The sequence below is a fragment of the Triticum aestivum genome, chromosome 3A (assembly GCF_018294505.1).
Source record: "Triticum aestivum cultivar Chinese Spring chromosome 3A, IWGSC CS RefSeq v2.1, whole genome shotgun sequence".
NCBI lineage: Eukaryota > Viridiplantae > Streptophyta > Magnoliopsida > Poales > Poaceae > Triticum > Triticum aestivum.
In genome coordinates, this window is record NC_057800.1 from 112265145 (window position 1) to 112336341 (window position 71197).

The following is a 71197-nucleotide window of genomic DNA, read 5'->3' on the forward strand; positions in this document are numbered from 1 at the left end:
CTGAAACCGCCCTGCCCTGGAGAGGCGTCGACGACATCTCCTGGAGTTCGGCGGCTGCGGGATTCAAACCGCCCTGCCTTGCAGAGGAGGCGGCGGCGGCGGATCCCCCTCGGACGGCGGCGGCGGCAACGATAGATGGGATCGAGAGGACGGCGACGGCGAGGGGAGGGGATCGAGAGGAACAACGTTCCTCCCGCGGGGTGGTTTTTTGGGGTGCGTGCATGGGGTGGGGTGAGGTGGGGTGGGGAGGTGACGGAAAAAAACCATCAAAAAAATGGACAAAAAAACCGTCTTTGGTGGGACGAAAATTGACCGTTGAAGACTACCAACTGCTCCATTATGAGTAGAGATTATAACAACAAATGCATATTCCCTTTTCTTCTCGGTAGTCATCATGTCTCCTTAACCACCATCTCCATACAATTGTAAAATGCCAACCTCTTCTTGCAATTGTAATGTTATCGGCTGGTCCACTAGACGAGGTCCCTATGCATCAATTTTTTTGGGTCGGGTCGAGTGATACTTCCAGTTATCTGTCGCCACCTCCACCGTCAGATCAGCTAAGGGAGTCCTGGATTAGGGGGTCTCCGGACAGCCGGACTATCTCCATTGGTCGGACTATTAGACTATGAAGATACAAGATTGAAGACTTCGTCTCATGTCCGGATGGGACTCTACTTGGCGTGGAAGGCAAGCTAGGCAGTACGGATATGGATATCTCCTCCTTTGTAACCGACCTTGTGTAACCCTAACCCTCTCCGTGTCTATATAAACCGGAGGGTTTTAGTCCGTAGGACAACTACCATAACATACAATCATACCATAGGCTAGCTTCTAGGGTTTAGCCTCTCTGATCTCGTGGTAGATCTACTCTTGTACTACCAATATCATCAATATTAATCAAGCAGGACGTAGGGTTTTACCTCCATCAAGAGGGCCCGAACCTGGGTAAAACATCGTGTCCCCTGCCTCTCGTTACCATCCGGCCTAGACGCACAGTTCGGGACCCCCTACCCGAGATCTGCCGGTTTTGACACCGACATTGGTGCTTTCATTGAGAGTTCCTCTGTGTCGTCGCCGTTAGGCTTGATGGCTCCTACTATCATCGATAGCGATGCGGTCCAGGGTGAGACTTTTCTCCCCAGACAGATCTTCATATTCGGCGGCTTTGCACTGCGGGCTAATTCGATTGGCCATCTGGAGCAGATTGAAAGCTACGCCCCTGGCCATCAGGTCAGATTTGGAAGTTTGAACTACACGGCCGACATCCGCGGAGACTTGATCTTCAACGGATTTGAGCCACAGCCGGGCGCGCCGCACTGTCGCGATGGGTATGACCTAGCTCTGCCGCCGAACAGTACCCCAGAGACCGCGCCCCCATCAGCTCCGACCCTTAGCTCGGAGCCAACTGCGCCAATCGAGGACGGGTAGCTAGACACCGCCTCAGGGGCTGCAGTCTCGACGGCGATCGAGCCAAACACTAGCATAATCCTCTGCGCAGCCCGTGACTCCAAGGTGCCGGACTCTTTTCCGGACTCCGAACCATCCGCGCCCCTGCCAATCGAATCCGATTGGGCGCCGATCATGGAATTAACCGCCGCGGATATCTTTCAACACTCGCCCTTCGGCATTATGAATTCACTAAGGCCTCTCTCTTTGTCAGGAGAGCCCTGGCCGGATTATGGCCAACGGGATTGGGATGCAGACGACAAAGAAATTCGACGCCCACCCACCACCCACTTCATAGCCACTGTCGATGATTTAACCGACATGCTCGACTTCGACTCGGAAGTCATCGACGGTATGGACGACGATGTAGGAGACAAACATGTACTAGCACCTATAGGGCACTGGAAAGCCACCTCGTCATATGACATATACATGGTGGATACACCCAACAAAGGCAATGACGACGAGATAGCGGAGGATGACCCCTCCAAGAAGCAACCCAAGCACCGACTTCAGCGGCGCCGCTCTAAGTCTCGCCAAAGCAAAAGTGGTGATACCAGCACAGGAGATAATAACACTCCTGATAGTGCCAAAGACAACAACAATCCCCTCCAGCAAGATTTAGAGCAGGAGGATGAAGGAGCCAGCTCTCCTGAGAGAGCGGCAGACGGAGAGGAGGAGGATGATCACATGCCCCCCTCCGAAAACGAGGCAAGCCTCAGCGATGATGAATTCGCCGTACCAGAGGATCCCGTCGAACAAGAGCGCTTCAAGCGCCGGCTTATGGCCACGGCAAATAGCCTGAAGAAAAAGTAGCAGCAGCTTCAAGCTGATCAAGATCTGCTAGCTGACAAATGGACTGAAGTCCTCGCGGCCGAGGAATATAAACTCGAGCGCCCGTCCAAGAGTTACCCAAGGCGCGGGTTACTACCCCGACTGGAGGAAGAAGCGTATGATACGGCTAATCGGCCACCTCGTGGCCGCGATAGAGAGGCATTCTAGCCAAAAGCTCAGCCCCCACCCCAATGCCATTCAAATAAAAAGGCATGGGGAGATACGCCGGACCTGCGAGACATATTGGAGGACAAGGCAAAGCATTCAAGATCGATCTACGGATCACGAGGGTGCACCACTCCGCGAGACGACAAACGTCATGTCGGATACAGTAAAAGCAAATCCGGCCGGACCAAACACAGCGGGCAAGACCCATTCGAGCTGCGTCGCGATATAGCCCAATACAGAGGCGCCGCACACCCCTTATGCTTCACAGACGAAGTAATGGAACATCAATTCCCAGAAGGTTTCAAACCTGTAAATATTGAATCATACGACGGCACAACAGATCCTGTAGTATGGATTGAGGATTTCCTCCTCCACATCCACATGGCCCGCGGCGATGACTTACACGCCATCAAATACCTCCCACTAAAACTCAAAGGACCAGCGCGGCATTGGCTTAACAGCTTGCCAGTGGACTCCATTAGCTGTTGGGAAGATCTGGAAGCCGCATTCCTCGACAACTTTCAGGGCACTTATGTGCGACCACCAGACGCCTATGACTTGAGCCACATAATTCAGCAGCCAGAAGAGTCGGCCAGGCAATTCTGGACTCGGTTCCTTACAAAGAAAAATCAAATCGTCGACTGTCCGGATGCAGAGGCCTTAGCGGCTTTCAAGCACAACATCTGAGACGAGTGGCTAGGCCCGCACCTTGGTCAGAAAAAGCCGAAATCTATGGCAGCTCTCACGACGCTCATGACCCGCTTTTGTGCAGAAAAAGATAGCTGGCTGGCTCGCAGTAATAACATATCAAAGAACCATGGTACCTCAGATACCAAGGACGGCAATAGCAGGTCACGTCGCAACAAGCATAAGCGCCGCATTAACAGCAAAAATACTAAGGATACGGCAGTCAATGCCGGATTCAAAGGCTCTAAACCCGGTCAGCGGAAAAAGCCATTCAAACAAAGTACGCCGGGTCTGTCCAGCTTGGACCATATACTCGATCGCTCGTGTCAAATACACGGCACCCCAGACAAGCCAGCCAATCACACCAACAGGGATTGTTGGGTGTTCAAGCAGGCCGGCAAATTAATTGCTGAAAACAAGGACAAGGGGACGCATAGAGATGACGAGGAGGAGCCCCGGCAGCCGCACACTGGAGGACAGAAGAGGTTTCCCCCGCAAGTGCGGACGGTGAACATGATATACGCAACCCACATCCCCAAGAGGGAGCGGAAGCGTGCGCTCAGGGACGTATATGCGTTGGAGCCAGTCGCCCCAAAGTTCAACCCTTGGTCCTCCTGTCCGATCACCTTCGATCACAGGGACCACCCCACTAGTATCTGTCATGGCGGTTTTGCCGCACTGGTCCTAGACCCAATCATCAACGGATTTCACCTCACTCGAGTCCTTATGGACGGCGGCAGCAGCCTGAACCTACTTTATCAGGACACAGTGCGCAAAATGGGTATAGACCGAAGGAAATATGCCCTAGAGGCAATAATAATGTTATTATTTTATTTCCTTATATCATGATAAATGTTTATTATTCATGCTAGAATTGTATTATCCGGAAACATAATACTTGTGTGAATACATAGACAAACTAAACGTCACTAGTATGCCTCTACTTGACTAGCTCATTAATCAAAGATGGTTATGTTTCCTAACCATAGACATGTGTTGTCATTTGATTAACGGGATCACATTATTAGGAGAATGATGTGATTGACATGACCCATTCCATTAGCTTAGCACCCGATCGTTTAGTATGTTGCTATTGCTTTCTTCATGACTTATACATGTTCCTATGACTATGAGATTATGCAACTCCCGTTTGCCGGAGGAACACTTTGTGTGCTACCAAACGTCACAACGTAACTGGGTGATTATAAAGGAGCTCTACAGGTGTCTCCAAAGGTAAATGTTGGGTTGGCGTATTTCGAGATTAGGATTTGTCACTCCGATTGTCGGAGAGGTATCTCTGGGCCCTCTCGGTAATGCACATCACATAAGCCTTGCAAGCATTGCAACTAATGAGTTAGTTGCGAGATGATGTATTACGAAACGAGTAAAGAGACTTGCCGGTAACGAGATTGAACTAGGTATTGAGATACCGACGATCGAATCTCGGGCAAGTAACATACCGATGACAAAGGGAACAACGTATGTTGTTATGCGGTCTGACCGATAAAGATCTTCATAGAATATGTGGGAGCCAATATGAGCATCCAGGTTCCGCTATTGGTTATTGACCGGAGACGTGTCTCGGTCATGTCTACATTGTTCTCGAACCCGTAGGGTCCGCACGCTTAAGGTTTCGATGACAGTTATATTATGAGTTTATGAGTTTTGATGTACCGAAGTTAGTTCGGAGTCCCGGATGTGATCACGGACATAACGAGGAGTCTCGAAATGGTCGAGACATAAAGATTGATATATTGGACGACTATATTCAGACACCGGAAGTGTTCCGGGTGATTTCGGAGAAAACCGAAGTACCGGAGGGTTACCGGAACCCCCCCGGGAGAAGTAATGCGCCATATGGGCCTTAGTGGAGAGAGAGAAGGGCAGCAAGGGTGGGCCGCGCGCCTCCTCCCCCTTGGTCCGAATTGGACTAGGAGAGGGGGGCGGCGCCCCCCTTTCCTTCTCCCTCCCCACTTCCTTCCCCCTCCTAATAGGAGTCCTACTCCTACTAGGAGGAGGACTCCTCCTTGGCGCGCCTATAGGGCCGGCCGGCCTCCTCCCCTTGCTCCTTTATATACGGGGGCAGGGGCACCCCTAGACACACAAGTTGATCCACGTGATCGTTTTCTTAGCCGTGTGCGGTGCCCCCTTCCACCATAATCCTCGATAATATTTGTAGCGGTGCTTAGGCGAAGCCCTGCGACGGTAGAACATCAAGATCGTCACCACGCCGTCGTGCTGACGGAACTCTTCCCCGACACTTTGCTGGATCGGAGTCCGGGGATCGTCATCGAGCTGAACGTGTGCTAAAACTCGGAGGTGCCGTAGTTTCGGTGCTTGATCGGTCGGGCCGTGAAGACGTACGACTACATCAACCGCGTTGTCATAACGCTTCCGCTGTCGGTCTACAAGGGTACGTAGATCACACTCTCCCCTCTCTTTGCTATGCATCACCATGATCTTGCGTGTGCGTAGGAATTTTTTTGAAATTACTACGTTCCCCAACAGTGGTATCAGAGCCTGGTTTTATGTGTTGATGTTATATGCACGAGTAGAACACAAGTGAGTTGTGGGCGATATAAGTCATACTGCTTACCAGCATGTCATACTTTGGTTCGGCGGTATTGTTGGACGAAGCGGCCCGGACCGACATTACGCGTACGCTTACGCGAGACCGGTTCTCCCGACGTGCTTTGCACAAAGGTGGCTAGCGGGTGTCAGTTTCTCCAACTTTAGTTGAACCGAGTGTGGCTACGCCCGGTCCTTGCGAAGGTTAAAACAACACCAACTTGACAAACTATCATTGTGGTTTTGATGCGTAGGTAAGATTGGTTCTTGCTTAAGCCCGTAGCAGCCACGTAAAACTTGCAACAACAAAGTAGAGGACGTCTAACTTGTTTTTGCAGGGCATGTTGTGATGTGATATGGTCAAGACATGATGCTAAATTTTATTGTATGAGATGATCATGTTTTGTAACCAAGTTATCGGCAACTGGCAGGAGCCATATGGTTGTCGCTTTATTGTATGCAATGCAATTGCGCTGTAATGCTTTACTTTATCACTAAGCGGTAGCAATAGTCGTGGAAGCATAAGATTGGCGAGACGACAACGATGCTACGATGGTGATCAAGGTGTTGCGCCGGTGACGATGGTGATCACGACGGTGCTTCGAAGATGGAGATCACAAGCACAAGATGATGATGGCCATATCATATCACTTATATTGATTGCATGTGATGTTTATCTTTTATGCATCTTATCTTGCTTTGATTGACGGTAGCATTTTAAGATGATCTCTCACTAATTATCAAGAAGTGTTCTCCCTGAGTATGCACCGTTGCGAAAGTTCTTCGTGCTGAGACACCACGTGATGATCGGGTGTGATAGGCTCTACGTTCAAATACAACGGGTGCAAAACAGTTGCACACGCGGAATACTCAGGTTATACTTGACGAGCCAAGCATATACAGATATGGCCTCGGAACACGGAGACCGAAAGGTCGAGCGTGAATCATATAGTAGATATGATCAACATAGTGATGTTCACCAATGAAACTACTCCATCTCACGTGATGATCGGACATGGTTTAGTTGATTTGGATCACGTAATCACTTAGAGGATTAGAGGGATGTCTATCTAAGTGGGAGTTCTTTAGTAATATGATTAATTGAACCTAAATTTATCATGAACTTAGTACCTGATAGTATCTTGCTTGTTTATGTTTGATTGTAGATAGATGGCCCGTGCTGTTGTTCCGTTGAATTTTAATGCGTTCCTTGAGAAAGCAAAGTTGAAAGATGATGGTAGCAATTACACGGACTGGGTCCGTAACTTGAGGATTATCCTCATTGCTGCACAGAAGAATTACGTCCTGGAAGCACCGCTGGGTGCCAGGCCTGCTGCTGGAGCAACACCAGATGTTATGAACGTCTGGCAGAGCAAAGCTGATGACTACTCGATAGTTCAGTGTGCCATGCTTTACGGCTTAGAATCGGGACTTCAACGACGTTTTGAACGTCATGGAGCATATGAGATGTTCCAGGAGTTGAAGTTAATATTTCAAGCAAATGCCCGGATTGAGAGATATGAAGTCTCCAATAAGTTCTATAGCTGCAAGATGGAGGAGAACAGTTCTGTCAGTGAGCATATACTCAAAATGTCTGGGTATAATAATCACTTGATTCAATTGGGAGTTAATCTTCCAGATGATTGCGTCATTGACAGAATTCTCCAATCACTGCCACCAAGCTACAAGAGCTTCGTGATGAACTATAATATGCAAGGGATGAATAAGACTATTCCCGAGCTCTTCGCAATGCTGAAAGCTGCGGAGGTAGAAATCAAGAAGGAGCATCAAGTGTTGATGGTCAACAAGACCACTAGTTTCAAGAAAAAGGGCAAAGGAAAGAAGAAGGGGAACTTCAAAAAGAACAGCAAGCAAGTTGCTACTCAAGAGAAGAAACCCAAACCTGGACCTAAGCCTGAAACTGAGTGCTTCTACTGCAAGCAGACTGGTCACTGGAAGCGGAACTGCCCCAAGTATTTGGCGGATAAGAAGGATGGCAAGGTGAACAAAGGTATATGTGATATACATGTTATTGATGTGTACCTTACTAATGCTCGCAGTAGCACCTGGGTATTTGATACTGGTTCTGTTGCTAACATTTGCAACTCGAAACAGGGACTACGGATTAAGCGAAGATTGGCTAAGGACGAGGTGACGATGCGCGTGGGAAATGGTTCCAAAGTCGATGTGATCGCGGTCGGCACGCTACCTCTACATCTACCTTCGGGATTAGTATTAGACCTAAATAATTGTTATTTGGTGCCAGCGTTAAGCATGAACATTATATCTGGATCTTGTTTGATGCGAGACGGTTATTCATTTAAATCAGAGAATAATGGTTGTTCTATTTATATGAGTAATATCTTTTATGGTCATGCACCCTTAAAGAGTGGTCTATTCTTATTAAATCTCGATAGTAGTGACACACATATTCATAATGTTGAAGCCAAAAGATGCAGAGTTGATAATGATAGTGCAACTTATTTGTGGCACTGCCGTTTGGGTCATATCGGTGTAAAGCGCATGAAGAAACTCCATACTGATGGACTTTTGGAACCACTTGATTATGAATCACTTGGTACTTGCGAACCGTGCCTTATGGGTAAGATGACAAAAACACCATTCTCCGGTACTATGGAGAGAGCAACAGATTTGTTGGAAATCATACATACAGATGTATGTGGTCCGATGAATGTTGAGGCTCGTGGCGGATATCGTTATTTTCTCACCTTCACAGATGACTTAAGCAGATATGGGTATATCTACTTAATGAAACATAAGTCTGAAACGTTTGAAAAGTTCAAAGAATTTCAGAGTGAAGTTGAAAATCATCGTAACAAGAAAATAAAATTCCTACGATCTGATCGTGGAGGAGAATATTTGAGTTACGAGTTTGGTGTACATTTGAAACAATGCGGAATAGTTTCGCAACTCACGCCACCCGGAACACCACAGCGTAATGGTGTGTCCGAACGTCGTAATCGTACTTTACTAGATATGGTGCGATCTATGATGTCTCTTACTGATTTACCGCTATCGTTTTGGGGATATGCTCTAGAGACGGCCGCATTCACGTTAAATAGGGCACCATCAAAATCCGTTGAGACGACGCCTTATGAACTGTGGTTTGGCAAGAAACCAAAGTTGTCGTTTCTGAAAGTTTGGGGCTGCGATGCTTATGTGAAAAAGCTTCAACCTGATAAGCTCGAACCCAAATCGGAGAAATGTGTCTTCATAGGATATCCAAAGGAAACTATTGGATACACCTTCTATCACAGATCCGAAGGCAAGACTTTTGTTGCTAAATTCGGAAACTTTCTAGAGAAGGAGTTTCTCTCGAAAGAAGTGAGTGGGAGGAAAGTAGAACTTGACGAGGTAACTGTACCTGCTCCCTTATTGGAAAGTAGTACATCACAGAAACCAGTTTCTGTGACACCTACACCAATTAGTGAGGAAGCTAATGATGATGATCATGAAACTTCAGAACAAGATACTATTGAACCTCATAGATCAACCAGAGTAAGATCCGCACCAGAGTGGTACGGTAATCCTGTTCTGGAAGTCATGCTACTAGATCATGATGAACCTACGAACTATGAAGAAGCGATGGTGAGCCCAGATTCCGCAAAATGGCTTGAAGCCATGAAATCTGAGATGGGATCCATGTATGAGAACAAAGTATGGACTTTGGTTGACTTGCCCAATGATCGGCAAGCAATTGAGAATAAATGGATCTTCAAGAAGAAGACTGACGCTGACGGTAATATTACTGTCTACAAAGCTCGACTTGTCGCAAAAGGTTTTTGACAAGTTCAAGGGATTGACTACGATGAGACCTTCTCACCCGTAGCGATGCTTAAGTCTGTACGAACCATGTTAGCAATTGCCGCATTTTATAATTATGAAATTTGGCAGATGTATGTCAAAACTGCATTCCTGAATGGATTTCTGGAAGAAGAGTTGTATATGATGCAACCAGAAGGTTTTGTCGATCCAAAGGGAGCTAACAAAGTATGCAAGCTCCAGCGATCAATTTATGGACTGGTGCAAGCTTCTCGGAGTTGGAATAAACGCTTTGATAGTGTGATCAAAGCATTTGGTTTTGTACAGACTTTTGGAGAAGCCTGTATTTACAAGAAAGTGAGTGGGAGCTCTGTAGCATTTCTAATATTATATGTAGATGACATATTACTAATTGGAAATGATATAGAATTTCTGAATAGCATAAAGGGATACTTGAATAAGAGTTTTTCAATGAAAGACCTTGGTGAAGCTGCTTACATATTGGGCATTAAGATCTATAGAGATAGATCAAGACGCTTAATTGGACTTTCACAAAGCACATACCTTGACAAAATTTTGAAGAAGTTCAAAATGGATCAAGCAAAGAAAGGATTCTTGCCTGTGTTACAAGGTGTGAAATTGAGTAAGACTCAATGCCCGACCAATGCAGAAGATAGAGAGAAAATGAAAGATGTTCCCTATGCTTCAGCCATAGGCTCTATCATGTATGCAATGCTGTGTACCAGACCTGATGTGTGTCTTGCTATAAGTCTAGCAGGGAGGTACCAAAGTAATCCAGGAGTGGATCACTGGACAGCGGTCAAGAACATCCTGAAATACCTGAAAAGGACTAAGGATATGTTTCTCATATATGGAGGTGACAAAGAGCTCATCGTAAATGGTTACGTTGATGCAAGCTTTGACACTGATCCGGACGATTCTAAATCGCAAACCAGATACATGTTTACATTAAACGGTGGAGCTGTCAGTTGGTGCAGTTCTAAACAAAGCGTTGTGGCGGGATCTACATGTGAAGCGGAGTACATAGCTGCTTCGGAAGCAGCAAACGAAGGAGTCTGGATGAAGGAGTTCATATCCGATCTAGGTGTCATACCTAGTGCATCGGGTCCAATGAAAATCTTTTGTGACAATACTGGTGCAATTGCCTTGGCAAAGGAATCCAGATTTCACAAGAGAACCAAGCACATCAAGAGACGCTTCAATTCCATCCGGGATCTAGTCCAGGTGGGAGACATAGAGATTTGCAAGATACATACGGATCTGAATGTTGCAGACCCGTTGACTAAGCCTCTTCCACGAGCAAAACATGATCAGCACCAAAGCTCCATGGGTGTTAGAATCATTACTGTGTAATCTAGATTATTGACTCTAGTGCAAGTGGGAGACTGAAGGAAATATGCCCTAGAGGCAATAATAATGTTATTATTTTATTTCCTTATATCATGATAAATGTTTATTATTCATGCTAGAATTGTATTATCCGGAAACATAATACTTGTGTGAATACATAGACAAACTAAACGTCACTAGTATGCCTCTACTTGACTAGCTCATTAATCAAAGATGGTTATGTTTCCTAACCATAGACATGTGTTGTCATTTGATTAACGGGATCACATTATTAGGAGAATGATGTGATTGACATGACCCATTCCATTAGCTTAGCACCCGATCGTTTAGTATGTTGCTATTGCTTTCTTCATGACTTATACATGTTCCTATGACTATGAGATTATGCAACTCCCGTTTACCGGAGGAACACTTTGTGTGCTACCAAACGTCACAACGTAACTGGGTGATTATAAAGGAGCTCTACAGGTGTCTCCAAAGGTAAATGTTGGGTTGGCGTATTTCGAGATTAGGATTTGTCACTCCGATTGTCGGAGAGGTATCTCTGGGCCCTCTCGGTAATGCACATCACATAAGCCTTGCAAGCATTGCAACTAATGAGTTAGTTGCGAGATGATGTATTACGAAACGAGTAAAAGAGACTTGCCGGTAACGAGATTGAACTAGGTATTGAGATATCGACGATCGAATCTCGGGCAAGTAACATACCGATGACAAAGGGAACAACGTATGTTGTTATGCGGTCTGACCGATAAAGATCTTCGTAGAATATGTGGGAGCCAATATGAGCATCCAGGTTCCGCTATTGGTTATTGACCGGAGACATGTCTCGGTCATGTCTACATTGTTCTCGAACCCGTAGGGTCTGCACGCTTAAGGTTTCAATGACAGTTATATTATGAGTTTATGATTTTTGATGTACCGAAGTTAGTTCGGAGTCCCGGATATGATCACGGACATAACGAGGAGTCTCGAAATGGCCGAGACATAAAGATTGATATATTGGACGGCTATATTCAGACACCGGAAGTGTTCCGGGTGATTTCGGAGAAAACCGGAGTACCGGAGGGTTACCGGAACCCCCCGGGAGAAGTAATGGGCCATATGGGCCTTAGTGGAGAGAGAGAAGGGCAGTAAGGGTGGGCCGCGCGCCTCCTCCCCCCTTGGTCCGAATTGGACTAGGAGAGGGGGGCGGCGCCCCCTCTTTCCTTCTCCCTCCCCACTTCCTTCCCCCTCCTAGTAGGAGTCCTACTCCTACTAGGAGGAGGACTCCTCCTTGGCGTGCCTATAGGGCCGGCCGGCCTCCTCCCCTTGCTCCTTTATATACGGGGGCAGGGGCACCCCTAGACACACAAGTTGATCCACATGATCGTTTTCTTAGCCGTGTACGGTGCCCCCTTCCACCATAATCCTTGATAATATTGTAGCGGTGCTTAGGCGAAGCCCTGCGATGGTAGAACATCAAGATCGTCACCATGCTGTCGTGCTGACGGAACTCTTCCCCGGCATTTGCTGGATCAGAGTCCGGGGATCGTCATCGAGCTGAACATGTGCTAAAACTCGGAGGTGCCGTAGTTTCGGTGCTTGATCAGTCGGGCCGTGAAGACGTACGACTACATCAACCGTGTTGTCATTACACTTCCGCTGTCGGTCTACAAGGGTACGTAGATCACACTCTCCCCTCTTGTTGCTATGCATCACCATGATCTTGCGTGTGCGTAGGAAATTTTTTGAAATTACTACGTTCCCCAACATAGACCCCTCAAGGATCAAACCCACGAAAACGACCTTTAAGGGTGTCATTCCAGGCGTAGAGGCCCATTACACAGGCTCAATTACACTGGAAGTGGTCTTCAGATCCCCGGATAACTTCCGAAGTGAAGAGTTAATCTTCGATATAGTCCCGTTCCGCAGTGGTTATCACGCGCTGCTAGGGCGAACCGCATTTGCTAGATTCAATGCGGTACCGCATTATGCATACCTCAAGATCAAGATGCCAGGACCTCGCGGAGTTATTACAGTCAATGGAAACACAGAGCACTCTCTCCGAACAGAGGATCACACCGCGGCCCTCGCAGCAGAAGCGCAAAGCAGCCTCTTAAGGCAATCAACCAGTTCGGCATTTCAAAGCCCGGACACCTTCAAGCGCGCTCGGGGCAATCGGCAAATAGACCGCCTGGCGCGATCTGAGCTCGCGTAGCAATACGGCGGCCGCCCAAAACCCAGCCCAATGGCGATATTCGTGTCGCGCGTACATAATTACGCATTAAAAATATCATGGGCACAGGCGGGGAGGGGGGCACAACTGCGGCACGCCCCAAAACACGGCCTAAACCGCACTAGGGGCTTCCCGTTTGGTTATTTTTCTTTTTCTTTCAGGACCTTAATCTCTGGAAATACTGTTCGGCAGCACTATTGCCGAACACATGATGCAGCAACCAAGGAGGCAGACAGCTACGTTATATCACGGAATTCCCAGGTTGATTACAATAACGAGCGAAATATTCAATTTCATATCATTCCTCAGCTTGCCCTTGGAAGGGACATAGTCCTACTCTTTGCTTATCGCACTATCTGTATCACTCTGCTTTAACGCAATTTCTTAATAAACAATGCATGACATTATGACTATTATTGCATTATTGTTATATATATATATATATGTGTGTGTGTGTGTGTGTGTGTGTGTGTGTGTGTGTGTGTGTGTGTGTGTGTTCATTAATGACGCCTTGCAACCGTACACTCTGGTACGGCCAATACACCAGGGGCTTACGTACCCCACAATGTGGTGTGAAAAGTCCGAACACTTTCATAAGTGCGGCACCCCGAACTTATAGCATTATATGCATCAGCTCTGAATCATGTCTTTGGTCAAATGTTGGGTTTGCCCGGCTCCTATGTTTTGATACCTTACGTTCCGCTTTATCGGCTAAGGTAGCGCTAGGAGAACTACTGCAATTGTGCCCCGGTTCTGCCGGGCTGAGCACCTCAGTAGAGAAAGCTAAAACTGACTGTCATGATAAGGCGGGAGACTGGTCGCTGTTCGGCGAGGTTTTTTGAGTCCCTAAAGACTTATGCCGCTTAGGGCGAGGGGCCGGCTCTGTTCGGCTTACAGGCGTGTATCGCGCCCCGAATTCGGCCTTTCGAATGCCAGGGGCTTCGCCGAAATTTAAAATTATAGAATTCTATGGCTAAGTGAGAGTGATAAAGCATTATTAGTCTGGTTGCCTTGTTCGTTGTGCTGAGCACCTCCCTCGAAGGACCCAAACATGGGAACAAGAGTGCTCAGGTTTATCCCGAACACCCCAGCACTCGTGGCATGGGGGCAGAAGCCGAGGACTAGCCATCTCTCAGATTGGATAAACAACCAAACAGAAGGTAATATTTTAAATTCCATCAAGCGTTGCATAGCGCATATGAAACAAGTTTTCATACATACAGGATAAAACGAGCAAGTCTCATTCAAAGATTACATCTTCCGAACACTCGTCCGCGATGAGACGGGCGCCCGGCAGAACACCCTCGTAGTACATCTCGGGGCGGCGATGCTCCTTGCCCTCTAGCGGCCCCTCCTTGATCAGCTTCACAGCGTCTAGCTTGACCCACTGCAATTTCACATGGGCGAAAGCCCGGCGTGCACCTTCAATGCAGATAGATCACTTAACGACCTCCAGCCGCGGGCAGGCATCCACGAGCCGCCTCACCAGGCCGAAGAAGCTGTTCGGAAGAGCGTCGCCAGGCCACAACCAGACTATAAAGCTCTTCATGGCCTGATCGGCCGTCTTATGTAGCTCGACCATCTGCTTCAGCTGGTCGCTCATTGGCACCGGATGTTCGGCCTCAGCATACTGAGACCAAAACAGCTTCTCCGTCGAGCTTCCGTCCTCGGCCTGGTAAAATTGTGCGGCATCAGACACACTATGGGGCAAATCTGCGAATGCTCCTGAAGAGCTCCGGATCCGGGTAAGTAATCGGTAATTTACTTTTACATGATTGCTTTGCATATAGAAAGCCTTACCCGCCGCTACCTTCTTCATCGCATCGATCTCTTGGAGGGCCTTTTGGGCCTCGGCCTTGGCACTTTTTACACTCTCGAGGGCCGCGGCAAGCTCAGACTCCCACGTCTTGGAGTCAAGCTCCAACGCCTCGTGCTTCGCCACAAGAGCCTGGAGCTCTTGCTGCACCTCGCCCACCCGAGCCTCGTGCTTCTCTCGCTCGGTGCGCTCCTTGGCCGATGTATCTTCGGCCTTGGCCAGCGCTTGCTTCAAGGTCGCCACCTCGGTCGTGGCCTCTGGCAAACATATAATGATCCTGTCATTTTGCAATCGCATCCCTTTTTATATATACATATCTATAGACGGGGTATTACTTACCCTTGTTCTCCTCGAGCTGCCTCTTGGCAAGGCCAAGCTCTTTCTTGGACCCCTCGAGGTCCTGCTTCAGTACGACGACCTCCGCAGTTAGTGCGGCGGACGCCAGCAGCGAAGCCTGCATATGCATATTGACATACTTATATTAGACTCCTGCGATATTATTTGATCCTCTGTTCGGCTTTTCTTTGTGAACACCGAACAAAGCATCAGGGGCTACTGTCTATGCGGTAATATTTCTACTACATTTTAAAACACTTACCTCAAAGCCTATTAGAAGGCTGGCACTGGCTTCAGTCAGTCCGCTCTTGGCGGACTGAACCTTCTGGATCACTGCACTCATGATAGTGCGGTGCTCCTCGTCGATGGAAGCACTGCGAAGCGCTTCCAGCAGATTGTCCGGTGCTCTGGATGGACAGAGGTCACCGGCATAGGCGTCTTACCCCTCTTAGAAGGAGACCGCCTGCCCGAGCCCGGAACCGCTGGAGGGTCCGGCACGGTGTTCGGCTGAGGGCCGAACTCGGAGCTCTCGGGGGCCCCGTCCCCTCGGCTCCCGGAGTCCAGAAGGTCGCCTTGAGGCGCCTCCGGGACTGTCTCCCCTCGATCCGGTGCCTCTTGAGACAATACCTCGGCGTCATCGGCAGGATGAGGGGAGGTGGCGGTCGGGACTGGATCGCTATCCATGTCCAACGAGCCCAGGGAGCCATCCGATAATACCTCGATATTGGCTTGTGGCGGCCTGCATAATTATGTTCGGCGATTAGGGAAAGCAGTGCAACAAAGGAATCCTATGGGTTACTTTGGTATCCGAATACTTACGATCTCCCCGGGGGCTTGGCCCTGGGCAACCACTCGTCTTTGCCTTCGTCAGCGGCGGTGGAGCTGTCCGGAAGGAGAGTCCTTCCCTTCTTGGACCCTTCGGCCCCCCCAGTTGGGGCGACCTTCCTTTTTCTGTCTCCCCCAGTCGGTAGGGGAGCATCTTCTTCTTCTTCCTCGTCTTCGGGGGAAGAGTGCACCGCAGAGTCATCGAACGGTGAGTCCGATGACGCCTTGCGTTGGGAACTCTTTCGAGCTCCCTTGGCCTTCTTGGTCTTCTCCGGCACCTTATAAGGGGCCGGAGTCAACATCTTCGCCAGAAGAGCGTCTACGGGGCCTTCGGGCAAAGGAGTCGGACAGTCGATTTGTCCGGCCATCTTCTGCTAGTCCTGTCAAAGGTACGGGAGTTTAGATCCTGGATAGAGTCAATCTATATAAAAAAATAAGTATCCTGTGAAAGATAAAGCAGCTTACTGCACTGGCTTGGCGCTTCGCGTTGAATCTGCGATCCTCAGTAATAGGGGGGACCTCGGCACTTTTGAATAGCACCCTCCAGGCGTCTTCATGAGTTGTGTCGAAGAGCCTACTCAGAGTTCGGTGCTGCGCCGGACTGAATTCCCACAAGTTGAACTCCCGTTGTTGGCACGGGAGTATCCGGCGGATGAGCATAACTTGGACTATGTTGACAAGCTTGAGCTTCTTGTCCACCATGTTTTGAATACATGTTTGGAGTCCGGTCAGCTCTTTCGAATTACTCCAGGACAGGCCCTTCTCTTTCCAGGAGGTGAGCCGCATGGGGAAGCCAGATCGGAACTTGGGGGCCGCTACCCATGCGGGGTCGCGTGGCTCGGTGATATAGAACCACCCCGATTTCCACCCCTTTATGGTTTCCACAAAGGAGCCCTTGAGCCATGTTATGTTGGGCATCTTTCCCACCATGGCGCCTCCGCACTCCGCCTGGCGGCCGCCCACCACCTTCGGCTTGACATTGAAGGTCTTCAGCCATAAGCCGAAGTGGGGCTTGATGCGGAGGAAGGCCTCGCACACGACGATAAACGCCGAGATGTTGAGGATGAAGTTCGGGGCCAGATCGTGAAAATCCAGGCCGTAATAAAACATGAGCCCCCAAACGAAGGGATGGAGAGGGAATCTCAGTCCGCGGAGGAAATGGGTGAGGAATATCACCCTCTCATGGGGCCTGGCGGTGGGGATGAGCTGCCCCTCATCTGGGAGCCGATGCGCGATGTCGTCGGGCAGGTATCCGGCTCTCCTCAGTTTCTTGATGTCTCCCTCCGTGATGGAGGAGACCATCCACTTGCCTCCCGCTCCGGACATGATTGGAGAAGGTCGAGGTGGGAAGTGCGGACTCGGGCGCTAGAGCTCGAGTGTGCGAAAACAGATGGGTAAGGAAGGAAGAAGGCGTGGATAGAAAGGTGAATCCTTATCCCTTTATATGGGCGGACGAAACTAAGCGTCCTCACTTGCTTGGTAAAACTCGCTTATCCCCCAAGCGCTGCAATTGATGGCGCGGTTGGGTTACCCACGCCCGTATTGATGAGAATCCCGTAACAAGGGGACACGGTCTCTGCTTTGACAAGACGTGTCGAAAAACTGCCTCGCGTTATGTGCGGGGCTGGTTAAAAGAAACGGTTCGAATAATCACCGGGCCATGACATAACGTCATGCTGCCAAAACAAGCCAGCAAATTAGATCTGCGAAGATATTATTCTCTCTACGGTGGAATGTGGAACTTATTTTGCAGGGTCGGACACTATCCTCGTATTCAAATTCTTCTATGATATACTCGGAGAAGGAACCCGCCTTGCAATGCCGAAGACAATACTGCGCGCTGGACTCATCGTCATTGAAGCCTGGTTCAGGGACTACTGAGGGAGTCCTGGATTAGGGGGTCTCCGAACAGCCGGACTATCTCCATTGGTCGGATTGTTAGACTATGAAGATACAAGATTGAAGACTTCGTCTCGTGTCCGGATGGGACTCTACTTGGCGTGAAAGGCAAGCTAGGCAGTACGGATATGGATATCTCCTCCTTTGTAACCGACCTTGTGTAACCCTAACCCTCTCCGGTGTCTATATAAACCGGAGGGTTTTAGTCCGTAGGACAACAATCATAACATACAATCATACCATAGGCTAGCTTCTAGGGTTTAGCCTCTCTGATCTCGTGGTAGATCTACTCTTGTACTATACATATCATCAATATTAATCAAGCAGGACGTAGGGTTTTACCTCTATCAAGAGGGCCCGAACCTGGGTAAAACATCGTGTCCCCTGCCTCCTGTTACCATCCCGCCTAGACGCACAGTTCGGGACCCCCTACCCGAGATCCGCCGGTTTTGACACCGACATCAGCCATGATCAAACGGCCCATAATTCATCACTTCTCTCTCTCATCCTTCACAAAAACAGCTTCACAACATTGGTCATGTTTCAGAAACATCAGCAAAGTTGCAATTCGCCTCATGCATCCTCCCTTTGCAAAAACAACATCTCAATGTTGACCATGTTTCATAAATATTGGCGAAGTTGCAATTCAGCAAGCTTGAGACCCATGTCTTCGCAAAATTAGTGATGTTTCAAAAATGACGGCTCGCTGCATCTCCAGCTATTGCAACACAACACATGTTGCAGCACCGCCAGCGACCACCCACCTTGCAACATGGCGTATGTTGTGGAGCCTCTTTACAGATCCCTGCAACTGCCTCTTCCCAGCGGTGGCTGTCCTTGGGCAGCCTACTTGCACTTGCAACAACGTCATGGTTCGAAGCAGCGGGACCCGACGACGTGTCTTTGGCTGGTGGATGGTGGTTGCCATGGGAGGTTGCTGCCCTCCTATTAGAGCATGGCCAATGCATAGCTACAAGGTGATGCCCTGCATGCCATGTAGGATCAAATGTCAGAAAAAGTAGGTTCGGATGGAGCAGCGGGATCCTCTATAGGAGGCGGGTGCTTAAGGAAAAAAGTGTGGTCCGGTGCATAAAGCTGAAAAAGTTAAAGTGGAGACTAGCGAAGCATGTTTAGTGAGAGTCTTTATTTTTTATTCATTGATGTGGCCTACTAGTGGTAGCTTGTATAGGGGAGAAAAAATCAGCGTAGATGCCTCAAGCTACTTTTTGTCATGTGACATCTCTATTCATATGCCAGCATTGTACATGCCCTTAATTAACCAACGTGACAAAGAGATGAGGTTGATGATGAAAAAGAAACAAGGGAAGGAGAGAGGTTGGTGAAGAGATAAGGTTGAGGGGAGAGGCGGTGGGTGTGGATACCAGAGGGGACATGTGTTGGAGAGGCGGATGATACTGACGAGTTTTTAGTTAAGTGATTTACGTGTGTCTGGTTCATGGGACGTGTGGAACTCGACTGGTCAGCCTGCAACACACTCTATGTTGCGCTTGGTTGTTTGCAACACGGTCAATATTGCAAACACATGTGTGGTGGGGAGAGTGTTGTGCATTGTATGATCAAGCACTTATGAAAATGGTCACATAGGCAGTCGACGCGCACGAACGATCGGTTGGTTCAGCAGAAGCATCTCTAAATTTTTTTTTGCATGTTAGATTGAATAGCACTATTATTTCCACGTTGTGAACCGTCACCCTCATGAGCTCCAACGCAGTCTGGCTCTACTTGAAAATTTGTGTCTATCCAGTTTGGGGCCAATTGAATCCCTTCCTGGATTGCAGTGAGTTCAACTTCGAGTTCAATTTCTTAGAGGTCGCAACACCCTTCGATGATGCAGCGCTACTTACTCTTAACGAGCACATGTATGGTCTATACTGAAGCATAGCGTGCTATTTTTTTGCTCCAGGACAGTCAAGGTGAAGTTTCACCTGACTTGCGGCTTGGCGCTCAAGTTTTTATACTATTTAAAAGAATGTAACTTGGCGGTCAAGTTCAGTTAAGTCAAGAACGAGTGGCCCGAGACAACGATACGAGTCGTTCATCATCCGGTCTCATGTTCAATCTTGACCGTCAATTTTCCATCGGACGGGGTTGGCGCGAAGCACGCCTAACCTTCCTTCTATATACCGCCCCCCAGACTCTAAGCTGACTAGTCAAACCAAAACCCCTCCGCAGCCCTGGAACCGGAACACCTCACGCTGGCACCGGCACATCGCGCTCGCCGCCGGCCGCCGCAGCACGTGGCCTCATCGATCGTCGCCGCCCTGTCTCGCGTCTCCTCCTCCTCCGATCTCCGCGAATCGGTCAGCCTCCCTCCTGAATCCCAGCTCACAATGTGTAGTTTCCGTTCGAGTTCGTGGCGTGCGGCATTCGAACTCGACGCGCACGCGTGATTGCCTGAACCAATTTAGTGCGGCCGGGAGAGCATGCGCGATCGAATTTGTGCATTTACATGGTTTTATTGTTGTGGGGTGGTAGGATCGCATTCGCATTCGGGCCTGTTGGGTGGGCGGGGATTGGTGTTGCTCGGTGGTCGGTGCACGGCGGGGGCGGGGAGGGTGCTCGGCTCGGGGCTGGGGACAGGATACTGCCTCTGGCCGCCCCGCCGGCTTCGCTCGCCGGGTCGCGTCGTGGCGTCATCCGCTGCCCCAGGAGAGTCGTGGTACGGCGGCGTGAGGAGTTTCGCGGCCGGCGAGGCGGAGTCCATGGCCATGGCCCGCCATGTGTTTGTCGATTTGCTCCGCCTCGCTTTGTTCAGCGTGGTTTTGGTCGTTCGGTTCCTGCGCTTTAGAGACGCAGCTTGTATATCGCCCGTTGCACTTTGATTCTCTGCTCTGCTGACGTTGCAGAATTAACGGGGATTGATGAGATGTATGATTATTGATTGATGTATATTTTGTATCTGTTTGCCTAACTGTGCGGGCGGATTCTGCAGATCTCGTGTGATTAACTAGAGCTATGAGCATGGGTGGCGAGGCGGCATTCACTTCCTCTTCTACTCCCCATTCACAACCTCAGGAAACTGAAGCTGTAAGTACTGCTACCGTGCTACGCCTTAACTGCATTCTGTGTTCCATGCCTATCTAGAGTTCAGTCATCGATTTGCCTAACTTGTGACTGGATATGTTATTACTCCTCCCCTCTGTATTACAACCTACGTCATGATCACCAGTCATAATGCTGTGATATGTGCCATCACCAATCGTGGATGTGTTTATGAGGATGTTATTTGAATAAATAAAATGAAGTTTATCATGAGTAGGGTCTGGCCCAAATGCATAAAGTTTACGCAGCAGCTTCAATTCCATAAGAATATAAAGCTTACGTTTATGAGGAAAACTAGCTTATAGGTGATAAGTAAGTGTTTGCCTTGTTTTTCTCTTATTCCCATGTGTTATTTTTTCCCCTCAATTCATGTTATAAAATTTTCTTACATCTTCTATTACTGCCTAAATCTTAGATACCATATCTTCGATCTCTGTAGTCGTCACTAAAAATTATTATGTGGTTGCTGATTGTAGAGTTACTGTATGCATTTTCTGTCCTTAGGTAGTCGTTGGTGCTGACAATGCTTCTTCGCTTGCTTTGCTAGATTCAATGTAGAGTGGAGAGTGTTAAACGACACCTATCCAGATTGGTTGTGAAATCTCTCTGTGCAGTCGCAGCTGATTTTGATGTGGAGCCAATGCTTGAAGTCTCGAAATCAGGATTTAGTGACTACCAGTGGTATGTCGTTGTGCTACGTCTAGTCTACCATTTTACTATCTGAGTGTTTGATTAATGAGATGAGTCTCTACTGAACAAGAAATCATCTGTCAATCATGTGCAGCAGCAACGCAATGAGCTTATTTCCACGTATAAGAGAATCTGCAACAAACCTCGGGAACCCCAATGCAGTTGGACAGGTAAAGCTTTCACAAGTGAATGTTTTCTTGAAGGAAATATTGTTTCATTTTCGTTCCTAATATCCAAACTAAACATATTTGCAGGCAATTGCAGACAACCTTCCTCCTTCCAGAATTGTTGAATCCACCTCTGTTGTTGGACCTGGATATGTTAACATAGTTCTATCCAGTGATTGGATCGCACAGGTCTGGTTGAGATGTTCTATAAATAGCCTTCGTTATTAACTTAATGTTACTGGTAAGTGCTAACACAAGCCCACCATACTAATGAGCCTCACAATTGCAGAGGATACAAGACATGCTTATCCATGGGATCGAATCATGGTCACCAATCTTGCCAGTTAAGAGGGTGGTGCTTGATTTTTCATCTCCTAATATTGCAAAGGAGATGCACGTTGGGCATATAAGATCAACCATAATTGGAGATACACTAGCTCGCATATTTGAGTTTGCGAATATTGAAGTTCTTCGTCGTAACCATGTGGGAGACTGGGGTACACAGGTACCAAATTCACGTGTACTGAGGTCTTAAAGATTGACACAGATGGAAGTCATTATTTTACTAAATTTTTTTTATCTTTTTTCAGTTTGGAATGCTGATACAATTTCTGTTTGAGAAATTCCCAAATGGGGAGGAAGCTGCCAACCAGGCCATTGGGGATCTTCAGGTACGTGTTAATAGTACCAGAGCTTAGTAGTAATCTAATACTTTAACCGATGAAACTTAATCTAAGTATGCCAAGATTTTTCACAAGGTTATGTATCTGACCTTAAAAGATGATTTATGTTATGATCGTCACATTAGGGGCTTAGCCCAGTGGGTTGTGGCCCAAGTTATCTTATCGTTATTAGGGGCTTAGCCCGATTATCTTATTGTTTGCTTAGGAGTCAAGTAAACCTCTCTATATAAGGAGAGGAGATGTATCAATCTAATCAAGCAAAGAAGCAATCATTATTTGCTCGGCTTCCCTTAGGGAGCCGGGAGACCTAACCCTAGTCGCCTCTTGCGCCGCCGCCGCCTCTCCCTCTAGCGCGCGACGACGCCTTGCCGCCGGCGACCGCGAGCTTCGCCACGTCCAGCCCCCTCCTTCCCCTACAACCTACGCCCTAGACCCGGTAGGGTCCCAGCTCCTACCAATTTGGTATCAGCTAGCTTGGTTTCGACCATGTCATCACCCTCCACCACGCCGCTCGTCTACTCCCCGAAGGCCATGACCGGCGTCCTCAACGATCTGGTCGTCGCGGTCCAAGGAATCCGGCTGTTCCTGGCCAGTCCATACGGGCCACCAACGCCTCCGCCGCCGGCCGTCTCCTCCGGACCGCCGGCCCTGCCCTGGTACTCGGTCCCCGCGGCGATCGCCGGGGGCCATCCGTCGCTCCAGCCGCCAGCCGCCCCCAGTGCTGGCCTGGCTGCAGTGGCCCACGCCGGCTCTCGTGGCGCCACCCGTGCCTTCGCCGGACGCCCCAGCGCTGTCCTGGCCGCAGTGGCCCGCGCCGGCTCTCGCGGCGCCAACCGCGCCTCCCGCGTTCGCCCCAGCGCCGCAATGGAACTGGCCCGCGCCGGCCCCAGCCGCGCCAACCGCGCCGGTCCAGCCTCCACCGCCGCCGCCCAGCTCCAGACTGGGCCAGTCCACACCGAGGGGCCTCCCGATCCAGCAGGTCCAGTTTCCGCCGTCACCGTCCCCGATTCCGCCACCGCCAGTTAACACAGAGGCTCGGCACCCATCGGTACCCACACTGCAGACTGGGGCCTCGTCCGGCTCCGAGGGGGCCTACGACGGCCTTCCCACCGTTGACCGGGCGCCGTCATCATCACTGCTCCGCACCGCCGAGCCGATCGGCCATGGCGCGCTGACCCAGACGCCGCCACGGTTCGCCAAGATCGACTTGGCCACTTATGACGGCACGGAGGACCCGCTTAACTGGCTCAACCAGTGCGACCAGTTTTCCCGTGGGCAGCGCACGCTCGCGTCGGAGCGCACTTGGCTGGCATCCTACCACCTCCGCGGTGCAGCCCAGACATGGTACTACGCCCTCGAGCAGGACGAGGGCGGCATGCCCCTGTGGGAGCGCTTCCATGAGCTGTGCCTCCTTCGTTTTGGGCCGCCGATCCGCGGGAGCCACCTGGCCGAGTTGGGCCGCCTTCCCTTCACCTCTACGGTGCAAGACTACACCGACCGCTTTCAGGCCCTGGCGTGCCACGCATCCGGCGTGACGGCTCACCAGCGGGCCGAACTCTTTGTCGGCGGTCTGCTAGATCATATCCACGTGGACGTCGAGCTGCAGGGACCCCAGGACCTCCAGACGGCCATGTACTACGCCCGCGCATTCGAGCGCCGCACGGTGGCCATGCAGCAGGCATCACCGTCCCGGGCCACTGGGCCGCTACCCGGACCAGATGTTCCCGCGCAGGGTCGGCCTGCTCAGGGTTTCGCGGCACCCCTCGCCGCGACCGCGACGTGCCCGTTCCGCCGGCTCACCTCGGCCGAGCTACTCGAGCATCGCCGCCAAGGGTTGTGCTTCAACTGCGACGAGCCCTACACGCCCGGCCATGTCTGCCTGCGACTCTTCTACCTGGAGGCTGCAGACTACATTGAGGAGGACGCCGTCGCCGCCGACCTGACCGCCCCAGCTGTCGCGAAGGTGTTTGACGCTGGTTGATCACCTCGAGGAGTTCAGCAAGCGCTTCCCCACCTTACAGCTCGAGGACGAGCTGTTTGTGCAGGCGGGGAGAAGTGTTATGACCGTCATATTAGGGGCTTAGCCCAGTGGGTTGTGGCCCAAGTTATCTTATCGTTATTAGGGGCTTAGCCCAATTATCTTATTGTTTGCTTAGGAGTCAAGTAAACCTCTCTATATAAGGAGAGGAGATGTATCATCAATCTAATCAAGCAAAGAAGCAATCATTATTTGCTCGGCTTCCCTTAGGGAGCCGGGAGACCTAACCCTAGTCGCCTCTTGCGCCGCCGCCGCCTCTCCCTCTAGCGCGCGACGACGCCTTGCCGCCGGCGACCGCGAGCTTCGCCACGTCCAGCCCCCTCCTTCCCCTACAACCTACGCCCTAGACCCGGTAGGGTCCCAGCTCCTACCAATTTACCTCTAGCATCTTACTCTAATATTGAGTGTTTAACCTGCTTCCTTTCTCCAAATCTACAATTGCACTATTAGTGGTAGCACTGGTTGACATATGCCATTTTCTGTAACCCCTAAAGACTGAACCGGTGCATACAAATCTTGCTCTGAGCAATAGAAAATAATGATTATGGTCTGTTCTGCATATGTATATAGAGCATGCTACTGATATTTATCACAATGGTTGTACCTATTTCTTTCAAGTAATTTTCTTGTCTTACTAAATTTACGAATTCTGACAAAACTCTCATTGAATGAAAGCGAATGTTTTGCTATCATCTTCCTGATCCAGCAACATCTTGTTATGTTATGCATATATGCTACAGAATTTTTACAGAGATGCCAAGAAAAAATTCGACGAGGATCCTGATTTTAAAGGCAGGGCTCAGCAAGCAGTAGTTCGCCTGCAGGTGTTGTTTTTCTTTCAATCCTTGTTGTTTGCTCAATTTATGACTTATGGCATGACTTATTCTCACCACCAAACAATAACTGAATTGTAGAGAGGGGAAGATAGATACCTAGCTGCCTGGAAAAGTATTTGTCAAATTAGCCGGAATGAGTTTGACTTGGTGTACAAACGCCTTAATGTGGAACTTGAAGAAAAGGTATTACTACTGTTCCCTGTTTGCCTACCAACAAATATTAGGAGAGAACTCCTGAATTTTTGACATACTATTGGAAGCTGAATTATTCTGGTGGTATGAACTAAGCTGTGGTTTCCCTAAAAATATAAGCATTGTGTTTTTGTTGCAATGGCATTGTGTTTACTAGTGCTGGAATGTTATGTTCAGTTACTACTGATAAATATACTGTTCAAACATATTTTGAAGTGGAATTTCAGAAATTATATTGATTATCTACATTTTTTACCTTTGTTTGAATTTTTTGCCTTACTGAAACTACCAATGGCCTTGATCTCCAACCAAACTTCACCAACAAGAAGCAAATGATTATTCATAGTTTTATGTACTTTTTATGCGAAATCAAGCTAGCTAAATTGTTAATTTTCTCAGGGCGAGAGCTTTTACAATCCTTACATTCCTCGTGTTTTGGAGGAATTGACTGGCAAAGGCTTGATTACAGAAAGTAAAGGCGCTCGAGTTATAGAAGGCCGAAAGCCTCCTCTGATAGTGGTCAAGAGAGATGGAGGCTTCAACTATGCTTCTACAGACTTGGCTGCTCTTTGGTCAGTTACTAAAACATCAATTAACACATTGTTCCTTTTGTAACTTCTCGCCCTAAGACATAAATTCTTTTCCCGTATTTGTCAGAGAATATGAAACTAGTAGTGTTCAATATATGAGATGTAGGATCCCTATTGAACTGCTTAGCTTTTAAACTCATATGTGGTTCTTATCTTTATGAACTTATGAAGGTACCGGCTTAATGTGGAGATGGCAGAATGGATAATATATGTAACGGATGTAGGTCAGCAGCAACACTTCCATTCGGTTTTCAGTGTGAGTATCATATCCATTTTCTTTGTAGGATCTAGAAACAATATTTCAAATGCAGTCTTGGTCTACTAGTCGGTTCTTATCATATGAAGAGGACCAACTGAGATTTGTGTGTCACAATACCTTTTGTGAAACTGATCATAGGCTGCTAGGATGGCTGGCTGGCTCCCAGATCAAAAAGAAGAGAAGTACCCAAAGGCGAGCCATGTTGGTTTTGGCTTTGTTCTTGGTGCAGACGGCTCACGTTTCCGGACCCGTTCCTCTGATGGAGCTGTTCGACTGGTAGATCTACTTGATGAGGCTAAATCCCAGAGCCTGGCACAACTTATCAAACGTCTCACTGAAAATGGTAATTGATGTCTTGATTTATTTTATTTATTTTGGGGGGGGGGGGGGGGGGGGATTGTTCATAAAAAATGAACTCTCACCATGCCTGCAATTGTGACGATTTTTTTCAGGTCAAATTGCTAAATGGACGGATGAGGAGCTGGATAAAACTTCAGAGGCTATAGGATATGGTGCTGTTAAGTGAGTTTACATTCTCTTTCTATCATCTTTATTGGAGAGAAACACTTTAAAACTATAAAAGGGTCATTTTATCTCATATATTCTGTTCCATGAATCAAACTTTCAAAGCATTAAAGTTCTATTCTGTTGTATGACTGCTCGTACTCACTAGCCTGTGCATCTAAGCATTAGAGTTCTATTATATGACTGCTCGTGCCTATTTTACGTGCACCTGCATGTATTAGAACTTGGATGCATGCGTGAAATTTACAACTTATAAAGACTTATTTACTTTTCCTTATGGTGGATGTTTAACTGCACATAGTTCAAGCGTTCTGATGATGCTTCATTTTCTACAATTTCTTTAATTCAGGTATGCAGATCTTAAAAACAATCGGCTGACGGACTACAAATTTAGCTACGAACAAATGCTAAGTGACAAGGTACTCTAGCATCCATGTACTAACTAGTTATGTATGATTATTTTTTCTCGGTGTATTTTGGTCCCGAAGTACTCTTTTTAAGCTACCCAAGTAGAGTGTATTATGAAGATCTAACCGTGATGCAATGAGCAGGGAAATACCGCTGTGTACCTTCAGTATGCACACGCCCGTATCTGTTCCATCATCCAGAAATCCAACAAGGATGTCGAAGAGTTGAAAATGGTGAGCATCTTGTCATACTTGTAACCCATACACCGTCTGTAGCATCGCATGATTGCTGATGGTTGTTACTTTCCTTCCTTTGGATTCAGACTGAATTTATTACTCTCGGCCATCCTGACGAGCGTTCCTTAGGATTGCATCTCATCCAATTTGCAGAGGTACATGCTTTTGATTATTCATTCATTGAAGCTGTTTAACAAGGTCTTAGATCCACTTGCTTGATTGTAATTGAAAATTCTGCCTGCGGCAGCAAAGAATTTTTAGCCTGAAAATTATCCAGGATGAAATCTCCATGGGATGCGTTTGATAAACAAGACCTACTGCTTCAGTAGAGCACCATCCTTTTATGTGTACATATATATAATATACTGTGTCGTTAACTCTGGCTATACTGCAATGTTTAAGGTTGTCGAGCAGATCTGTGACGACCTGTCGCCCCATCGCCTTTGTGACTACCTGTACACCCTATCTGAAAGATTCTCACAATTTTACACCAACTGCCAGGTACGGTACTAATCTGCTTGCCAAACCAAATATTTCTCTATCTGATCGTGTCATGCTTAACTACCTTTCTCTTTGTACCATGATTCTGGCAGGTGGTCGGGTCACCGGAGGAAACGAGCCGCCTGCTGCTGTGCCAAGCGACGGCCATCGTCATGCGGCAGTGCTTCCACCTGTTAGGCATAACACCAGTGCACAAGCTATAGAAGTTGATCGATGCTCTAGTTACTACCTCATCTCCGGGCTTAGCAAATCCTTACTGAACTCTGTAACATGACAGTTTTAGTGGACGGGATCTTGTAAATATCAGTATGTCGTCCATGCCACAGTTTGTGGGAGATCATAATAGCTCACAAGTATGTCTGTCTTTACTACATCAGCAACATCATAATAGCAAGGCTGTGGGATTTTATTGTTTGAAACTTTGGTGTGTTCTGGATATATATTAGTTAAGGGCAATACAAATGTGCATGAGTTTTCTGGGCATTTTTGCGTTTGTGCACCATATTAAAACTTGTTCAACTTACTGAGCAAGTGGTTGCAGTTAAGTTGGAGGCTCAGTTGCTTCCTGCACGCCAGTGCTATGCAGTATGCACACACTGAGTGACTGGACATAACTCTGGCTCTGCAGCAGCGACCCTGGTGCAGAGGCATCTTGGCAAAGCTACAGGTGGCTCTTCTGTTTGCATATGTTGCAATAAAATAACGTTGCATTTATTTTTTCAAGGCTTTTCATCTCAATCTAGCACAGGATATCATTACTGCTGTATCTTAGACTTGCCAGTGCTTCATGATCAGCAGAGAATATCATGACAGATTTCTGCAGATTCCCTGTCAGCCCAAGGTAACTTCATGTACTGCCAATACCTGCATATATTGTACTGTCTCTTCATGAAGCTCCTTTCAATGCCTTTTCAGGGCAGACATGATTACCGGCATCTCTCTTTTTGGTGTCTTCTTTTGGTCCGGCAAAGATGCTTCATGGTGCACAAAAATGTACTAAAACTATCACTACTTTATCAGGCCGCTTGTGTACATATATGTATCGGCGGCCCTGAGTCTTCTTCACTGAATCACCATTTCCTCCTGGAGCTGCTTTGCCAAGGTAAGGTGTCTAAGACTTCAGAGTAGCTAGCTATTCACTTTAATTCTGCGATTTCTCTGGTTTGGGATATGAGTGCATGAACAATCTTTGCTTGTTTTGATTTTCGTTTGACTCTCCCAGTTTTGCACTGGGTTGCTCTGCTAGATTCGGGCCTTCTCTTTCTTCGGTTGCAGCTTTCCTGTGTTATTTGCACTTTCAGTAGAAAGATTGTGTCCATGTTTTTAGTTTTGAAGGTAGGAACTTGCAATAAGAGGGGCACATACTATCTTTATTACAAACTGTCATAACAAGAAAATGATCTGCACTCTCTATGAAGGAGAGATTACCGTTATGCTGATGTGTAGAGTTTGATTTACTACTTTGTTGAATGTGCAACTGACATAAGCTGCACATTTCAGTTCACATGGCTGGACTAGCTTCCCAGGTGAAGAGATACTGTGACTGTTACAAGAGATATGCGGGCCATTTGGATGGAAAGATGAGGTGTTTCCGCGGGCGCATGACTGCTAATTTTAGACATGGCATGGTAAGCCCACTATAATTTGTAGCAGTTTCTCAAGTGTGCCCAGACATCTTCTCCTTCTTTAGAATGTTTTGCATGTAGGATTGGTTGGAATTTGTAATGGATAGTTGCTTACAGGTTAGACAAAAATGATCCTAGTGCGGTTGGTGTTAAACAGACACACAAGTGAATAGGTTCTGAACATCACTGCTAGTGAGCAAAATATGTGGTTTAAACTTCAGGGTTCAAGGTCAGCAGTAAATCCTGTAAGGCTGGGAAATTGTAGCAAAAGAAATTGTAAACACCAGATAACACTTAATACTATCTGTTCTAATTTCTAAACCAATCATGTGATGTGTCATTCCGGTTAATACCACTACATGTTCTCCGTTTATCAACCCATTTCTGGACTAATCCATATATATCGCATACTAGTAGTTTTTACAGTGCATGCACATCGTATTTTCTGTTGCTCTCCTTGTTGTAGGAAACTCAACTAGGAAATTGCTGTGCTTGCCTACACCAATTAATATGTTTATTACAGGTTATACCGTACAAGTTCATCGACCATTTCGGAGGAAATATCTCAAGGACCATCGAACTGGAATCCCGTAACGGCAGCATGTACACCATTAAAGTCTCCAAGCTTATGAATGAAACGGTCCTCCGGTGGCATGGATGGGAGGCATTTGTCGATGCGCATGGCGTCGAGGAGAACGACTCGTTGCTGTTTCGCCACATTGAGAAGTCGCGTTTCGAGGTCCTGGTGCTCGACTCCGATGACTGTGAGAAAGTGCTTCCCTCTGCTGGCATCAAAGTTGCTTCTTGTAATGTTCAAGAAAGCGGCAGCATGGATTATATTGATATATCAAGCAGCTCGGGTGATGATACCACAAGGTCGCCAGGGAGCCAACGATTTGCTGCGTGTGAAAGAGGCGACTCGAGCCATCCAAGAAAAACTGCTCTAAAAAACGACTCCTCGTCTGAGGAGGATTCAGGTTGCATTGTGTTATTGTTTTGTGCGTTAGCACTACTTTCTGAACTATGTATCCACAACACATTTCGTATCTTAGATTTTGTTTATTGCCGTGGTTTTAACTAACTGTTGAGTTACTTCTGTACAGGAGAAGACACTGATGCTGCTGAGGAACATTCTGAACATGAATTATCTTTTGAGCTAGATGATATACGTCAGACACCTTGTGCAGGGCGCGCCTATGTCTTGTCTCGGTGTGGTCATCTGTCTGGAGCTCAGGAGGAGAGAGTAACTAGGTTTCTCCAGGATGTTCGAGCTGAGACTCCGGTGTTCGTGGCCATCATGAAAATGAGCACACAGAATCGCACTATTGTAAGTTTTGATCTGCCTTTTTTTCTTGAAGCTTATAGTCTTGAAATGCTGAACTTTTAATGTTTGATCCACCACTGATACCGCGCCTCTGTCTTGAAAATCAGGTGATCCCCAAGCTGTTTGCAGAGGAGCGCTTCCCGCGTGAAAGCCAGAACCTGACGCTGCAGCGCCCGGGCAAGAGCAAGAAATGGCACCCGTGGTTTTCCATCAGGAAGGATCGATGTGGGCACGTCCTCACCGGGTCTCGCTGGGTAGGCTTCCTCCGTGACAATGGTGTGCAGGAGGGAGATCTCTGCGTCTTCCAACCAGTGCAGGGCACTGGCACCAGGAGCAAATTCACAGTCCATCTGCTTCACGAGTCCTTGGGTGCAAGTGGAAGTACTGGTCCGAAGAAAAGAGTAGGATGCACTACTACTCATGGTAACACAAGGGTGAACTCGGGTGCCCCTGAAAGAGCGACCACTGCTCATGGTCATGGTGCAACAACAATCGCAAAGGCGGCGCCACCCACCCCAACAACCCTCCGTGTCAACAAGCAGCACGATGATGGTAGCACATCCAGATGCCCTGTCCTTACTAGTAGACTAGAGATATTTTGTTCATTTGAAATTCCTCTTCTGTCTAAGTCATGTTGAAATTTTGTTCAGGGTGCAACCATGGTCGTGAGCGAGCACGCCAACAACCAAAGCCGCTGCGCCCCTACATATTGTCATCCACCGCACGCCTGACTGAGGAGCAGGAGAGGGAGGTGGACCGGACAGCCCGCGCCATCGGGTCTCGGGTTCCTGCCTACGTCTCGGTGATGAACAGGAGCAGCGTCGGCGTGGGCAACGGGATCTACAACGTAGTAAGTCATTATGATCAGGTGTAGTACTACTACATCTTTGTTGTTGCTCACTTCCTTTGAATGAATGGTTTGGCAGACCATTTCCGGGGCGTATGCTGCCGATTACCTTCCGGACGGGGAGCGGGTTGCCGTGACGCTCGTGAGGAGGAAGAAAGAGTGGGAGGTCGAGATGTGCACGCGCGGCGGCGGGCGGACGCTGGCGTGGGGCTGGCGTGGTTTTGCCCGTGACAACCGGCTGCGGGTGCAGGACGTGTGCCTGTTCCAGCCCATGGAGAAGAACCGCAGGAGCCTTGCCATGGCGGTCCACATCATCCGTCACTGTCGCAAGCGAAAGCAGTAGTTTCTCTTCTGTTTCAGCACACGAGGTCAATTTGCCGCTGGTAGCTCTTCTGCTTGTATTGTGTGTGCTTTTGGTGGTCTTGTGCTAGTCTGAAAACTTTGTTGGGTTAGCGGCAAGCGGAAGCAGTAGTCTCTCTTCTGTTTTAGCGCACGAGGTCGATTTGCCGCTGGTAGTAGCTCTTCTGCTTGCATTGTGCGAGCTTTTGGTGAGCTTGTGGTACTAGTCTGAAAACTTTGTTGGGGTAGTAGTATGCATGTCTGGCACTATGGCTAGTGGCTGCTCTCCAGAACCTGTGTTTATGAATTATGATGGCTAACCAGCTGTCTGCTGTGCAATTTATCAAGAGACCGTCTAGCAACTCAGAGAGCTTAGCTAATGCTAGGCTGGGCTTGCGGACCATTGCGAGTAGTAACCGAGGTCGGTGCAAAGGTACATGGACCTGCTGGGCATAACACCAGCGCACAAGCTATAGAAGTCAGATGGATGCTCTAGTTAGTACTTCATCTCCGGCCTTAGCAGATTATCATTGAACTCGTGTAACATGACAGGTTTAGTGGACGTGATCTTGTAAATATCAGTATGTCGTCCATGCCACAGTTTCTGGAAGATCATAGTAGCTCGCAAGTATGTCTGTCTTTCCTACATCAGCATCATCATAACAGCAAGGCTGTGGAATTTTATTGTTTGAAACTCTGGTGTGTTCTGGATATATGTTAGTTAAGGACAATACAAACGTGCATGAGTTTTCTGGGAGTTTTTGCGTTTGTGCACCATATTAAAACTTGTTCAACTTACTGACCAAGTGGTTGCAGTTAAGTTGGAGGCTCAGTTGCTTCCCGAGTGTTGGCCTGGGCTCCTTTTCCTCTGCTCACGCCAGTGCTATGCAGTATGCACACACTGAGTGACTGGACATAACTGGTGCAGAGGCATCTTGGCAAAGCTAGAGGTGGTTCCTCTGTTTGCATGTGTTTGCAATAATAAAGTTACATTTATTTTGTGAAGACTTGTCATCACAGTCTAGCCCAGGATATTATTACTGCTGTATCTTAGACTTGCCAGTGCTTCAGGATCAGCAGAGAATATCATGGCAGATTTCTCCAGATTCCCTGCCAGCCCAAGGTAACTTCATGTACTGCCAATACCTGCATGCATATATTGTACTGTCTCTTCATGAAGCTCCTTTCAATACCTTTTCAGGGCAGACATGATTACCGGTATCTCTTTTTGTTGTCTTCTTTTGTTTCGGCAAAGATGCTTCATGGTTGTAGAAAAATGTACTACTAAAACTACCACTACTTTATCAGGCCGCTTGTGTACATATATGTATCAGCAGCGCCGAGTCTTCTTCTCTGAATCACCATTGCCTCCTGGAGCTGCTTTGCCACGGTAAGGTGTCTCCTCCTCTCCCATGCGTTCTGCCAGCAAGGAAGAAACCAAGATGGTTTTGGATATCAGTACATTGAACAACATCAGTGCTGCTCAGCAGAAAAAACTGTTCACTTCAATGATGAGATATCTGATTTTGGATATCAGTACATTGAAAAACATTTTCCCTTGCTTTGATTTATTCTACTCTTACTTGGTAGCTCTGCTAGATTTGCACCTTTTCTTTCTTCCGTTCGTCTGATACATCATTTCTATGTTATTTATGCTTTCAGTAGAAAGATTCGGTGCATGTTTTTGGTTTTGAAGGTAGAAACCTGTAATAAGTGTGGTACGTACTATTATTATCACAACTCGCAGAACATAAACCTGATCTTTACTCTCTCCTACGCCCTACCAACAGGGAAGAAACGAGAGGGTTGAGGCTTCACAGCAGCTGTTCACTTTAACACTGCGATTTCTCTGGTTTTGGATACCAGCACATGAACAACATCTTGTTCTGATTTGTTCCACTCTCTAGTTTTTGTACTGATTTCTTCTGCTAGATTTGCACCTTACTTTCTTACTTCGGTTGAAGCTTCTGTGTGTTATTTACACTTTCAGCAGAAAGATTCCGTGCATGTTTTTGTCTTTGATGGTAGAAACTTGTAATAAGAGTGACACATAGTATTACCGTTATGCTTAGTTTGATTTATTACTTGTTTTGTTGAATGTGCAACTGTCATAGCTGCATATTTCACTTCACATGGCTGGACTAGCTTCCCAGATGAAGAGATACTGTGACTGCTACAAGAGATGCGTGGACCAGGACGGAAAGATGAAGTGTTTCCTCAGACGCATGACTGCTAATTTTAGACATGGCATGGTAAGCTCGTTATAAGTTACTCCCTCCGTTCCTAAATATAAGTCTTTTTAGACATTTCAAATGGACTACGACATACGGATGTATGTAGACATATTTTAGAGTATAGATTCACTCATTTTGCTCCGTATGTAGTCACTTGTTAGAATCTCTAAAAAGACTTATATTTGGGAACGAAGCGAGTAGTTTCTGAAGTATGCCCAGACATCTTTTTCTTCTTTTTTAAGGATGTTTTACATGCAAGATTGGTTGGGATTTGTATTGCATAGTTGCTTACTGGTTACATGAGATCGTTCTTAATGTAGTTGGCGCTAAACAGACACACACAAGTGAATAGATTCTGAAGATCATTGCTACTGAACAAAAATATTTAGTTTAAACTTCAGGGTTCAAGGCCAGCAGTAAATCCTGTAAGGCTGAGAAATTGTAGCAAACGAAATTGTAAGCTCCAGATAGCACTTAAGGCTATCTGTTCTAATTTCTAAACCAATCATGTGATGTGTCATTGTGGTTAATACTACTACATGTTCTTCATTTATCAACCCATTTCCCGACTAATCTATGTATAGCACATACTAGTAATTTTTACATCGTATTTTCTATTGCTCTCATTGTTGTAGGAAACTCAACTAGGGAATTGCTGTGCTTGCTTATACCAATTAATTTGTTTCTTATTTACAGGTCATACCGAACAAGTTCATAGAGCATTTCGGAGGAAAGATCTCAAGGACCATCGAACTGGAATCCCGTAACGACAGCATGTACACCGTTGAAGTCTCCAAGCTTATGAATGAAACAGTCCTCCGGCGGCGTGGATGGGAGGCGTTTGTCGATGCGCATCGCGTCGAGGAGAATGACTCGCTGCTGTTTCGCCACATTGAGAAGTCACGTTTCGAGGTCCTGGTGCTCGACTCCGATGACTGTGAGAAAGTGCTTCCCTCTGCTGGCATCAAAGTTGCCTCTTGTAATGTTCAAGAAAGCAGCAGCGTGGATTATATTGATATATCAAGCAGCGTGGGTTATATTGATATATCAAGCAGCTCGGGTGATGATACCACAAGGTCGCCAGGGAGCCAACGCTTTGCTACGTCTGAAAGAGGCGACTCGAGCCATCCTAGAAAAACTGCTGTAATAAACGACTCCTCGTCTGAGGAGGATTCAGGTTACATTGTGTTATTGTTTTGTGCATTAGCACTACTTTCTGAACTATGTGTCCACAACACATTTGGTATATTAGATTTTGTTTATTGCTGCGGTTTTAACTAACTATTGAGTTCCTTCTGTACAGGAGAAGACAGTGACGCTAAGGCAGAGGAACATTCTGAAGATGAATCGTTTTTTGGGCTAGATGATGATTGTCAGACACCTTGCACAGGGCGCGACTATGTCTTGTCTCCAACGGCTCGTCTGTCTGGAGCTCAGGAGGAGAGAGTAACTAGGCTTCTCCAGGCTGTTCGAGCCGAGACTCCCGTGTTCGTGGCCATCATGAATATGAGCACACGGATTCGTACTACTGTAAGTTTTCTGGGCTTATTTTTCGTCAAGGTTATAATCTTGAAATGCTAAACTTGTAGAGTTGTATATGTTTGAGTTTGATCCACCACTGATACCGCGCCTCCGTCTGGAAAATCAGGTGATCCCCAAGCCTTTTGCAGAGGAGCACTTCCCGCGTGAGAGTCAGAACCTGACGCTGCAGCGGCCAGGCAAGAGCAAGAAGTGGCACCCCTGGTTTTACATCAGGAAGAGTCAATGTGGGCACGTCCTCTCCGGGTCTCGCTGGGTAGGCTTCCTCCGTGACAATGGCGTGCAGGAGGGAGATCTCTGCGTCTTCCAACCAGTGAGGGGCACTGGCACCAGGAGCAAATTCACAGTCCATCTGCTTCACGAACCCTTGGGTGCAAGTGGAACCGGGGACTCGGAGGAAAGAGCAACAATGGTGAACTCGGCAAAGGCGGCCGGGACACCCCGCGTTAACAAGGAACCAGATGATGGTACGTCCAGATGCCCTGCCCTTATTAGTAGACTAGAGCGGTTTGGTTCATTTGAAATTCCTCTTCTGTATAAGTCATGTTGAAATTTTGTTCAGGGTGCAACCATGGTCGTCAGACTCAGAGAGCACGGCAGCTACCAAAGCCGGCGCGTCCCTACGTGTTGTCATCCACCGCACGCCTGACTGAGGAGCAGGAGAGGGAGGTGGACCGGACAGCCCGCGCCATCGGGTCTCGGGTTCCCGCCTACGTGTCGGTGATGAACAGGAGCAGCGTCGGCGTGGGCAACAGGATCTACAACGTAGTAAGTCGCAAGTGAAGCTGTCATTATGATCAGGTGACAGGTGTGGTACTAGTACATCTTTGTTGTTGCTTACTTCCTTTGAATGGGTGGCTTGGCAGACCATTTCCGGGGCATATGCTGCCGAGTACCTTCCACCCGGGGAGCGGGTCGCCGTGACGCTCGTGAGGAGGAAGCAGTGGGAGGTCGAGATGCGGGCGAGCACCCCTGGCGGCGGCGGGCGGACGCTGGCGCATGGCTGGCGCGGTTTCGCCCGCAACAACCGGCTGCGGGTGCAGGACGTGTGCCTGTTCCAGCCCATGGAGAAGAACCACGGGAGCCTTACCATGACGGTCCACATCATCCGTCACAGCGGCAAGCGGAAGCACTAGTCTCTCTTCTGTTTTGCCGCTGGTAGTAGCTCTTCTGCTTGTATTGTGTGAGCTTTTGGTGGTCTTGTGGTACTAGCCTGAAAACTTTGTTGTGGTAGTAGTATGCATGTCTGGCACTATGGCTAGTGGCTGCTCTCCAGAACCTGTGTTTATGAATTATGATGGCTAACCTGTGCAATTTACCAAGAGGCCTTCTAGCAACTCAGAGCTAATGTTAGGCTGGGTTTGTCACCTGTGGACCATTGCAAGTAGTAACTGAGGTCAATGCAGATGTAAATGGGCTTAGGGCGTTTCTGCATTTCCAAAACTTCTCAACAAGAGATGCAGTCACAAGTTAGAAAAAATTGCGGACCCACCCATATATTAGACAGACATCATTTGTGCATTTACAGCAACTCGACACCATAATTCAGACACAATACAACAGTCAACTTCGTTTTGATACAACGAGGGAGCCAAAGAATAGCATCCTTCACCTAAATGTCTCCAAAACTGGACCGCGGCGTCAAAAGGTTGTTCATTGATCCACGCCTCAAAAACTGATAACTGGGGGCACAACAAGAGTCGATCTACAGTTCTGTACTTTTCACAGCCTTCCAGCCCTCAGAAGCCTTTCCCTGGCCTTCTGCTCTTCCATTTCGTTCATCCAATCCGAAATCTGGTAGACACCTTTCCAAATAACTAGTCCCAGCACCACCAATCCAGCTAACGCAATTATCACCACGAGATACCACTTGATTTGCTGAAAATTTTGTAAGTGTATTGTAAGGAGAAGACACTTAGCAAACCTAATAAATACCTAAACATCGCGTCTGTATTTCACACACCTGCCACATTGAAACCTGAACGGGCTCCTGTGCTCCACGGTCACGCTTCTTCCTGCGTTTGGGCACGTTTGTGACTTCTGCAGCAGGGCTCTGCATGGCAATTGCAGAATATGAGCACTCATTCTGTAACCACAAAGTCCAACAGTTTGGTGGTAAAACGTTGCAGACAAAAACAGTGTGTTCAATACAAAGTTTGGCTACGACGGTAGGATCTGGTACCTTAGTCTCCTGAACTTTTCGGAGATGCAACTCCGCAGCTGAAACATTCACCTTTTTCACGCAATCTCCACCGCATGCAAGTAGGCCGACTCCAAATTGACCTTTAGGTACTTCTTTTGGATCACGACCAGATCGACGATACTCCTTGAGAACATCTTGACATACCCACTCTTTTTTCAGGGTGTTGCATGCACAACGCACATTAACCTTCATAGATATCAAACACGCAGACGAATAAATACAGATAAAAAAAGTTAAGCCTGAAATTGCAGGATTAAAACTTGCTTTAACTTTGCAATGAAGCAACATATATGAAAACTTCTCAACTAAAGTTTCATCAGCTAACAGATCGAGCACCTGATAACTTGCTGGTTACAGATATTTCAAACAAAATAAATATGCCAATGCCATACCTTTTTCATGCACTGATCCACTGACGGGCATTGACCAGGGTGACATATTTCTGAGCACAGATGGGGACAATTTGGTAGTTTCCTGCACGATGCCATAAATACCAGATCCAAGAACTCAGTACTATGAAATCATAAATTCAATTACATAAATTTTAGTAATTGTGCAGCATGTTTTTGTGCGAGCATTCATAACAGAAATAAGTAGAAACCGGGAATTGGTAACTGACCTGTGACACGGGCCATTGCAGGACCTTGCTTTCAGCTGTTGCTTGGCATTTAAGTTGTTATAGTACACACACTCGAAAGCATGTGTCATAGCACCACAATGGCATGATTTTTTAACAAGGACTTTGCAAGGTAGACAATCGCTTAGATGACACCGCAAAGGGCAAGGATGTGAACAAGGAGGATCCCTGGCCTGGCAGAAGCATTAAGACTAAACATCATGCACCAAGCTTAAAAGAAAGATCCAGAGCTCAACTAGCCATTTCACATTTAAGTTTATAAACAGAACGACCAAACTGAAGGTATTGCAAAGCGAAACAAAAAAAGAACTGACCCTTTGACAACGAAGATTGCATCTTTCACAAGGCTCGGCAAGAGTGTTATTTCTACTGAGAGATAATATGGTATCAGCCTTACGTTGATCCGATGGAATCTCTAACACATGGCAATCCTTTGTGCAATAATGGTTACCACAGTGGAGAAGGTTTCCACATAAATTCTGACAGGGAAATTGCCTGCTTTTGGAGCAAGGTATCTGCAAAAACACACAAAAAAAGAAAGTGTATGTTATAATCAGGTGTACAAGCAAGCACATGTAAGGCATGCTCAAATGTGCAAGAGAGGGAGGGAAGGAGGGAGGTAAATTGACCAAAAGATGACCATGTTGCTCAAAACTTACTGCACGTTCTTGGCCTAGATGCTCTCCAAAACATGGCACCAAGACTACTTCTTGGCATGGTGGGCATGGAGTTCCAGGTGTACATTCTATATGCTTTTCCATTTTCTTTTTCATTGGTTTAACTGTGAACTCAGGGTTCGGTGGAGGAATAGAGCCATGACACCTGGGAAGTGTTAAGATTGTTAGACATCAGAGGACACTGTAGTTCGTGGTATACTGCTGCAATGACACACTCAGCATATAAATTAAACACTAAACCTTTCTTTACACTTGTGGCCACAAGAAAGTTCTTCCCCACAGATCAGTTTGCAAGGTGGACAGGCTCCATAGTGGCATTTATGGGGCTAAAGGAAGGAGATCAAAATGTCAAGTAAATTCTGAGGACCAATTTATAATAGCCAAAGTAATTAAACACTCAGGAATGACATGCAACTAAATTCACAAGAACAAACTTTGAACAACAACAATGTGACAAATACCCTTGCAGTGGCAATCAACAATAAAATTTATCAAGAGATTATCATTAATGAGCAATGAGAATGTTACAGAAAAGAGGTGGAACAGTTTACCCGGCAATCAAGCTTGTGTCTGCAAAGACGATCTATATTGCATCTTTTCGAGCATTTGGGAGGCTTCTGATTCTTCTCGGTCCCACAAGGAACCTACAAGAGAATTATGCATTCAAATCTACGAAGGAAACTTAGCAACTAGTGGGTCAGGAGACACACTGATGAGGAACTTGTACTGTATAATGAAACTGGACCAAGAATTAACATTTATGGAAGTGCACAAGATCGTGTAAAAATGATTTGATTGCAATGCAGCTGTTGCGTGATAATTATGTGTCCTAATCATCTAAGCAACATAGGACCGAATATAACTCATACAACAAAATGAACAACAGAATTAAGAGTCTACCAATTTCAACCTCAAAGTATGTTTTCCCACAGAAGCATGAGATGGTCTTCATCAAAGGACAAGGTGAACAAGCGCCTCTGCAAACAAAATGAACAAAATATTACTAGAAAAGTAGGATTTCAGTTCATACAAATGAACCAAGATTACAGCTTCAAAACTACAGACACGGGTTTTCCATCCAAAAAAGAAATGGGACTGTTCCAGATCAAAACAACACGACATATTTTGAGTTCTTGACATCTGTTGTGTGGCACTTCTGGTATTTTAACATGGTCTTTTAGTTCAAAATGAGAGCACATACATGTATGCCTGTAGCAATGCAAGTAGAACTAGACAATAGCAAATGACAAGCCAAAGATGCACAGTTGATTAGGGCAATACCTGTGGCATGGAGAGAGACACTTATGGTTTCCACATCTGAGCCTCCTATCACAAGTCTACAAGCATTGATCTTTTTAGTGCTTGAAACTTGAAATGAGCCAAAATCATGAAAAGAGAAAAAAAAAGATGTACCTCTGCGCAGGGTGGGCAATCCCCAACACAACAACGTCGCTTACAAGCGTGGCGTCCACAGGCACGTAAACGCTGACATTTCCTTTCGCAGGTCAAGTCTTGGTGGCAAGGAAGCTGATACAATGCATCACAAGAATTGGGGAATTTAGCCATTTGCTGTCTGATAAGCAATATCATAGAAATATATACCTAACAAGCTGTAGCATTACTACTGGACCAGATTAAGGAGAAAGAAAAATAACCAATTGCTACTTATTGTTACTCTGTCTTTTAGGTAGTATGAATTGCAAGGGGTAACGTTGGACTCAAAAATCAATCTGAATCACATGAGCATTCAGGCATTCTATGTTTGTCCACTAACTACTAAGAACTATCTAAAAGTAGATTTAAACAACTGGTCTTTACATGCAGCAATTGCTTACAGATACCATCCTGCCAATCAGGTGCAACTAGTTTAGTGTTGTTAACTGCTTGCAAGTGCTTGAATATCTGTTTTGCTTACTCCTTGCAAGTTTAAAGATTATGATCACAAACATGTTTTGTAGATATGTACCTCCTTCTTCAAAACCCCACAGCGGCAGGACTTTTTTATCACAAGCCGGCAGGTCACGTCACACGGGCCACGATGGCACCGCTCGGGGCACTTGTGCCGTCCGCACCCAAGCACCTTCTCACAAGTTGATCCACATGTCGCGGCCTCCACATCACACTCCAGCCTTGGATAATCCTTCTTGCCACAAGGGCAAGTCCGCTGCCCACGAAGCGGGCATTCCCCGCATTTTCCACCATGGCATCCCCTCTCACACCTATGCTTCCCACACTCTAGCATCCCACTACACTCCCTCTTACACTGGAAAACACTTTCAGAGCACAGCCTCTCCACCATTGTCTCTCCACACTCACATTTGTGATTCCCCCGCACAGCACACGGTGGGCATGGCCCATCATGGCAATCCACCGGACAACGGTGGAGTTCACAGCTAAGGCGTTTATTGCATTTACCCTTACAAGAATAGCGCTGATGTGCACAGCGCCGGGGCTCACGGTGCGCCCCGCAGAAGCACCGGGCGTTAGGAACAACAGCCGGGCATGGAGGACATGGCCCAGGGTGGCAAAGCAGGAGGCAGGTGTGCTCGCAGCCGGAGTCGGGATTTGAATTGAGGCGGCGGCCGCAGACATCGCCGCAGGAGTGGGGGAGGATCCAGGGGTCCGCGGGAGGGTCTTCGGTCTTGGAGCAGAAGCAGTGGTAGGAGGTGGGGGTCTGGGATTTGGGGTAGGCGACGCGGCACTTGGGGCAGCCCCAGGTGGGGGAAGGAGCGGCGGAGGCTGACTGGTGTGCCCATGACTGGATGCAGGGGAGGTGGAGAAGGGCAAAGCATGAGGCGGAGCAGGACCAGACGGGATCCGAGGGGCGGATGGGGTCCAAGCAGATCAGGCACGGCGGTGATCGGCGGCGCGCGGCGGAGTTGAGAAAGATGCCGACTTTCGAGAGGTCGGCGCCATTTCCGGCGACGGAGAGGTAGGTGGAGAGGACGGACGCAGTCGCCGGGTCGCAGGCGCTGAGATCGGTCTCTTCCCCGGAGGAGGAGTAGGACGAGGGGTCAGAATCGGAGACGTGGCTAGGGTTCGGCGGCGGGGGCGCGGGTGCAGTTAAGGGTGCTGGTTTACGGGTGGTGGCGGTAGCAGTAGTGAAAGGAGCTGGTTTCCTCGAAGAGGATGCGGCGGCCGCCGCATAGGAGGACGGCATCGCCGGCGTTTAGGTGGTCGCTGGAGATCGGTGGTGCGCGCGAGATTTGTGAGGGAGGGGAACGCAGCTTTTGCAGTTAGGTCCAAGACACTTCGTACTCCATTATAAGTACGTACGTATATATTTTGTGTGTAAGAAATGATACCTCTATAATTTGACCGAGAACCTTTTTAAATTGTTTGGATTGCTTATCATGTAACCTAGTTGAGTTACGCATTGAATAGGAAAGATGTTTAGAGCATTTCTAGCTGATCCCGTAAACCGAATCGTCTAACAAAATAACCGCCGGTTTACGGGCCGGATGCGGTTTTGCCGGTCGGAATAGATCCCGTATATTCGCCTGTCCTGGATATTTTTTTCGGGATCCTGCAAACCTTGGCCCAATTTCGCCATATCTACGAGAATTGCTTCATTTTTGCCGGATCTTCTTTCCGTTCTCATGAACCAACTTTCGGTTGCTTCCGCTCCCGCCTCCTACGCGGCCGCCTCCTCAAATTTCGCATCCGACCTCGTCGTCCGGCCTCGCGGCGTCGGAAACCACCCAGATGGAGTACCCACAGTCGTCGGGTGCCACATTATGCGTCGCCGCCGCCTTCAATGCCGCAGCTCCGTCCTCCCACGCCGCCCGCGGTAGCTTGTGTCGGCGCCGCCCCAACTCCTTCCACTACCGCCATGAAGAGGAAGCAGCAGGGAACCATCTCGTCCAAGGGGGTGCAGCCGATGCGACACCATCCTCTTTCAGCCCCGCTTCAGTTCCTCACGTTAAGACCGCGGGCGGGAGGAAGAACACCTCCTCCACCGGCCCGGCCGGTGCGCGAGCAAAGCCCCCCGAGGAAGGAGGCGATTGTAGCAAGGGGTCGGGCTCCTCCCTGCCTCTAGCCGGCCACGACCTTCCCATTCATGGTGACTCCAGCGGTCACGCCTACCACGTGTTCAATGAAACATCTGGGAGGTACAAATTTTTTGTTTTGCTTGATTTGCTCCGGTGATCTTTCCTTCGCCCGTTTGGAACACTTGTTTGAGCTTTGCGCGTTAATTTTTGTAGCCAAAGTGTGCCATCCACATATACTGAGATATTAGCCGAGAGCGATGGATTTGAGTGCCCCCTTGACGATTTCGACATGCCTCATGTGGAGGTCGAGGCGGAGGTGGATCAAGCGAACGACGATGAAGATCGAGGAGGCCAACTATGATGCTAGGGTGGGGAGGACCGGCAACTACAGAGAGACGGAGGATTTGTGCTTGATTCAAGCATGGGAGAGTGTCTCACTTGACGCCGTAGTTGGCAAGGATCAAAGCGTTGGAAATTATTGGCAAAGGATCAAGGAAAAATACCACCAAATCATGCCGTTCCCTTCTGGCCGGACCTTGAAGTCACTTCAAGGTAGTTGGGACATCATCAACAAAGCTTGTGGCCGTTGAAGTGGGTGCTTGAAGCAAGTGCGGAATGTACCTCCAAGTGGCGTCACTATTGATGATTATGTGAGTCCTATCTTCATCTTGTTGGCTTTGGCCAAGTTATGAAGAGTTTGAACTCATACTTGTCTCAATGTCTATGTGTAGGATCGCATTGCCAATGAATATTTCTAGGAAACCGTAGGCCAGTCATCCACTCTTCATCATTAGCATCATGAACTACTCAAACTACGGTAATCACCCGAAAGAATCCCAACTATTGTCACCTTGGGGTATGCGGATCATAACTCGTAATAGGTGTCTACAACTTGCAAGATAGGATTAAAAACACAAATATAGTCATGAAAACATAATAGGTTCAGATCTGAAATCATGGCACTCGGGCTCTAGTGACAAGCATTAAGCATAGCAAAGTCATAGCAACATCAATCTCAGAACACAGTGGATACTAGGGATCAAACCCTAAAAAAACTAACTCGATTACATGATAAATCTCATCCAACCCATCACCGTTCAGCAAGCCTATGATGGAATTATTCACTCCCGGCGGTGAGCATCATGAAATTGGTGATGGGGGAAGGTTGGTGATGATGATGGCAACGAATCCCCCTCTCCGGAGCCCAAAACAAACTCCAGATTTGCCCTCCCGATGAAGAACAGGAGGCGGCGACTGCTCTGTATCGTGAAACGTGATGAATCCTTCTCTCTGGTTTTTTTTCTCCGTGAATAGGTACTTATAGAGTTGGAATTAGGGTCGGAGGAGCTCTAGGGGCCCACAAGCCTGCAGGGCGCGCCCCTAGGGCTTGTGGCCTCTGGGTGGCCCCCTCTAGTTGATTCTTTCGCCAATATTTTTTATATATTCCAAAAATATTCTCCATAAATTTTCAGGTCAATCCAAGAAATTTTATTTTTGCACAAAAATAACACCATGGCAATTATGCTGAAAACAACGTTAGCCGGGTTAGTTCCATTCAAATCATGCAAGTTACAGTCCAAAATAAGGGCAAAAGAGTTTAGAAAAGTAGATACGATGGAGACGTATCAATCATACAATGAAAAGGGATTAACACTGACAACTGGAATGAATGTGTGAACATGAATGTAATATCGGTGAGAGATGCGTACTCCCCCAAGCTTAGGCTTCATGCCTAAGTTGGTCGTTGGCCACGGCTCGAAATAACCCTCTCTTGGATACTGTGGAGGGTCCTGAGGGTTCCACTGGTTGGCGAGCTCATGTGGCTCCGACTGATAAACAGGCTCCTGATGCATATCAGGTACTGGGGATTTCGTCAGTTCCTAGTACGCATAAATGTCATCGGGCATAACAATGTACCTGCCTGAATGAATATTGAACAAAGAAGGTGCAGGCAAGGTAATAATCTCACACGTACCCTAACTGAATACTAAGTTGTATAAGAGTCGCTTATCATCATCTTTGGTAATAAAATCGTGTGCTACCATGCTAGCATAATCTAAATATTTAGTGGGTAACCGCATCTCCTCCTTCTCATCATGTCTAATAGGGATCTCAAAATGCTTAGCAAGGCGGGAGGCGTAAACACCACCAAAAAATACTACCCTTCAGGTTTGTGTGTAACCACCGAGCAAACTATAGCACCCAAACTAAAAGTTCTATCACAATATAAAGCATGGCGCAACAAGGTTAGGGGAACTAAGGCCTCCACTCTCCCCACGACCAGTCAAACATCTCCCGGCAAATAATGTATAATAGCGCAAAACGGGAAAAATGTAAACTAGCAACTCTAGCTTCAGACACTCCTCTCTCTTCCCCCACGGTAGTTTCAGAGATGAAATCTGCCATGTCTCTAGGACGTGGCTCACTAACGCGACCATCATAAGGTATTTTGCAAACATTGCAAAAATCATAAAGTATCATTTCCTTAGGCTCATCATATAAGTGGAACTCTACCATGGGTGGATCCTTCCTAGAATAGAAGTGAATTTTGCATGAAGGTATTAGTGAGTAGGAGATATTGATCACACTTATCTTGGAGGAAAGGAATGAGGCCTGCATTGTCTGCCAAATAATAGAATCATCATAAATTTTCGCCTCATTCAAGAATGTATCACTTGGCCATTTGCACGGCCGAACCTCCGTCGCACGCGGAAGGTTGTACTTGGGCTTCTCCACCGGAGTGTCCTCCAAAGCTCCCTCCGAATTGCGGCTTGATGAGCCCCTTAGCCACCTCCTCATGGCTTTTCTTTTCTCTGTAAATTTCTGAATTTTTTAGTGACTCAAAATAAAAGTGAACCAAGCTCAACAAGATTGATAGCAACTACTCCCACAAGTGTCTACAGGCTATATCATGCAACAAAACTACTTTGGACCATATAATTTTGACATGCAAGCTCAAGAACATGGTCACCACAACAGCAAAAATTTGTAATATATATATAGCAGTAGAACAAAAACAAACTGGACCATTGGAGGAGTCACATACACAAGAACAATCCCCCAAAACAGTTTCGAAAATGGAGGTCTGAGCAAGGACATCGAAAATGGCAGCAAGATGAGCAAGAACACGGGTTTGAGCATTGGTGCGATTTTTCTGGAGAAAGACGAAGTGGATGGGTGGTTGGACTAAGTGAGGGGACCTACGTGGGTCCCACAAGCCACCTAGGCGCGCCTAGGGGGTGGGCGCGCCCTGTGGGCTTGTGGCCCACTGGTGCACCCCCCCTAAGGTGTGTTCAGTGCCAGAAAATTTCAAATATTGAATAAAAATCATACTAAATTTTCAGGGCTTTTGGAGAACTTGTATTTTCTTATCATTTTTTATTGCATGGATAATTTAGAAAACAGTAAAATAATAGCATTTCTACTTTATTAATTCTAAATAACAGAAAGTAAAAAGTGGGTACATAAAGTTGTGTTTACTAAATTCATCCATCTCATACCCGTCAAAAGGAATCCATTAATAAGGTTGATCAAGTCTTATTAACAAACTTCTTCTGAATGACATGAAATCGGAGAATCTTCGCATAGCACTAGGTTGCCTTAATGGAGATATGCATGTCCCCAACAATAAGAATATCATATTTCTTTTTGACAGTAGGAATAGGGAATTCAAAACCTCCAATAGCAATTGTTGAAAATTTTCCAATAGAATTGATGCTATTAACTTGAGGTTGTTTCTTCGGGAAGTGTACCATATGCTGATTACCGTTAACATGAAAAGTGACATTGCCTTTATTGCAATCAATAACAACCCCTGCAGTATTCAGAAAGGGTCTACCAAGGATGATCGACATATTGTCGTCCTCAGGTATATCAAGAATAACAAAGTCCGTTAAGATAGGAACATTTGCAACTACGACAGGCACATCCTCACAAATACCGATGGGTATATCAGTTGATTTATCGGCCATTTGTAAAGATATTTCAGTTGGTGTCAAGTTATTCAAATCAAGTCTACGATACAAAGAGAAATACATAATGCTAACACTGACTCCTAAATCACATAAAGAAGTTTTAATATAGTTTCTTTTAATGGAGCAAGGTATCACTACAAAAAATACTCTTCCGTGATGATACGTGTTTATCACAGATTCACAGTAGGTCACGTTTTCGGTCATGCATGTACATCCATGATGATTTTATGACAGAATCAAGATAGTCATACATGTGCTGTCGTAGAAGTGTTCCATGACATTACCAAAATTATCATCATGGAAGTGTCCACTTCCATGACGATAAATGGCGCGTCATGGAAGTGCTTTCGTCAAGGGTAACCAACACATGGCATCCACTTTAACGGGCCGCCGTTAAGCTATCGGGTTCCGGTTTGGATCCGATAACCCGTTCACAGCCCAGACCAATGGGGATTTTCCACGTGTAAAATTCTCATTCGCCGGCAGATCCACGTGTCGGCCCAGCGTTCGGATAGTTGTCATCCAACGAATGGATGGGACACGCCTATGATACATCGACGCGTGTCTCGGCCCAACAGTGGCCCATTCAGGTCAAAAGACCGGCCCGTTTGACCTGGTCAAAAGGTAATGGCCGACCCACTTAAAGCCTACTAGCGGCTTGTTCGCGTATAGCCCATTTACAGCCCGCTAACTCACAGCCCATTATGGCCTATCCGAATTACGCCCAGTAGCGTCATCTGGGTCATCCAATATGATTCCAGCCCATTGTAACTTCCGGCCCATGTATGGCCCATGACGTCTTTCGGCCCATATGAGGCCCTTTGTAACTCTTGGCCCATTAACGACCCATGGTGAAACTGGCCCGCAATGAACAGTGTATCGCTTTATACCCATTAACGGCCCATTATTTCATTGGGCCATTTCCAGCCCATGTTATCTTTCGGCCTTCTCAGGCCCATTTATTCTTGGGCTGATTTGCAACATTCGATTACTTACGGTCCGTTACTTGCATGTTTCGATTGTGGGCCAAATTGAGCCCATGGTTAAAGTCGGCATGTTTGTGGCCCGTTAATCCGTTGGGCCGTTTTCATAGCATCATATACATCCGATTAACGACGACCTGTTATGGTCAGCCCATGAACGGACGATTCCAACTCTAGCCCGTTTACGGCCCATAATGTGGTCCGTTATTGGCACATGTTTGGCCAATCGATCATACGACCCGTAGAAGCCCATTGATTCTACGGCCCATAGAAGGCCCATTGTTTCTACGGCCCGTAGAAGGCCCATTGTTTCTATGACCCGTAGAAGGCCCATTGTTTCTATGGCCCGTAGGAGGCCCATGGTGACTAAAGTAAATATGTAGCCCATGGTTAATGTGGCCTAGTTTGAAAAAAATAGGTTATTGCGGCCACTAGCAAACCACGGAAAAAGAACTGCACTGAATACAAGCAAAAAAATAAACAAGAGAGCAAGGAAATAAATAAGCAAGCAACTTATGCTAGGCTATCACAGCTATTACACATATTACATCCACTTAGCATCAAAGTTCGTCACCAGTGCAAATATGGGGAACAAAGTAGCATATTACATACATTGATTGTCAAAGTTAACGACCAATGCAAATAAACGCCACAATAAAACAAGTCCAGCACTGAAACCACTTCGCAAGAGCTCTAGAAACAATATCCTGTGTATCCATCATGCTGGCAAGATGCTTAGCAAGCTTATTAGCTTTCTCTTGTTTGGTGCTTAAATCCTCCAGCACTTGCTGTTGCACCAGAAAGTATCCATCTAAATTCTGCAGGGACTTCCTCAGTCCTTCGACTTCCTGTCGCAGCACATCTGATCGATGTCTTTCAACTTGAAGTTGAGACTCAAGAAGCTGAACTGATTCAGGCAGCAAGTTCGAAGCGTTGGTGCCAGCAGTAGTGGCAAGTAACTCGAACACTACATCAAGACATGACTTTGGGGTTCTCTCAGTGTCTTCACTATAGTTTTTATCAGCTTTCTTGGAGACCAACAGGGATGTCTCACTATCTTGAACCTTATCTGCATTACTTCCTTTACCATTACATAACGGGTTACTCTTCTCTAATATTTTGTCTGCATTCTAAAAGAGAAACAAGCATACAGATCACCGGTTTACCATGTTGTATATGAAACTCATTTGGTAAACCAGTTCAGTAGTAAGGTGGATAGGATAACAACATGAGACAAACATAAATCTATGTAGTATGGTCACTGTATGGTCTATATCATTCTAGTTTATGTTGCCAAATCAAGATAGAGACATTTCAAATCATATATGTTTAAGGCAAAGCGGCATAGACAGAATATAAGTGTGGGAAACTACACAGCAATAACAACACTTGAAATGTGCATGGCATGAGAACATAATTGTTTATTCAATTGAAACTGAAATCAACATAGAGCAAGTTACAACAACAAACATGTTAAAGAAACAGGTTTAAAACATACCTGTTGTGCCATTGGAGTTTCAATTGCACCCTTCAAATTTGAAATTAGTGGGTATGAGTAAATACAGTGATGCAAGAGCAAAGGGGTATGAACCATAGCTACAGAACCTAACCTGAGTGTTGGGAAACGTTGCATGGAAAACAAAAAATTTCTACGCACACGCAAGATCTATCCATGGAGATGCATAACAATGAGAGGGGGAGAGTGTGTCTACATACCCTCGTATACCGTAAGCGGAAGCGTTTAACAAAGTGGTTGATGTAGTCGAACTTCTTCGCGCTCCAACCGATCAAGTACCGAACGTACAGCACCTCCGCGTTCTACACATGTTCAACTCGGTGACATCCTCCGCCTTCTTGATCCAGCAAGATGGTGAGGTAGCAGATGAGTTCTGACAGCACGACGGCATGGTGATGGTGATGGTGAATAGATCTCCGCAGGGCTTCGCCTAAGCAGTATGAAAATATGACCGGGGGTGTAAACGGTGGAGGGGGGTGCCGCACACGGCTAGGCAATTGTCTGTTGTGTGCCAGGCACCCCCCTCCCACATATATATAGGTGGGAGGGAGGGAGGAGCAGCCAAAGGAAGCATCCAAGTAGGAGGAATTCTACTTGGGGTCCCTCCCAAGCCGCACCCCCTTTCCTTATTTGGAGTGCGGGGAAAGACATGGAAGGGTGGCGCCTCCCTTTCCTTTCTCCCATGAGAGGGAAAGGCGGGAGAGGCTAGCCCTCCCCCTTTTCCTTCCCTAGGGCTGGACAAACAAGGGAGGGGCACATGAGCCCCCTTGTGGGCTGGTCTGTCCCCTCCTTTGGCCCATAAGGCCCATATCTTGTCGGGGGGGGGGGGGGGGTGCCCGGAACCCCTTCCGGTGACCCGATTCCTTCCCGGTACGTCCCGAAACACTTCCGGTGTCCAAATACCATCATCCTATATATAATTCTTTACCTCTCGACCATTTCGAGACTCCTCATCATGTCCGTGATCTCATCCGGGACTCCGAACAACATCCGGTCACCAAAACATATAACTCATATAACACTATATCGTCAACGAACGTTAAGCATGCGGACCCTACGTGTTCGAGAACTATGTAGACATGACCAAAACACATCTCCGTTCAATAACCAATAGCAGAACTTGGATGCCCATATTCTCTCCTACATATTCTATGAAGATCTTTATCGGTCGAACCATTATGACAACATACATAATTCCCTTTGTCCATCGGTATGTTGCTTGCCCGAGATTCGATCATCGGTATCTCCATACCTAGTTCAATCTCGTTACCGGCAAGTCTCTTTACTCGTTTCATAATACATCACCTCGTGACTAACTCCTTAGTCATTTGCTTGCAAGCTTATGATGTGTATTACCTCGAGGGCCCAGAGATACCTCTCGATCTATGCCAACTCAACAAACACCTTCGGAGATACCTATAGAGCATCTTTATGATCACCCAGTTATGTTGTGACGTTTTATAGAACAGAAGGTATCCCTCCGATATCCGGGAGTTGCATAATCTCATAGTCAAAGGGATATGTATTTGACATGAAGAAAGCAATAGCAATAAAACTGGACGATCATTATGCTAAGCTAACAGATGGGTCTTGTCCATCACATCATTCTCCTAATGATGTGATCCCATTATCAAATGACAACACATGTCCATGGTTAGGAAACCTTAACCATCTTTGATCAATGAGCTAGTCTAGTAGAGGCTTACTAGGGACACGGTATTTGTTTATGTATTCACACATGTATTTAAGTTTCCGATCAATACAATTCTAGCATGAATACTAAACCTTTATAATGATTAAGGAAATATAATAATAACCATTTTATTATTGCCTCTAGGGCATATTTGCATCACTGAGAACAATTCTTCTTCTGTTTTAAGCGTTGACTTGGGGTTCAGAGTGGTGGTCCTCGTGCTTTGGGCACTGCAGTTGCCTTACTAACTTCTCGTGTTTGGGTGCTCTATGGTGGAGACGGTGTTGTATCAAATGGAACTTGGTTACTATCAGCTGGGGTGGGGTTAGAAAGGGTGTAGCTGGTTCTTTGTCCAACTAGGTAGGGGTACAATCTGTGTGAGTCTGGGTTATGTGTGGTGGGGCTGGTTCTTGGGCAAGTACAACCATGGTTCTATCTGCATCAACGGGGTAGCATGATCTTTTCTGAAGACTGTGTTTTTACTCCCATAGATACTGCCATCACCCCCTGATACGTCTCCAACGTATCTATAATTTATGAAGTATTCATGACATGTTTACAACATTTTATATGGTTTTGATATGATTTGCATATGGAACTAACCCGGACTGACGTTGTTTTCAGCAGAACTACTGTGGTGTTGTTTTTTATGCAAAAATGAAAGTTCTCCAAAATGAGCTGAAACTTTTTGACAATTTTTTTGGAACAAAAGAGACCCCCGAAGCTTCGTGGGAGGGCCAGAAGAGCCACGAGGAGGGCACAACCCACCAGGGTGCGCCTGGTGGGCCTGGCTTGCCCGGGTGGGTTGTGCTCACCACGAGGCCCATCTTCGCGTGAAACCAACGCCAAAAAATCATATAAATAGGGAAACCATAAAAAATAACCCTATATTATAAGTTTCGCCGCCGCAAGGCTATGTAGCCACCGAAAACCAATCTAGACCCTTTTCGGCACCTTGCCGGAGGGGGAACCATCGCCGGTGGCCATCTTCATCATCCCGGCGGCCACCATGATGAGGAGGGAATAGTCCACCCTCAGGGCTGAGGGTTTGTACCAGTAGCTATGTGTTTGATCTCTCTCTCTCTCTCATGTTCTTGAGATGTCACGATCTTGATGTATCGCGGGGTTTGTTAATATAATCGGATCATATGGAGTTTTTCCCTCTCTATCTTGTTGTGATGAATTGAGTTTTTCCCTTTGAGATTTTGTGGTTATCAGATTGAATACTTTTATGGATTTGAGAACACTTGATATGTGTCTTGTAATTGAATACTCGTGGTGATAATGGGGTATCGTATTGATTCACCTGATATATGTTTTGGCACTCAACTCGCGGATTCCCGAGGTGACATTGGGCTAATCTATGCATAGGGGTTGATGGATGTTCTTGCCTTTGTTTCTCTGGTAGAAATCTTGGGGCACTCTTTGAAGTTCTTTGTGTTGGATTGAGTATCATGAATATGAATTTGCTTTGGTGTTATTTTAGTACGAACTCTAGGATGGATCGAACGGAAAGAATAGCTTTGAGGTGGTTTCATGCCCTACAAACAATTTATTCTTATGTTCTCCGCTAGACAGGAACTTTGGAGTGATTCTTCGTTGCACTTTGAGGGGTGGTTATATGATCCAATTATATTAGCATTGTTGAGAGGTTGCACTAGTGAAAGTACGGACCCCAGGCCTTGTTTTAAGCATTGCAATACTGTTTTTGTGCCCGTTTACTATTTGCTACCTTGTTTTTATTTATTCAGATTATAAAAATATACTTCTACCATCCATATTACACTTTTATCACCATCTCTTAGCCGAACTAGTGCACCTATACAATTTGCCATTGTATTGGGTGTGTTGGGGACACAAGAGATTTCTTGTATTTGGTTGCAGGGTCATTTGAGAGAGACCATCTTCATCCTACACCTCTCACGGATTGATAAACCTTAGGTCACCCACTTGAGGGAAAATTGCTGCTGTCCTACAAAACTCTATGCTTGGAGGCCCAACACGTGTCTACAAGAATAAAGTTGCATAGTAGACATCACCCCCTCTAATTCAAATGGATGATAAAAAGAAAATAAATTGAATGTACAGACATTGTAAGATAGACAAGTGCAATGGATTGTAGGGAAGAAAACAGGGCATGAAATAATTCACATTTATATTGTCTAACCAAACAGGATAGCATGGCATAATTCCACATATATGATGGCTAATTAAATAGGATAGCATGACACAATTTCACATATATGATGGCTAACTAAACATGATAGAATGACATACTTCAAAATATGATGACTATGTAGACATGATGACATGATATAACTATATGATGTGTCTATTAAAGTGGTTGGCATGCCATAATTCACAAACATGTCGTCGATGGAAACATGATGGCATGATATAATTCACGGATAGAATGACATAATTCAAAATATGATGACTATGTAAACATGATGAGATGATATAACTATATTATGTCTTTAGAAAATGGGTTGGCATGCCATAATTCAGATACATGTTGTCTATGTAAACATCATGGCATGATATAATTCAAATACATGATTTATATACTAAGCAAGTGAGCAGAGGGCAATCTCATATATGATGTGTCAACTAAGGAGATGGCATTCAATATTGTGTATATGATGTAAAAACTAAGCATTGCAAGACAACATATGCATGATATGAGTAATATAACCTTGCCAAGTTTGAGCATACACCTCAGGGGGGAAATATGACTGGTCATCTACCTCTGAATCCTCCTCTGAGGAGCTATCTGTAACCAGCAAGATATCTACTTCACTAGGTAGCATTGTCTGCTCTGAAGACCTTGTTTTCACTCCAGATTTCTCCATCACCAATTCAAATGGCCGATGCATAGGAAGAGCAGTTGAATATACAAACATTGTCGACAAATGGAATGATTAATACAAAAAAAGGATGGCATAATATAATTCACATATATGATGCTTGTCTAAACAACATGGCATTACATAACTCACATACATAATGCCTTGCAACAAGATAGCATTGCATAATTCACATATATAATGTCTTGCAACAAGATGGCACTGCGAAATTCACATATATGGTAATTAGACACTAAATAGGTGGCATTCACACAAAGCATGTCTAAACTAAACAAATGGCATGCCAGTGCAAGACACCATATGCACGATATGAGCAATATAACCCTGCCAAGTTAGAGCATGCACCTCAGGGGGAAATACGACTGGTCATCTGTCTCTGAATCCTCCTCTGAGGAGCTATCCGTAACCAGCAAGACGCTTAGTCAAATAGCATTGTCTGCTCTGAAGACCTTGTTTTCACTCCAGATTTTTCCATGACCGTGTCGAATGGCTGATGCACAGGAAGAGTAATTGAATGTAGTAAAATTGTTAACAAATTTAATACATAATAAAAAGGATGGCATGATATAATTCACATATAAGATGAATGGCTAACCAGGATGGCATTGCAAAATTCACATATATGATGCCTGGCTAAACAATATGGCATTGCATGATTCACATATATGATATAGAAACTAAACAAATGGCATTCACACAATGCATGTCTAAACTAAGCAGATGACATATTTTATGTATAAAGTAAGCGATGCAAGGCACCATATGCATGATATGACCAACATCAGCATGCCAAGTTAGAGCAAAAGACCTCAAGGGGTAAATAGGAGTGGTTTGCTCCCTCTGAATCCCCCTCTGAACAGTTATCTTCCTCTTGACTACAGTCTGAAATGGGGGGAGGGGGTTGCTTTTGCGCCGACCATGGACCGACGTATGGATGGAATTCTATTGCCACGCAAGGCTCGTCTCTTTTGCTCTACATGTTTAGTATCATTGTGTACAATAACTGACATGCATAGGAATAAAACATAGTGAGATTATGTAAGGAGTGCATGCACAGATCCAGAGTGATGGTAGAAAACTGTGGATAGACCCAAACCAATGATAGCAGGCAGATAATAGCTTCAGTTAAAAAATACAAATGATGGCTCCTTTAATGTTTGTTTCCACCCAACATGAAACTCATAGTAGACACTTGAGATTAACCAGATAGTAGACATATAGTATTGACTGCTGCCCCAATATGTACCCCACAACCATTTAAAAACTCAAGTCTGAGCATTAGTTTGGACCTGACTCAGAGTCTAATCGGTGAACAGGACGATAAAGTAGCATGTCATCATATTAAGCGACGCATAACGAAAGTAGGCACGAAAGAGTGTGACCTATCTTTGCGGACCCGTGTAGTCCTCAAGGTCATCTGCTTTGCTGATGATGGTAATGCAGTTGTCGTGGCTGCCGGCAGTGGGGGAAAAGATCTGAGGCGGTGAAAGACGGTCTGGAGGGCGGATCCCTACTATGGTGAACCCGTCTGTCATTGGAGCAGCTGAGCTGGGGTGGACCACAGCGCAGCAGGAGCGGGACAAACCACACAAGGTTTTCTTTGACACATATCTGTAACAAAAGTAATTATGTAAGGGCTTGCTTGAATTGGAGGATTCTAACAATGCAGAGATAGGAAATACACAGGAAATAGGAGGAACGCACATGCAAAACAGAGAATTTGAAAACACAAGATTTCTGCCAATCTGGGTGTTTGGTTCACAAGAATTGGAAGATCACAGGATGCAAAGAAGCATGGTGAGATTAAGTTAAACCACAAGAAAATGTATGGTTATAATGCTATTATGCTACTATCTCTTACTCTTGTGCTTCACGAATAGGAATTTGAAAAGGAGGACAGGTGGATATTAAAATTCCCGCGGTTTTTATTTCAAGGAGACACTAAAGGAACAAATTCTACAGTTTTCCTTTGCTCCATTCCTTTGTACCAAATGCATGAATAATAGTAGCATAGGAAACTTTCCAATTCCTATGTTTTTCCTTCACTTTTCCTTTCAAGCACTGGCGATTCTAGTAGGCAGGCTTGAATAGGAAAAGCGTACACTCAAAAATGTTTTTGTGCTACTTCTACTACTTTGGACCCAGGCCACTGCCCTACTAGATCAACTCCCAGGCCCATCTACAAATGCACAGCTCAAACACGCAGAACTTAATAATGATGGTATTCAAGAGAGTCCATCACGGATAGCTAAGTTGCCTGGTACCTCACTGTTGGAAATATGCCCTAGAGGCAATAATAAATTGATTATCATTATATTTCCTTGTTCATGATAATCGTTTATTATCCATGCTAGAATTGTATTGACAGGAAACTCAGATACATGTGTGGATACATAGATAACACCATGTCCCTAGTAAGCCTCTAGTTGACTAGCTCGTTGATCAATAGATGGTTACGGTTTCCTGACCATGGACATTGGATGTCGTTGATAACGGGATCACATCATTAGGAGAATGATGTGATGGACAAGACCCAATCCTAAGCCTAGCACAAAGATCGTGTAGTTCGTATGCTAAAGCTTTTCTAATGTCAAGTATCATTTCCTTAGACTGTGAGATTGTGCAACTCCCAGATACCGTAGGAATACTTTGGGTGTGCCAAACATCACAACGTAACTGGGTGGCTATAAAGGTGCACTACGGGTATCTCCGAAAGTGTCTGTTCGGTTGGCACGAATCGAGACTGGGATTTGTCACTCCGTGTGACGGAGAGGTATCTCTGGGCCCACTCGGTAGGACATCATCATAATGTGCACAACGTGATCAAGGAGTTGATCACGGGATGATGTGTTACGGAACGAGTAAAGAGACTTTCCGGCAACGAGATTGAACAAGGTATCGGGATACCGACGATCGAATCTCGGGAAAGTACAATATCGCATAGACAAAGGGAATTGTATACGGGATTGATTAAGTCCTTGACATCGTGGTTCATCCGATGAGATCATCGTGGAACATGTGGGAGCCAACATGGGTATCCAGATCCCGCTGTTGGTTATTGACCGGAGAGGTGTCTCGGTCATGTCTGCATGTTTCCCGAACCCGTAGGGTCTACACACTTAAGGTTCGATGACGCTAGGGTTATAAGGAATATATATACGTGGTTACCGAATGTTGTTTGGAGTCCCGGATGAGAACCCGGACATCACGAGGAGTTCCGGAATGTTCCGGAGGTAAAGATTTATATATGGGAAGTCCTGTTTTGGTCGCCGAAAAAGTTTCGGGGTTTATCGGTAACATACCGGGACCACCGGGAGGGTCCCTGGGGTCCACCAAGTGGGGCCACAAGCCCCGGAGGGCTACATGGGCCAAGTGTGGGAGGGGACCAGCCCCAGGTGGGCTGGTGCGCCCCCCATAAGGGCCCAAGGCGCCTCCAAGAGGGAAGGGGGGCAAACCCTAGGGCAGATGGGCCCTAAGGCCCACCCCAGGTGCGCCTCCCCCTCTCCCCCTTGTGGCCGCCACCCAGATGGGATCTGGGGGCTGCCGCCACCTCTAGGGAGGGAACCCTAGGTGGGGGCGCAGCCCCTCCCCTCCCCCTATATATACTTGAGGTTTGGGCTGCGCAACACACATGAGTTCCTCTCCTTCTTGGCGCAGCCCTACCCCTCACCCTCCTCGTCTCTTGCGGTGCTTGGCGAAGCCCTGCTGGAGTACCACGCTCCTCCACCACCACCACGCCGTTGTGCTGCTGCTGGTTGGAGTCTTCCTCAACCTCTCCCTCTCTCCTTGCTGGATCAAGGCATGGGAGACGTCACTGGGCTGTACGTGTGTTGAACGCGGAGGTGCCGTCCGTTCGGCACTAGGATCTCCGGTGATTTGGATCACGACGAGTACGACTCCTTCAACCCCGATCTCTTGAACACTTCCTCTTAGCAATCTACAAGGGTATGTAGATGCACTCTCCTTCCCCTCGTTGCTGGTTTCTCCATAGATAGATCTTGGTGACACGTAGGAAATTTTTGAATTTCTGCTACGTTCCCCTACAGTGGCATCATGAGCTAGGTCTATGCATAGTTTCTATGCACGAGTAGAACACAAAGTAGTTGTGGGTGTTGATTTTGTTCAATATGCTTACCGTTACTAGTCCAATCTTGATTCGGCGGCATTGTGGGATGAAGCGGCCCAGACCGACCTTACACGTACTCTTACGTGAGACTGGTTCCACCGACTAAAATGCACTAGTTGCATAAGGTGGCTAGCGGGTGTCTGTCTCTCCCACTTTAGTCGGATCGGATTCGATGAAAAGGGTCCTTATGAAGGGTAAATAGCAATTGGCATATCATGTAGTGGTTTTTGCGTAGGTAAGAAACGTTCTTGCTAGAAACCGATAGCAGCCACGTAAAACATGCAAACAACAATTAGAAGACGTCTAACTTGTTTTTGCAGGGTATGCTATGTGATGTGATATGGCCAAGAAGAATGTGATGAATGATATGTGATGTATGAGATTGATCATGTTCTTGTAATAGGAATCACGACTTGCATGTCGATGAGTATGACAACCGGCAGGAGCCATAGGAGTTGTCTTTATTTATTATATGACCTGCGTGTCATTGAACAATGCCATGTAATTACTTTACTTTATTGCTAACCTTTAGCTGTAGTAGTAGAAGTAATAGTTGGCGAGACAACTTCATGAAGACACGATGATGGAGATCATGATGATGGAGATCATGATGATGGAGATCATGGTGTCATGCCGGTGACGATGATGATCATGGAGCCCCGAAGATGGAGATCAAAAGGAGCAAAGTGATGATGGCCATATCATGTCACCTTTTGATTGCATGTGATGTTTATCATGTTTTTGCATCTTATTTGCTTAGAACGACGGTAGTAAATAAGATGATCCCTCATTAAAATTTCAAGAAAGTGTTCCCCCTAACTATGCACCGTTGCGAAAGTTCGTCGTTTCGAAGCACCACGTGATGATCGGGTGTGATAGATTCTTACATTCACATACAACGGGTGTAAGCCAGATTTACACACGCGAAACACTTAGGTTGACTTGACGAGCCTAGCATGTACAGACATGGCCTCAGAACACAAGAGACTGAAAGGTCGAGCATGAGTCGTATGGTAGATACGATCAACATGAAGATGTTCACCGATGTTGAATAGTCCGTCTCACGTGATGATCGGACACGGCCTAGTTGACTCGGATCATGTAATCACTTAGATGACTAGAGGGATGTCTATCTGAGTGGGAGTTCATAAGATGAACTTAATTATCCTGAACATAGTCAGAAGGTCTTCACAAATTATGTCGTAGCTCGCGCTTCAGTTCTATTGTTAAGATATGTTCCTAGAGAAAATTTAGTTGAAAGTTGATAGTAGCAATTATGCGGACTAGGTCCATAAACTGAGGATTGTCCTTGTTGCTTCATAGAAGGCTTATGTCCTTAATGCACCGCTCAGTGTGCTGAACCTCGGACGTCGTCTGTGGATGTTGCGAACATCTGACATACACATTTTGATAACTACGTGATAGTTCAGTTAAACGGTTTAGAGTTGAGGTACCGAAGATGTTTTGAAACGTCGCGAAACATATGAGATGTTTCGAGGGCTGAAATTGGGATTTCAGGCTCGTGCCCACGTCAAGAGGTATAAGACCTCCAACGATTTTCTTAGCCTGCAAACTAAGGGAGAAAAGCTCAATTGTTGAGCTTGTGCTCAGATTGTCTGAGTACAACAATCGCTTGAATCGAGTGGGAGTTGATCTTCCAGATGAAATAGTGATGGTTCTCCAAAGTCACTGCCACCAAGCTACTAGAGCTTCGTGATGAACTATAACATATCAGAGATAGATATGATCCTTGAGCTATTCGCGACACCGCGAAAGTAGAAATCAAAAGGGAGCATCAATCGTTGATGGTTAGTAAAACCACTAGTTTCAAGAAGGGCAAGGGCAAGAAAGGGATACTTCATGGAACAACAAATCAGTTGCTGTTCTAGTGAAGAAACCCAAAGTTGAACCCAAGCTCGAGACTAAGTGCTTCTGTAATAAGGGGAATAGTCACTGAAGCAGAACCACCCTAGGTACTTGGTAGATGAGAAGGCTGGCAAGGTCGACAGAAGTATATTGGATATGCATTATAATGTGTACTTTACTAGTACTCCTAGTAGCACCAGGGTATTAGATACCGGTTCGGTTGCTAAGTGTTAGTAACTCAAAACAAAAGGCTACGGAATAAACGGAGACTAGCTAAAAGGTGAGATGACGATATGTGTTGGAAGTATTTCCAAGGTTGATCAAATATCATACGCTCCCTCTACCATCGAGATTGGTATTAAAACCTAAATAATTGTTATTTGGTGTTTGTGTTGAGCATAGACATGATTGGATTATGTCTATCGCGATACGGTTATTCATTTAAGGAGAATAATGGTTACTCTGTTTATTTGAATAATACCATCCCGATCGTAGTGATACACATTTTCATGCCAAAGGTATAAGATAGTAATGATAATACCACACAAATGTGGCACTGCAATTTGAGTCATATTGGTATAAAACGCATGAAGAAGCTCCATGTTGATGGATCTTTGGACTCACTCATTTTTGAAAAGTTTGAGACATGTGAACCACGTCTATTGGTGTATATGCATGAAGAAACTCCATGCAAATGGACCTTTTGGACTCACTTGATTTTGAATCACTTGAGACATGCAAATCATACCACATGGGCAAGATGACTGAAAGCCTCATTTTCAGTAAAATGGAACTAGAAAGCAACTTGTTGGAAGTAATACATTTTGATGTGTGCAGTCCAATGAGTGCTGAGGCGTGTAGTGGATATTGTTATGTTCTTACTTCACAGATGATTTGAGTAGATGTTGAGTATATTTACTTGATGAATCACAAGTTTGAATTATTGAAAGGTTCAAGTAATTTCAGGGTGAAGTTGAAAGATCATCGTGACAAGAGGATAAAATATCTATGATATGATCATAGAGATGAATATCTGAATTACGAGTTTGGCACAGAATTAAGACATTGTGGAAATTGTTTCACAACTAATACAGCCTGGAACACCATAGTGTGATGGTGTGTCCGAACATCATAACTGCACCCTATTGGATATGATGCATACCATGATGTCTCTTATCAAATTACCATGATAGTTTATGGGTTAGGCATTAGAGACAACCACATTCACTTTAAATAGGGCACCACATAATTCCGATGAGATGACACCGTATGAACTATGGTTTAGAGAAACCTAAGCTGTCATTTCTTAAAAGTTTGGGGCTGCGACGCTTATGTGAAAAAGTTTCAGGCTGATAAGCTCGAACCCAAAGCGGATAAATGCATCTTCATAGGACACCCAAAACAGTTGGGTATACCTCCTGTCTCAGATCCGAAAGCAATAGGGATTGTTTCTTGAATCGGGTCCTTTCTCGAGGAAAAGTTTCTCTCGAAAGAAATTGAGTGGGAGGATGGTGGAGACTTGATGAGGTTATTGAACCGTCTCTTCAACTAGTGTGTGGCAGGGCACAGGGAGTTGTTCCTGTGACACCTACACCAATTGAAGCGGAAGGTTATGATAGTGATCATGAAACTTCAGATCAAGTCACTACCAAACCTCGTGGGATGACAAGGATGCGTACTACTTCAGAATGGTACGTAATCCTGTCTTGGAAGTCATGTTGCTAGACAACAATGAACCTACGAGCTATGGAGAAGCGATGGTGGGCCTGGATTCCAAAATGGCTCGAGGCCATATAATCCGAGAGAGGATCCATATATGAAAACAAAGCGTAGACTTTGGAAGAACTACTTGATGGTCGTAAGGCTGTTAGGTACATATGGATTTTTTTTAAAAGGAAGACGGACAATGATGGTAAGTATCACCATTAAGAAAGCTTGACTTGTCGTTAAGATGTTTTCCGACAAGTTCAAGGAGTTGACTATGATGAGACTTTCTCACTCGTAGTGATGCTAAGAGTCTGTTGGAATTATATTAGCAATTACTGCATTATTTATGAAATCTTGCAGATAGTATGTCAAAACATTGTTTCCTCGATGATTTTCTTGAGGAAAGGTTGTATGTGATACAACCAGAAGGTTTTGTCAATCCTGAAAGATGCTAATAAGTATGCAAAGCTCCAGCAATCCTTCTAAGGACTGGAGTAAGCATCTCGGAGTTGGAATGTATGCTTTGATGAGATGATCAAAGATTTTGGGTGTATACAAAGTTTATGAGAAACTTGTATTTCCAAAGAAGTGAGTGGGAGCACTATAGAAATTCTGATGAGTATATGTTGTTGACATATTGTTGATCAGAAATGACGTAGAATTTCTGGAAAGCATATAGGGTTATTTGGAAAGTGTTTTTCAATGGAAAGCCTAGAACAACTCCCTTAATGGTACTTTCAAATGAGCACATACCTTGACATGATCTTGAAGGTGTTCAAGATGGATCAGTCAAAGAAGGAGTTCTTGCCTGAGTTGTAAGGTATGAAGTTAAGACTTAAAGCTCGACCAAGGCAGAAGAAAGAGGAAGGACGAAGGTCGTCCCCTATGCTTTTGTCATAGGCTCCATACGGTATGCCATGCTGAGTACCACACCTGATGTGTGCCTTGCCACATATTTGGCAAGAGGGTACAAAGGTGATCTAGGAGTAGATCACCAGATAGCGGTCTAAATTATACTTAGAGGAATAAGGATATGTTTCTCGATTATGGAGGTGATAAAGAGTTCGACGTAAAGAGTTACGTCGATGCAAGCTTAACACCTATCCGGATAGCTCTGAGTAGAGATATCGGATACGTATAATGGAGCAACAATTTAGAATAGCTCCAAGTAGAAGAGTTATTTGAAATGGCTCCAAATGTAGCGTAGTAGTTGCATCTACAAGATGACATAGAAATTTGTGAAGTGCATATGGATCTGAATGTTGCAGACCCGTTGACTGAAACCTCTCTCACAAGCATAACATGATCAAACCCAGAACTCTTTAGGTGTTAGTCACATGGGGATGTGACCTTGAGTGTTAATCACATATCGATGTGAACTGGATTATTGACTCTAGTGCAAGTGGGAGACTGTTGGAAATATGCCCTAGAGGCAATAATAAATTGATTATTATTATATTTCCTTGTTCATGATAATCGTTTATTATCCATGCTAGAATTGTATTGATAGGAAACTCAGATACATGTGTGGATACATAGATAACACCATGTCCCTAGTAAGCCTCTAGTTGACTAGCTCGTTGATCAATAGATGGTTACGGTTTCCTGACCATGGACATTGGATGTCGTTGATAACAGGATCACATCATTAGGAGAATGATGTGATGGACAAGACCCAATCCTAAGCCTAGCACAAAGATCGTGTAGTTCGTATGCTAAAGCTTTTCTAATGTCAAGTATCATTTCCTTAGACCATGAGATTGTGCAACTCCCGGATACCGTAGGAATACTTTGGGTGTGCCAAACGTCACAACGTAACTGGGTGGCTATAAAGGTGCACTACGGGTATCTCCGAAAGTGTCTGTTGGGTTGGCACGAATTGAGACTGGGATTTGTCACTCCGTGTGACGGAGAGGTATCTCTGGGCCCACTCGGTAGGACATCATCATAATGTGCACTATGTGATCAAGGAGTTGATCACGGGATGATGTGTTATGAAACGAGTAAAGAGACTTGCCGGCAACGAGATTGAACAAGGTATCGGGATACCGACGATCGAATCTCGGGCAAGTACAATACCGCATAGACAAAGGGAATTGTATACGGGATTGATTAAGTCCTTGACATTGTGGTTCATCCAATGAGATCATCGTGGAACATGTGGGAGCCAACATGGGTATCCAGATCCCGCTGTTGGTTATTGACCGGAGAGGTGTCTCGGTCATGTCTGCATGTTTCCCGAACCCGTAGGGTCTACACACTTAAGGTTCAATGACGCTAGGGTTATAAGGAATATATATACATGGTTACCGAATGTTGTTCGGAGTCCCGGATGAGATCCCGGACGTCACGAGGAGTTCCAAAATGTTTCGGAGGTAAAGATTTATATATGGGAAGTCCTGTTTTGGTCACCGGAAAAGTTTCGGGGTTTATCGGTAACGTACCGGGACCACCGGGAGGGTCCCGGGGGTCCACCAAGTGGGGCCACAAGCCCCGGAGGGCTACATGGGCCAAGTGTGGGAGGGGACCAGCCCCAGGTGGGCTGATGTGCCCCCCACAAGGGCCCAAGGCACCTCCAAGAGGGAAGGGGCGGCAAACCCTAGGGCAGATGGGCCCTAAGGCCCTGTTGGGGAACGTAGCAGAAATTCAAAATTTTCCTACGTGTCACCAAGATCTATCTATGGAGAGACCAGCAACGAGGGGAAGGAGAGTGCATCTACATACCCTTGTAGATCGCTAAGCGGAAGCGTTCAAGTGAACGGGGTTGATGGAGTCGTACTCGTCGTGATTCAGATCACCGATGATCCTAGTGCCGAACGGACGGCACCTCCGCGTTCAACACACGTACAGCTCGACGATGTCTCCCACGCCTTGATCCAGCAAGGAGAGAGGGAGAGGTTGAGGAAGACTCCATCCAGCAGCAGCACAACGGCGTGGTGGTGATGGAGGAGCGTGGCTATCCTGCAGGGCTTCGCCGAGCACCTACGGGAGAGGAGATGTGTCACGGGAGGGAGAGGGAGGCAACCAAAGGCCTTAGGTATGATTGCTCCTCCTTTTCCCCACTATATATAGGGCCAAGGGAGAGGGGGAGGGCGCAGCCTTGCCCCCTCCTCCAAGGAAGGGGTGCGGCTAAGGATGGGGAGGAGTCCATCCTCCCCAAGGCACCTCGGAGGTGCCTTCCCCCTTTAGGACTCTCCCTTTTTTTCCTTCTCTTGGCGCATGGGCCTCTTGGGGCTGGTGCCCTTGGCCCATGTAGGCCAAGGCGCACCCCCTACAGCCCATGTGGCCCCCCGGGGCAGGTGGCCCCACCCGGTGGGCCCCCGGGACCCTTCCGGTGGTCCCGGTACAATACCGATGACCCCGAAACTTGTCCCGATGGCCGAAACAGGACTTCCTATATATAAATCTTTACCTCCGGACCATTCCGGAACTCCTCGTGACGTCCGGGATCTCATCCGGGACTCCGAACAACATTCGGTAACCACATACAAACTTCCTTTATAACCCTAGCATCATCGAACCTTAAGTGTGTAGACCCTACGGGTTCGGGAGACATGTAGTCATGACCGAGATGTTCTCGGGTCAATAACCAACAGCGGGATCTGGATACGCATGTTGGCTCCCACATGTTCCACGATGATCTCATCGGATGAACCACGATGTCAAGGACTCAATCAATCCCGTATACAATTCCCTTTGTCTAGCGGTATGGTACTTGCCCGAGATTCGATCGTCGGTATACCGATACCTTGTTCAATCTCGTTACCGGCAAGTCTCTTTACTCGTTCCGTAACACATCATCCCGTGATCAACCCCTTGGTCACATTGTGCACATTATGATGATGTCCTACCGAGTGGGCCCAGAGATACCTCTCCGTTTACACGGAGTGACAAAATCCCAATCTCGATTCGTGCCAACCCAACAGACACTTTCAGAGATACCCGTAGTGTACCTTTATAGCCACCCAGTTACGTTGTGACGTTTGGCACACCCAAAGCACTCCTACGGTATCCGGGAGTTGCACAATCTCATGGTCTAAGGAAATGATACTTGACATTAGAAAAGCTTTAGCATACGAACTACATGATCTTGTGCTAGGCTTAGGATTGGGTCTTTGTCCATCACATCATTCTCCTAATGATGTGATCCCGTTATCAACGACATCCAATGTCCATGGTCAGGAAACCGTAACCATCTATTGATTAACGAGCTAGTCAACTAGAGGCTTACTAGGGACATGGTGTTGTCTATGTATCCACACATGTATCTGAGTTTCCTATCAATACAATTCTAGCATGGATAATAAACGATTATCATGAACAAGGAAATATAATAATAATCAATTTATTATTGCCTCTAGGGCATATTTCCAACAGTCTCCCACTTGCACTAGAGTCAATAATCTAGTTCACATCGATATGTTATTAACACTCAAGGTCACATCCCCATGTGACTAACACCCAAAGAGTTTACTAGAGTCAATAATCTAGTTCACATTTACCATGTGATTAACACTCGATGAGTTCTGGGTTTGATCATGTTATGCTTGTGAGAGAGGTTATAGTCAACGGGTCTGAACCTTTCAGATCCGTGTGTGCTTTACAAATCTCTATGTCATCTCCTAGATGCAGCTACCACGTTCTATTTGGAGCTATTCCAAATAACTATTCTACTTGGAGCTATTCTAAATTGTTGCTCCATTATACGTATCCGGTATCTCTACTCAGAGCTATCCGGATAGGTGTTAAGCTTGCATCGACGTAACCCTTTACGACGAACTCTTTTACCACCTCCATAATTGAGAAAATTCCTTAGTCCACTAGTTACTAAGGATAACTTTGACCGCTGTCCTGTGATCCATTCTTGGATCACTCTTGTACCCCTTGACTGACTCATGGTAAAGCACACTTCATGTGCGGTACACAGCATAGCATACTGTAGAGCCTATGTCTTAAGCATAGGGGACGACCTTCGTTCCTTTCTCTCTATTCTGCCATGGTCGAGCTTTAAGTCTTAACTTCATACCTTACAACTCAGGCAAGAACTCCTTCTTTGACTGGTCCATCTTGAACACCTTCAAGATCACGTCAAGGTATGTGCTCATTTGAAAGTACTATTAAGCGTTTTGATCTATCCTTATAGATCTTGATGCTCAATGTTCAAGTAGCTTAATCCAGGTTTTCCATTGAAAACACTTTCCAAATAACCCTATATGCTTTCCAGAAATTCTACGTCATTTCTAATCATTAATATGTCAACAACATATACTCATCAGAAATTCTATAGTGTTCCCACTCACTTCTTTGGAAAAACAAGTTTCTCATAAACTTTGTATACACCCAAAATCTTTGATCATCATCAAAGCATACATTCCAACTCCGAGATGCTCACTCCAGTCCTCAGAAGGATTGTTGGAGCTTTGCATACTTATTAGCATATTTCAGGATAGACAGAACCTTCCGGTTGTATCACATACAACCTTTCCTCAAGAATCGTCGAGGAAACAATGTTTTGATATCCTACCTGCAAGATTTCATAAATAATGCAGTAATTGCTAATATAATTCCAACAGACTCTTAGCATCGCTACGAGTGAGAAAGTCTCATCGTAGTCAACTCCTTGAACTTGTCGAAAAACATCTTAACGACAAGTCGAGCTTTCTCAATGGTGACACTTACCATCATTGTATGTCTTCCTTTCAAAATCCATATGTACCTAACAGCCTTACGACCATCAAGTAGTTCTTCCAAAGTCTACACTTTGTTTTCATACATGGATCCTCTCTCGGGTTTTATGGCCTTGAGCCATTTATCGGAATCCGGGCCCACCATCGCTTCTCCATAGCTCGTAGGTTCATTGTTGTCTAGCAACATGACCTTCAAGACAGGACTACTGTACCACTCTGAAGTAGTACGTATCCTTGTCATCCCACGAGGTTTGGTAGTGACTTGATCCGAAGTTTCATGATCAATATCATAAGCTTCCACTTCAATTGGTGCAGGTGCCACAGGAACAACTTCCTGTGCCCTGCCACGCACTAGTTGAAGAGACGGTTCAGTAACCCCATCAAGTCTCCACCATCCTCCCACTCAATTCTTTCGAGAGAAACCTTTCCTCGAGAAAGGACCCAATTCTAGAAACAATTCATATTGCCTTCGGATCTGAATTAGGAGGTATACCCAACTGTTTTGGGTGTCCTATGAAGATGTACTTTATCCGCTTTGGGTTCGAGCTTAATCCTGAAACTTTTCACATAAGCGTCGCAGCCCCAAACCTTTAAGAAACGACAACTTAGGTTTCTCTAAACCATAATTCATACGGTGTCATCTCATCGGAATTACGTGGTGCCCTATTTAAAGTGAATGTGGTTGTCTTTAATGCCTAACCCATAAACTATCATGGCAGTTCGATAAGAGACATCATGGTATGCATCATATCCAATAGGGTGCAACTATGATGTTCGGACACACCATCACACTATGGTGTTCCAGGCGGTATTAATTGTGAAACAATTTCCACAATGTCTTAATTGTGTGCCAAAACTCGTAACTCAGATACTCATCTCTATGATCATATCATAGACATTTTATCCTCTTGTCACAATGATCTGCTACTTCACTCTGAAATTACTTGAACCATTCAATAATTCAGACTTGTGTTTCATCAAGTAAATATACTCAACATTTACTCGAATCATCTGTGAAGTAAGAACATAATGATATTCACTGCATGCCTCAGCACTCATTCGACTGCACACATCAAAATGTGTTACTTCCAACAAGTTGCTATCTTGTTCCATCTTACTGAAAATGAGGCTTTTCAGTCATCTTGCCCATGTGGTATGATTTGCATATCTCAAGTGATTCAAAATCAAGTGAGTCCGAACGATCCATTTGCATGGAGTTTCTTCATGCATATACACCAATAGACATGGTTCGCATGTCTCAAACTTTTCAAAAACGAGTGAGTCCAAAGATCCATCAACATGGAGCTTCTTCATGCGTTTTATACCATTATGACTTACATGGCAGTGCCACAAGTAAGTGGTACTAACTATCATTACTATCTTATATCTTTTGGCATGAAAATGTGTATCCCTACGATCAAAATTCAATAAACCATTCCTTTAGGTGCAAGAGCACTTATTCAGGTTTAATACTAATCTTGATGGTAGAGGGAGTGTGCGATGTTAGATCACATCAAACTTGGAAACATTTCCAACACGTATCGTCAGCTCACCTTTAGCTAGTCTCCGTTTATTCCGTAGCCTTTTGTTTCGAGTTACTAACACTTAGCAACCGAACCGGTATCTAATACCCTGGTGCTACTAGGAGTACTAGAAAAGTACACATTAACACAATGTATATCCAATATACTTCTATCGACCTTGCGAGCCTTCTTATCTACCAAGTATCTAGGGTAATTCTGCTCTAGTGGTTGTTCCCCTTATTACAGAAGCACTTAGTCTCGGGTTTGGGTTTTACCTTGGGTTTCTTCACTAGAGCAGCAGCTGATTTGCCGTTTCATGAAGTATCCCTTCTTGCCCTTGCCCTTCTTGAAACTAGTGGTTTCACCAACCATCAACAATTGATGCTCCTTCTTGATTTCTACTTTCGCGGTGTCAAACATCGCGAATACCTCAAGGATCATCATATCTATCCCTGATATGTTATAGTTCATCACGAAGCTCTAACAGCTTGGTGGCAATGACTTTGGAGAACCATCACTATCTTATCTGGAAGATCAACTCCCACTCGATTCAAATGATTGTTGTACTCAGACAATCTGAGCACAAGCTCAACAATTGAGCTTTTCTCCTTAGTTTGCAGGTTAAGAAAGTCATCGGAGGTCTTATACCTCTTGACATGGGCACGAGCCTGAAATCCCAATTTCAGCCCTCAAAACATCTCATATGTTTCGCGATGTTTCAAAAACGTCTTTGGTGCCTCAACTCTAAACCGTTTAACTGAACTATCACGTAGTTATCAAAACGTGTATGTCAGATGTTCGCAACAACCACAGACAACGTTCGAGGTTCAGCACACTGAGCGGTGCATTAAGGACATAAGCCTTCTATGAAGCAATGAGGACAATCCTCAGTTTACGGACCTAGTCCGCATAATTTCTACTATCAACTTTCAACTAATTTTTTTTCTCTAGGAACATATCTAAACAGTAGAACTGAAGCGCGAGCTACGACATAATTTGCAAAGATCTTTTGACTATGTTCAAGATAATTAAGTTCATCTTATGAACTCCCACTCAGATAGACATCCCTCTAGTCATCTAAGTGATTACATGATCCGAGTCAAACTAGGCCGTGTCCGATCATCACGTGAGACGGACTAGTCATCATCGGTGAACATCTTCATGTTGATCGTATCTTCTATACGACTCATGTTCGACCTTTCGGTCTCCGTGTTCCGAGGCCATGTCTGTACATGCTAGGCTCGTCAAGTTAACCCTAAGTGTTTTGCATGTGTTCCGAGGCCATGTCTGTACATGCTAGGCTCGTCAACACCCGTTGTATTTGAACGTCTGAATAAAACACCCGATCATCACGTGATGTTTTGAAACAGCGAACTGTCGCAACGGTGCACAGTTAGGGGAGAACACTTCTTGAAATTGTTGTAAGGGATCATCTTATTTACTACCGTCATTCTAAGCAAATAAGATGTATAAACATGATAAACATCACATGCAATCAAATAGTGACATGATATGGCCATCATCACTTTGCTCCTTTTGATCTCCATCTTCGGGGCTCCATGATCATCATCGTCACCGGCATGACACCATGATCTCCATCATCATGATCTCCATCATCGTGTCTTCATGAAGTTGCCTCGCCAACTATTACTTCTACTACTATGGCTAACGGTTAGCAATAAAGTAAAGTAATTAC

The 71197-nt window shown here is 45.9% G+C and overlaps 4 protein-coding genes across 5 annotated transcripts; 3 read left to right on the plus strand and 1 right to left on the minus strand.

The window, feature by feature from the left end:
- The first annotated feature begins 20117 nt into the window (after nucleotides 1–20117).
- LOC123060576 (arginine--tRNA ligase, cytoplasmic) lies at nucleotides 20118–28625 on the plus strand. The gene is made up of 18 exons (XM_044483344.1): nucleotides 20118–20275; nucleotides 20908–21002; nucleotides 21565–21698; nucleotides 21802–21877; nucleotides 21962–22063; nucleotides 22164–22379; nucleotides 22465–22545; nucleotides 25336–25419; nucleotides 25510–25614; nucleotides 26023–26195; nucleotides 26385–26469; nucleotides 26611–26815; nucleotides 26925–26994; nucleotides 27347–27416; nucleotides 27549–27638; nucleotides 27728–27796; nucleotides 28044–28142; nucleotides 28235–28625. Exons 2-18 carry the CDS (start codon nucleotides 20931–20933, stop codon nucleotides 28343–28345), a joined length of 1842 nt encoding a protein of 613 aa, XP_044339279.1. The 5' UTR covers nucleotides 20118–20275; nucleotides 20908–20930; the 3' UTR covers nucleotides 28346–28625.
- A 101-nt stretch (nucleotides 28626–28726) lies between these two features.
- LOC123060575 (B3 domain-containing protein Os03g0620400) lies at nucleotides 28727–32864 on the plus strand. The gene is made up of 7 exons (XM_044483343.1): nucleotides 28727–29244; nucleotides 29643–29770; nucleotides 30291–30744; nucleotides 30871–31094; nucleotides 31199–31643; nucleotides 31742–31941; nucleotides 32018–32864. The coding sequence occupies exons 1-7, from the start codon at nucleotides 28992–28994 to the stop codon at nucleotides 32279–32281; spliced, it is 1968 nt and encodes a 655-aa protein (XP_044339278.1). The 5' UTR covers nucleotides 28727–28991; the 3' UTR covers nucleotides 32282–32864.
- Nucleotides 32865–33534: 670 nt separating this feature from the next.
- On the plus strand, nucleotides 33535–37354 carry LOC123060577 (B3 domain-containing protein Os03g0620400). 2 transcript variants are annotated; one of them, XM_044483346.1, is made up of 7 exons: nucleotides 33535–33667; nucleotides 34392–34529; nucleotides 35208–35688; nucleotides 35815–36041; nucleotides 36160–36517; nucleotides 36613–36818; nucleotides 36917–37354. In XM_044483346.1, exons 2-7 carry the CDS (start codon nucleotides 34410–34412, stop codon nucleotides 37184–37186), a joined length of 1662 nt encoding a protein of 553 aa, XP_044339281.1. In that variant the 5' UTR covers nucleotides 33535–33667; nucleotides 34392–34409; the 3' UTR covers nucleotides 37187–37354. The 2 variants fall into 2 exon arrangements, with proteins under 2 accessions (XP_044339281.1, XP_044339280.1); XM_044483345.1 differs by lacking the exon at nucleotides 33535–33667 and having other exon boundaries at nucleotides 33688–34529.
- Nucleotides 37355–37520: 166 nt separating this feature from the next.
- On the minus strand, nucleotides 37521–42813 carry LOC123060578 (NF-X1-type zinc finger protein NFXL2). Its single transcript, XM_044483347.1, has 13 exons — nucleotides 41534–42813; nucleotides 40981–41094; nucleotides 40849–40904; nucleotides 40478–40544; nucleotides 40119–40211; nucleotides 39808–39893; nucleotides 39550–39712; nucleotides 39205–39405; nucleotides 38873–39063; nucleotides 38646–38727; nucleotides 38233–38439; nucleotides 38014–38103; nucleotides 37521–37928 (listed from the first exon to the last, which is right to left on the minus strand). Exons 1-13 carry the CDS (start codon nucleotides 42725–42727, stop codon nucleotides 37773–37775), a joined length of 2700 nt encoding a protein of 899 aa, XP_044339282.1. The 5' UTR covers nucleotides 42728–42813; the 3' UTR covers nucleotides 37521–37772.
- Nucleotides 42814–71197: the final 28384 nt, after the last annotated feature.

What these genes read in the sequence shown, in the direction of transcription:
- LOC123060577 (XM_044483346.1), top strand. Translation starts at nt 34,410, where the DNA reads ATGGCTGGACTAGCTTCCCAGATGAAGAGATACTGTGACTGCTACAAG. An exon ending in GCACACGGATTCGTACTACT is followed by an intron (nt 36,042 to 36,159) that starts GTAAGTTTTCTG and finishes CTGGAAAATCAG; the next exon opens with GTGATCCCCAAGCCTTTTGC. An exon ending in TAACAAGGAACCAGATGATG is followed by an intron (nt 36,518 to 36,612) that starts GTACGTCCAGAT and finishes AATTTTGTTCAG; the next exon opens with GGTGCAACCATGGTCGTCAG.
- LOC123060578 (XM_044483347.1), bottom strand. Translation starts at nt 42,727, where the DNA reads ATGCCGTCCTCCTATGCGGCGGCCGCCGCATCCTCTTCGAGGAAACCA. An exon ending in TGTCTCTCTCCATGCCACAG is followed by an intron (nt 40,545 to 40,848) that starts GTATTGCCCTAA and finishes TTTTGTTTGCAG; the next exon opens with AGGCGCTTGTTCACCTTGTC. An exon ending in GACACAAGCTTGATTGCCGG is followed by an intron (nt 39,894 to 40,118) that starts GTAAACTGTTCC and finishes TCCTTCCTTTAG; the next exon opens with CCCCATAAATGCCACTATGG.
- LOC123060575 (XM_044483343.1), top strand. Translation starts at nt 28,992, where the DNA reads ATGTACTGCCAATACCTGCATATATTGTACTGTCTCTTCATGAAGCTC. An exon ending in CTAATTTTAGACATGGCATG is followed by an intron (nt 29,771 to 30,290) that starts GTAAGCCCACTA and finishes TGTTTATTACAG; the next exon opens with GTTATACCGTACAAGTTCAT. An exon ending in GCACACAGAATCGCACTATT is followed by an intron (nt 31,095 to 31,198) that starts GTAAGTTTTGAT and finishes CTTGAAAATCAG; the next exon opens with GTGATCCCCAAGCTGTTTGC.
- LOC123060576 (XM_044483344.1), top strand. Translation starts at nt 20,931, where the DNA reads ATGAGCATGGGTGGCGAGGCGGCATTCACTTCCTCTTCTACTCCCCAT. An exon ending in ACAGACTTGGCTGCTCTTTG is followed by an intron (nt 26,196 to 26,384) that starts GTCAGTTACTAA and finishes GAACTTATGAAG; the next exon opens with GTACCGGCTTAATGTGGAGA. An exon ending in ATCTCATCCAATTTGCAGAG is followed by an intron (nt 27,797 to 28,043) that starts GTACATGCTTTT and finishes GCAATGTTTAAG; the next exon opens with GTTGTCGAGCAGATCTGTGA.